Here is a 71,459-nt window from a genome sequence, read left to right on the forward strand (position 1 = left end):
TCTGCAAACAACCAGATGGAGGCAACCTCCACTAACCCAAGAATATACCCAGGTAGTCCTGCGAGATACATACATGGCAAAAGACCATCCTAGTAAAACAGAAAAGGAGGAATGGTGTTTCTGTTTCCGCCTGACAAAGCAGCAGACCTGTACTATAACTACACAAAGACAAATGCAGCAAGTGGGATGTATGAACACTTACGTTTCCAGCTCAAATACCAACAGTTTTAGGCACGCTGCCGAAGTTAGTGCACGTGTCCAACCTTTCTGGCTCAGACCACTAAATAAATTTCACCCCACTCTGCTGATACGTGTGCTGAAACACAGGAGAAAAACAAGCAGCAGAACATCTGAGGCCAAGCACGTCACAAACCTTAAGGTAATGCCCGAATGGCTGCAGGTTAGAGAGACGTTAAGAGGGAACAAAGTGTCCCTTGCGTCCATCCTACAGAAGAGCTTGGTGCAGCCTGCAAGTCTCAGGAGAAGCTGTTTCTGTCTCAGCTGTTCATCAAAGAGCTGAGTGCAGTGTTTGAAGAGCTGTTGCTCACTTCAAAGGGTAGTTTCTACATTCCAGATCGTGACGCTGATTAATAATGCAGCTCTAAACGCCCATCCATTTCAAACATTTCAGTAAGGAAAAGAGTCATTTTGTCAGGAACCTGCGGGAAAAGGCTGGATGCCATCTTGAAAGCAGACAGGGGTTTGTTTAAAATGCAGAACTGAGAGCTCTTGATCAGTTACGTCCTGGTAGCAAGGATAATTTCTGTAGATAGCACCCGGGTTTTCATAGAATCATAGAATAGTTAGGGTTGGAAAGGACCTGGAGATCATCAAGATCCACCCCTCGTTGCATGGGCAGGGCCACTAGATTATGTCACCCAAGACTCTGTCCAACCTGGCCTTGAACACTGCCAGAGATGGAGCATTCACAGCTTCCTTGGGCAACCCATTCCAGTGCCTTACCACACTCACAGTAAAGAGCTTCAGGTACTGGAAGGCTGCTACGAGGTCTCCACACAGCTTCTCCAGGCTGAACAGCCCCAGCTTTCTCAGCCTGTCTTCATCCGGAAGGTGCTCCAGTTTGGCAGCTGGTGTCCATGCTGGCAGAGGCAGATATAAATAACAGAGCTTGAAAAACAGGAGCACTTTTCATTTGTTTGGTTGCTGTTTTCTATTTATGGCTTTGAAACGTTAGAAGAATTCCTGCTCTAAAGAGTCACCCTCAGATTCCCAAGTGGCAGGCCGCCTTTGGCCAGGTCGGACTGTCCCCGATGGCAGCACAGTTGCTGTGCGTGCTGCCAGGTGAGCCATAGGCAAGGCCTGATGCTTCCTGGGTGTCGTTTGCTTCCTAGACCCCCACGAGCCGGAAGGTGGAGCCTGTAAGCGGGGCTGCTTCTGGAGGAGTTTGGGAGCTGTTTTCTTGGGAAGCAAAGAGGGCCATGAAAGGAGGATTTATAGAGATGGAGTTAGAGACGGGTAATTAAGTGGGGATATCCATGTTCCTAGCACTGTTTCAGATGGCACCTTGTGTAAAAGAAGCCCAGCTCCTGGGTTCTGTCCTAACACATGACGCTTAGGAGCTGGCTCTGGACATTTGCACTTAGGGAGCTGGTATCTTGGTCACCGGAGAGTTGTGTCCAGTGAGGCTTTAGAGAGATGGAGTTTTAGGTGTGTAAGGAGGATATCCATGTTGGAGGCACTATTCCAAGAGCAACCTGTGTAGAACATGCCCAGCTCCTGGTTTTTCTGCTAACTCATTAGGCTTAGGAGTAGGGTTTGCACATTGGCACGTAGGAAACCGGTGTCTCGGTCACTGGAGAGTGGTGTCCAGTGAGGCTATACAGGGATGGAGTTTTAGATGGGTAAATAAGTGAGGATATCCATGTTGGACGCATTTTTCTAGAAAGACCCATATGTAGCATATGCCCAGCTCCTGGTTTCTGTCCTAGCACATTAGGCTTAGGATGAAGGTCTGGATATTCGCTCTTACGGAGCTGGTATCTCAGTCACGGGATAGTGGTGTCTGGTGATGCTTTACAGAGGTGGAGTCTGAGGTGGGTAAATAAGTAAGGGTAAGTGAGGATATCCATGTTGGACGCACTGTTCCAGAGGGCTCCCTACATAGGACGTGTCCAGCTACTTTTTTCTGTCCTAACACAGTAGGCTTAGGAGCAGGGTCTGGACACTGGCACTTAGGGAGCTGATTTCTCGGTCACCCACGAGTGGTGTCTACTCAGGCTTTACGGAGATGGAGAGTGAGGTGGGTAAGTAAGTGAGGATACAGATGTTGGTACCGCTGTTCTGGAGGGATCCCTCTGTAGAACATGGCCAGCTATATCTTTCTGTTCTAACTCATTAGGCTTAGGAGTACGGTTTGCACACTGGCACGTAGGAAACTGGTGTCTTGGTCACCGGAGAGTGGTGTCCAGTGAGACTATACAGGGATGGAGATTTAGATGTGCAAGTAAGTGAGGATATCCATGTTTGGAGGTACTGTTCCAGAGGGCTATAAAGGGGACTGGTTCATTGGAGTGGTAACAATAATATTGAGGGTTTATTCCTTTGGCAAAAATCTCCCACCACTCATGGGATTCCCAAATAATTTCTTGTTTTAGACTCTAATTGTTTTAATTTCCACTCAGTGAGAGTTCTTTGGATTTTCCAACACTGTGTGCAAACTGCTATTGGAGGGCATCCACATTTACAGTGTGTCCACCATTTATCCTGACATACCTTACACCTAAAACAAGCAAATGGATAACAATTGCAATTCAAATTATTACACCTAATTCGTATATCTAGAGTACATACATTATTTACATCAGTATATCTTCTATATTCACTATTGTGTGGTTGCATAAGTTTAGCAATTTCCTTCAGCACAGTTTGTATGCTTCCATATATAATAGATGAAAAGAGAACAAAATATAGCCAATATAAACAGCAATACACACTTTATACCAAAAGGTAATGTGGCAAAATAATCAAATAAAGTTTCTATCATTACGTTATCTTTTCAAGATTATCTTGGTGTCACCTGGAGTACTGATTACTTTCCAGTGGGGTCTCGTCACTGGGCCTTTAATGCGACTGGCTCCAATATTTTTCTGGCCATTAAACAAATAATGTCCCAAATATTTCACTTTTTCCTCCACAAATTGTAACTTTTCTTGTGACACCCGTAGGCCCTTTTGTGCAAGAAAGTTTAGAAATCGAATGCTTTCTTTTCTTACATCCTCCTTATTATTCCCTGCTATGAGCAGATCATCTACATACTGTAACAGCACGTTCTCCTTTTGTACCTGGTATTCTTTTAAGAGCTCTTCCAGGTATGTTTGTAGCCCATATCCCTGGGAATACCTGATCCAGTATATTTTCAATCTGACTTCTCCCTCGACATGATTAGTGATCAAAATTAAGCTTTTAACATCTCTATATACTGTTGGTCCTTTACTTTGAAAGTGATTTCGCCTCCTTTGAAAGTAATGGTTGCTCCCAAGTGTTCTAACAAATCTCTCCCCAAAAGAGCTTTTGTGGAGTTAGGCATATACAAAAACTTATGGATGCCCCATTGTTTTCCCAATTGATATTTTAGTAGTTTACAAAAATAAGCCTTTTCACCTTGGCCAGTCGCCCCTTTTATCATCATATAATCATCCCCAAAGGTATTAAAGCTTTGTTTAAAACTGAATACATTGCACCTGTATCAACCAAAAATTCCATTATAACCAGTGGATCTGCTCGGGAAGATTCCCCTGGTCCTGTCAGCCTAGTTCCAATTCAGTCACCCGAGCCACCCCATGGCACTCCCACTAGGGTAGTCTCACTCCCAGCGTCCAAACTCCTCATAGCACTCACACCGATCCGGTTCCACAGAAGAGGAGGTTACTCCCCCACTTCTGTCCGACATTCGTCCTCCACCAGTTTTAAAGCAACCAGCGCAGCCGTGGCTGTAGCACGACCCAGCTTTTTCTTTTCTACCTATTTCCAATTCCTATACACTCTCCATGCTTCCTCCTTCACTCCCATTCACATTTATTCATCAACCGTTCAATCCCGTCTGTCAACATGTCTGTCTGCCTGCCCCAGCACCCATCTCATACTCAAACACAGGAACTGCGGGAGCTCCCCTCCTTTCCCCTTTGGTTTTCCCTTTTTTTTTTTTTTTTATTTATTATTTTTCACAGGTGCTCACCCTGCTCTGCAGGGGTTACAGATGCCCGCCTCTGCAACAGCACTTCTGGTTTAACCCTTTCTTAACCCTGAATGTGAATGTGCTGCTTGTTGCCAGTGACAGCAATTTCCTCCTCCTTATCAATACCTGATAGGACAGAGGCAGAGGGTGCTCCTCTCGGAGGTACCTGTGATATATAATTTTCTTGATGACTGTCCCAATATCACAGGCTGAACAACATCTCTCCAGCTTAGCTTTCTGTTTTTCCCTGTCCTTTTCCAAAACCAAAATTAGGGATCTGGCAGAGTTATATTAATTTCACATTCTGTCTGCCACTCCAGATGCTTTCTTAAAGTGAAACATATCTGCATACATTACTTCATTGCATTTTCTTGGCCACCTCAAAACCAACATAAATTGTAAAAAAAATGCATTAGAATTCAGAGTTCCATTTTTAGGCCATTTTTCCTGATTTTCCAAAGTTTATAAAGGCCACCATTGATTACAATATTTTACCAATGTTTTCTTGTTTACCGAGCCCCCAGAAGAACCTCCCAGTTCTTTCCAATGTGCCAAAATGTAACCCAATGGGCTTTTCTTCACAATTCCCTTGTTTTGACCGGCTCCCATTTCAAACAATCTCTTACAAATCTCTATAGCTTCTCTTTCCCAGTGCTCTGCAAATGCACTTAAAATATGAGAGCACCTACACACAAGTTTTATGATATTCTCAGGGGATTCAGTAAGATAGTATCTCTGGGTTCTGCAGATCAACTCCCCTGTCATTAGAACATAGTTTCAGTTCCAGCAAAATTTACACTGCCCTAGTATCCACAGCAGGTTCCACTGTTCAAAACTTATTATGCACTCATATGTCAGGTTACGAAGGTTTTCCTAATATCCCCCGTTGATTGTCTCAAAAAGAGAGACATTGTTGTATTCCCATTTTTGTTTTTTCCCTTTGTAACCACATCTTCTCAAATTTTCTTTGATACCTTTTATAAACCCTTTCTCAGTTTTCCATTCTAACTTCCCGGAAGTCCGCCAGGATTTTGTGGCTTTTCTCCACAAAGTAATCTTTTATTTCTGGTCACCGATTAGATAATTATAATTTTCTACCTGGCAGTGTTTTGTAAGACACCCCGAGCAGTATCTGCCCCACCGCTGTCCTGAGTGGCAATATCCACGTGAAATGCCACCCGTCACATACAGTTACACTCCTACAAGGCACATACTCTCACAGGGCATATAGGAAACTCCCTTGCCCTTGTATTTCGTAAAGCTATCCACTGCGGGAGGGGTAGCCGGACCTTCCCCCGCTTTCTAAGCTGCTTGATGGTTATACACAGACAAGACACAGGACAGAAAAACATAAACGCTTCGTCCGTCTCCGGCCGCTCCCCTCGCGGAGACACGGAACCGCGGATTAGGACTCCACACTCGCTTCGTAGCTACGCTACGTCTCAGTCACACAGAAACACATGGGATCCTACACACTCACGCTATGGTTCCGCTTACGCTTCTCCTGCTTCCTACACGGTCATTAGCAGGTCCGCCCTGGCTCCAAAACTTGGGATGCAGCGAAAACCCGGGCTCGCCCGATCCGCCTCCAGGATCGCTTGCAGCCGCGCTATCGGTCGACGAGCCCCCAGCTTGCAAGCCCTACCTGCCACGGGGAACTCCGCTGTGCGCCAGACGTCTCTGCACGCCTTACCAGCAGCCCCGGGCCACGCGTACGCCCTACAGGCCCCCCAAAGTACCTAAATTCCAAGCATACCGCCTCTCCGCAGCCGGCGCAGGTCGCTGTCTGTCCCCGCAGTGAGCGGATGAGAAGCGGAGCTCCTCCAGGCAAGCGGCCTGGGGGGGGGCTTAGGATATCCGCTCCTCACCCGATCCTGCAGCCGAACAGAGGCCTCCTGGCTGGCTCGCCAAATTGATATGCAGATTGACTCCACAACTCGTTCAAGTTGTAAAGTAGGTATGCTTTATTCAGCGCTGAGGTGCATGGGGATCATTCCTCCAAAGTATGCACACCCAGGGTTGTTTTTCCTTTACATTTATTCCCTTACGCCTATACATATTTAGTATCTGTCCCCGCTTCATATTATACCTTCTTTTTCTTTTGTTTAGTTTTTATCTCATTCAGCCGGTAAAGTCTAGCTCCCGGTCTTTTTAGCCACACTTCCGCATATTGACTCTCCTCAGGGTTAAGGGTTTTTTTTATTATTAACCCAGAGGTTTAATTGCTGTCTTACCCAATCTTCTTCTGACCCATAGACTGGCAAAAAAAAAAAAAAAAAAAAATTTTAAAAATCTTCTTCCCTCCCCATATCTTAGTACAATATTCTATCATTTTTTGCTTATCTTTCCCTAGGGTTCCAGGGAAATATCTCCAATTGTCTAAGATATATGCCAGAGGGGTATTCCTAGGTACAATGGGTACCCTTCCCATGGGAGTCGAAGGCTTGCTGCCCTTCGCCCCCATCTTCTGGAATATCTCCGAACACACACTCACTCGCTCCCCCTTGTTCCTGGCCCAGTCCCTCGCGGGAGATGGGAACCGCAGTACTTAAGGGTCCACACTCGCTTGGTTCAGTATATCGAACCTCTCATTCGTTATATTCCAGGAAACCCAATCCCGCCCGAACGGTAAACCCGCGAACAACTCTGCCGTGAACAACCTCACTCTGCAGACCTGCCGTGAACAATTTCACTCTGCAGACCTGCCGTGAACAACCTCACTCTGCAGACCTGCCGTGAACAACCTCACTCTGCAGACCTGCCGTGAACAACCTCACTCTGCAGACCTGCCGTGAACAATCTCACTCTGCAGACCTGCCGTGAACAATCTCACTCTGCAGACCTGCCGTGAACAATCTCACTCTGCAGACCTGCCGTGAACAACCTCACTCTGCAGACCTCCGCCGCGAACTATTTCGCTCTGCGGAAAATTTCGCAATATACTTACGCGTCCTGCGTCTTCGTCCGGACTCCCGTGCACAGAATTTTTATGGGATTTTACCGGTTTCTCCTTTGCTCATTATTCTAGAATTTAGGTTCGTCGGTAAGGTTGAGGTAAGCTGTTGGTCGCGGGGCCGCGAAATGTCGTGGGGCGCCTCCCCGGAGGACCAAAGCCCACCGTTCCTTATCCGAGTCACGGCACCAGAAATTGTTATAAATTGAGACCACAACGGATCATAATCCAATTAAAATTTTATTAATTATAGCAAGTAGAATATGAGCAAAGACAGCGCTGGACGACAGGGGAGTCTGCGCTCCGCCAACTGCCGTGTTAAGTATTTCAAACAGCCCCTTTTTATACATCTTTACTTCTTTGTTCATGAAATAGTGGAAGTACTCTGCGCATGCTTCAGTTGTTGTTAGGGGGTAGTTTCCTGCCTCCTGGTGATCGATGAGACCAAGGTGAGAAGTCTTCCTCCTTTGATCCTTCACCCATATGTCTTTGCAGGGAGTTGTTAGTCTTATCTCTGCCAGTTCCTGGGACATCTTGCGGCTATCTTATCTTGGCCAGCTGTGTTTTATCTCTGTCAGTTCCTTTACATTTGGCTTAACATATATCTTAATAAACAATACACTAGTCTATAGTTTCTCACATGTTCTAACTCATTAGGCTTAGGAGTAGGGTCTGCACATTGGCATTTTGGGAGCTCCTTTCTCGGTCACTGGACAGTGGTGTCCAGTGGGGCATTACGGAGATGGAGATTTAGGTGGGTAAGTGAGGATATCCACGTTGGTGGCACTGTTCCAAAGGGCTCCCTGTGAAGGACGGGTCCAGCTCCTGGTTTCTGTTCTAACACATGAGGCTCAGAAGAAGGGTTTGGACATTTGCCCTTAGGGAGCTGGTGTCTCGGTCACCAGAAACTGGCGTCCAATGAGGCTTTAGAGAGATGGAGTTTTACATTAAGTAAGTGAGAATATCCATGTTGGAGGGGCTGCTCTGGAAGGCACCATATGTTGGACATGCCCAGCTCCTAGTTTCTGTCCTAAGATATTAATGAGGCTTAGGAGCAGGGTCTGGACATAGGCACTTATGGAGTGGTGGCTCGGTCACCAGATACTGGTGACCAGCGATGCGTTACAGAGATGGAGGTTTAGGTGTGTAAGTAAGTGAGGCTATCCATGCTGTCGGCACTGTTGCTGAGGGTTCCCTGCGTAGTACGTGTCCAGCTCCTGTTTCTGTCCTAAGACATGAGGCTTAGGAGCCGGTTCTGGACATTGGCACTTAGGGAGCTGGTGTCTCGACTACTGGAGTGTGGTGTCCAGCGAGGCCTTACAGGATTTTAGGTGAGTAAGTAAGCGGGGATATCCACGTTCTTGGCACTGTTCCGCAGGACACACTGTTTATAACATGTCCAGCTGTTTGTTACTGTGCTAGCACATGGGGCTCAGGAGCAGGATCTGGATATTCACACTTGGGGAGCTGCCGTCTCCATTACTGGAGAGCGGTGTCCTGTGAGGCTTCACAGAGATGGACCTGTAGCTGTGTAAGTGAGTGGGAATATCCAAGTTGGCGGCACTGTTTTGGAGGGCGCTGTGTGCAGGACACGCCCAGCTATCTGGGTCTGAACTAACACCTTAGATGTAGGAGCAGCACCTGGACATTCACACTTGCGGAGCTTGCTCCTACGGGCCTGAGCGCGCACTCCGTACAGGCAGGACGCAGGTGCACTCGTATGTGGCTAAGCAAGGGTGCATTGCCACGTTGGTGGCTCCGCTCCGGGGGCTCCCTGTGCAGGGCATGGGCAGCTCGAGCTTCCTGTCCCGGCACATCACGGCCCGCGTCGCCCGCGCCCCTCAGGCCTCTCCGCCGCGCAGGGCCATTGGCCGCCGGTTCCCTCCGCGTCGCCGAGGGACGCCTGCCATTGGCCGCGGCGGGCCGGGGTTGCCGGGGCGACGCTGACCGGCGCCTGCGCGCGCAGCGGGGCCGCCTGAGCCGCGCCGCCGCTGGGGAGGGAGCGCGGGGGCCGTGAGGCGAGCGCGGAAAGAGCGCGGAGGAAGCGGCTCGCTGCCAGCCCGGGCGTGTGCGTGCCGGGGCCGGGAGGTGCGGGGCAGGGGCTCGGCAGCGCCTGTCCTGCCCGAGGGACGCTGCCGGGTGTGCGCGGCTGCCCGCGGTGCGGTCCCGGGACACTTCAGTTCTGTACCTGGGACAAGCGACGCTCGCTCCCGCTGCCCGTGCGAGGCTTCAGCGAGGTGCCGCAGGTGCTGCAGAGCAAGGCGCTGCCGTGTATCCCACAGGATAGCGCGGGGCTCTGGCCGGTGGAGTTCCCTGTGGTGTTGATCTCGCACACGGATCCGCCTCCCGGGCTGTGGCTGTGCAGGGACCGGACCGGGTGGGTTTTTCCCCGTGGCAGTCGCTGTCAGCAAACTGGGAGCTATTTCTGCGAGGCAGGCTCGGAATAAAGCAGCCTGTGCCTTGCTCAGTGCGGTGGGTTAGACTGGGAGAAGGTTCCGTGCTCAAAGCAGGAGCAGCTTCAGAAGAGCTGGGCCGTGCAGCTGAGGGAGCGTGCCTTTGTCCTTGGTGGGCAGCGAAGCACCACACGGCTGCTCCCTGGGTTCCCCTCGCTCCTGCTGCGATAGGGGATGGAGGAATAAAGCAAGGAAGAGCGTGTGTGTGGAGGTGCGCGTCAAGATTAAAGAGGAAAAGGGTCTGAGAAGTGCAAGAAGTTAAGAAAATGCCACAAGTGAGGCAGAGGCGGCCACTGCCACCTCCTGTGGGTAGGCTGATGCCAGTCTCTGAGCTGAAAGGAATCGAGGGCGTTTAAACGGGGTTTATCCAGTTCACAAAAATCCGTTTCACAACTCATTAGAGCAACAGCAGGGAGTGCCGGATTGGACCTCTGTCCCTCCTCCCACATCGTAGTAGCACCAGAAATGGGAATACAGGCAATACCTACTGGTATCTATGGACCCTTGCCAAAGGGAGTTTGTGGGTTAATTTTGGGCAGAAGTGGATTAACCATGAAAGGTCTGAGAATTGCACCTGGTCTAATTGATTCTGACTATTGTGGAGAAATGAAAGTTATGATGTATACTGAAACATCTATTTCAATTTTGTAGAAGGCACAAAAATAGCCCAGTTATTGCTCTTACCGTTTGTGTCATCAGTGGGTCACTCTCATGCCAGAATCAGAGGAACGTCTGGATTTGGGTCTTCTGACGCCTATTTCGTCCAGCCAATTGGCCAAGACAGGCCTGAACTCCGCCTTGTAATAGAAGGTAAGGAGTTTATAGGCCTATTAGACACAGGGGCAGATGTCACTGTAATGACCCATGATCAATGGCCTGACAATTGGCCTTTACAGCCAGCTTTAACTCAATTGAAAGGAATAGGCACTGCTGACATCCCCCTTCAAAGCACTGCTATTTTGCATTGGAAAGATTCGGAAGGGCATCAAGGAACAATTCAACCTTATGTCCTTCAGAACTTGCCTTTAAACTTATGGGGACGAGATGTACTGTCTCAGATGGGAGCTTATCTTTATAGTCCTAGCCCCCAAGTTGCCAATATTTTGAGCAGACAAGGATACTTAGGGAAGGGGCTTGGGAAACATTCCCAGGGAATGCTCGAACCCCTTTCAGCAGGCACAATTCAAAATGTATGCTGATAAAATCCTCTGGAAATCTGATGATCCTGTATGGGTCGACCAATGGCCATTAACAGAGATTAAACTTCAAGCAGCAAAGGAATTAGTCCAAGAACAGCTTTCTTTAGGACATATTGAACCCTCCACATCTCCGTGGAATTCCCCTATTTTTGTTATCAAAAAGAAATCTGGAAAATGGAGGTTGCTACAAGACCTCCGAGAAGTAAATAAAACTATGCATTCTATGGGGGCCTTACAACCTGGCCTACCAAGTCCAATGTTTATCCCTCAGCATTACGATAAGATAATTATAGATTTGAAGGATTGTTTTTATACCATTAGATTGGATCCTTCGGATAAACATCGCTTTGCCTTTAGTCTTCCATCAGTTAATTTTAATGAACCTATGGAAAGGTATCAATGGAAAGTGCTTCCTCAAGGAATGACCAATAGTCCAACTTTATGTCAAAAATTTGTCCACAATAGTATCAAAACAACTAGACAACAATTTCCTTCTCTTTTATGCATTCATTATATGGATGATATTCTATTGGCGGCAGACAATATTGAATTGTTAAATTCAGCGTATTCTCATTTAGAGACCCAATTAGTAAACAATGGATTAAAAATAGCTCAAGAAAAGGTGCAACGCACCTAGCCTTTTACCTATTTAGGATTTCAATTATATCCTAAACGTTTTATTCCTCAGAAATTAGCGCTTTCTGTATCTAATTTGCGTACTTTAAACGATTTTCAGAAGCTTTTAGGCGATATCAATTGGTTACGTCCCTTTTTGAAACTTACGACACATGACCTTAGTCCTTTGTTCAAAATCTTGGAAGGGGATCCTAATCCTACCTCAATCTTGTGGGGGAGGAAAAGTGGGGGGGGGGGGGGGAAGTGGAAGAGAGGAGAAAAAGATGGGGGGAAAAAATGGAAAAAAACACCCCACCAACTGGGCAGAGAGAAAAAAGTGGAGGCAGGGGAAAAGTGTGTGTGTGTTTGAGCTGTGGGGTTAAAAAATGTGGACCAAAAAAAATTGCGGAAAAAAAATCCAGGAAAAAAGAGGAATCAGGAAAAAAGAAAAAAATAAACCAAACCCAACCCACCAAAAACCGCACCCAAAGCCCCACACCAACCTGGGGAGAAAACTACAGACAAAAAAAAGGGGGGGGGGGAAGGGGAGGCAAATAAAAACCCACTCAAAACCATCAATTAAAACAACTTCCCCAAAAAACAAATGAAACCCCTGGCGGGTGGGGGGAGGGCAAAAAAAGGGGGTGTCAAAAAAACCCCATCCCCATGGGGAAAAACCAGCCAACCAATGGGAAAAAAAGGGTGGGGGAAAAAAGGGAGGGGGGACACACACAAGGGAGAAAAGTGGAAGGGGGGGAAGTGTGGGGAAAACCCCCACCAACCAGAAGGGAAGACATGGGTGGGGAAACAAGTGGGGAGGGAAGTGTGTGTGTGGGAAGCCGTAGGAAAAGAACCCTACCGACTTGGGGGGGAAACAGTGGGAGGGAGAAACGGGGAGGGAGGAAAATGCGGGGGGGGGGAAGGGGGGGAGCATGCCACAAAAAACACCATGGAAAAAGCTCCAGCAAAATTAAAAACCCCATCCAAATAAAAAAACAACACAACACAAACCAACAACAACTCACCCCAAAACACCAGCAAAAAAACCCCAACCCACCTCAAAAAAAAAAAAAAAAAGACAAAAAAAGAAGGGAAAAATCGCCAAACAACGCTGGAGGGAGAGGGAGAAAAAGGAGAGAATCCTGTGAGGAAAAAAGAAGTGTGTATGGGATGTGAAGATGGGAACAAAAACGAGGGGAACTGGAAGGGGAAAAACGTGGGATAAAATAACCGTGGGGTTAAAAAGAGTGGAACAAAAACACATAGGGGGAAAAAATCTAGGGAGAAAAAAAAAGGAAAAAAGAAAATAATTTGGGGGGTTGACACCCAAATGGTTTACCCTATTGGTGGCACTGTTGCACAGGACGCCATGTGTAGCTAATGCGTATCTTTCTGTCCTGGCACCATAGGCTTAGCATCAGGGTCTGAACGTTTGCACTCGGGGAGCTGGTTTGTGGGTCGGGGGTAGTGCTGTCCGGTTGGACTTTACACAAATGTAGTTTTAGGTCGGTAAGGAAGTGAGAATTTCCATATTGGCAGCACCGTTCCAGAGGGCACAATGCATAGGATATGCCTAGCTCCTCGTTTCTGCCTATGACATGAGGCTTAGGAGCAGGGTCTAGACCTCGCACATAGGGGCCTGGTTTATGGGGCGTCTGAGAGTGCTGCCCTGTGTGGTCGGACAGAGGTGTAGGTTTAGGTGGCTAAGCAAAGGTGGATTGCCATGTTGGTGTCACTGTTGCGGAAGGCGCCATGTTTACGTGATGCCCAGCACCAGCTTTCTGTTTGTTAGTATATTCTTCACATCAGGATTTGGACGTTCAAACTTTGAGAGCTGTTTTAGTGGATCAACAGAGAGTGCTGTTCAGTGAGGCTTTAGGATGGAGTTTTAGGTGTGTATGTAAGTGAGGATATCCATGCTGGGGGCACTGTTCCGGACCGTATGGAACACGTGCAGTTCTTTCTTTTCTGAAACATTAGCCTTAGGAGCAGGATCTAGACAGTCACACTTCGGAGCTTGGTTCTGTGGCACTTGAGAGAGCACTCCATGTAGGCAGTACACATGCAATCCTATGTGGTTAAGCAAGAGTGGATTCCCATGTTGGGAGCATTGTCCTGCCGGTCTCCCTGTATAGGTGCTGCTCAGCAGCTGCGTTCTGTGCTGGCGCTACGTGCTTGGGAACAGCGGCTGGATGTTCGCACTGTGGAGCCGTGCTCCAGCCCAGCAGAGTGATGCAGCAGAGGGTCAGTACGGCAGTGGTGCTTAAGGTGGCAAGGCAAGGGCGGATTACCGTGCTGGGGGCACCTTTCCGGAGGTCTCCATGTGGAGGAATTCGGTTGATTTTTCCGTAAATGCTCATAAAGCCCACTGGATTATTTGTGGTGGTCTTCAGCTGCAGAATGAGCAGTGAGAAGAGTGGGAGCAGTGCGCTCACAAGTGGGCTTTGTTCCCCTTAGCAGGCACCAGAAGGTTCTCTGAAGCGGCTGATTGCTGTGGGACAGTCGGGCTCGGAGGGGAAGGTGTGCAGGGAGCTGGGTTCACTCTGCTGTGTTTTCCGGAGAGGGAAAGCATGAGTTGAGTCTGGCTTTGCTTCGGGAAGAAAGCAGCTTTGGTTCTGTCGGAGCGCTGCGGTCTGCTGATGTCCAGCGGGCAGCGCGGGCTGAAGCCGGCCGCGGGCCGGTGTCGCTCCCCCGGCGCGGGCCGATGGGGCCGGGCGGTGCCCGGCGGCCGGTGGAGCGCGAGCGGCCGGGGCGTCCGTTGTCGGGGAGCGCCATGGAGGGCCAGCGGCTGCCCGGCGCTGTCAACCCCAGCCACTTCCCGGCCAAGCTCTGGCAGCTGGTGAACAGCCCGCGCTGCGGCTCCGTGCGCTGGGATGCCCGTGGCGAGGGGCTGCTCATCGACCGGCGGCTCTTCGAGCGGGAGCTGCTGGGCGCGGAGCCGGCCGGCGAGGGGGCGGCGCTGGGCGCCGGCCTCTTCAAAACCAGGAACTTCGCCAGCTTCATCCGGCAGCTGAACCTGTACGGGTTCCGCAAGCTGGGGCCGGGGCCCGGGCCCCTGCGGGACCCGGCGGGGGGCGACGGCGGCGGCTCCGCCGGGCCGCTGCTGCACTTCCACAGCCCCCATTTCCGCCGCGACCGCCCCGAGCTCCTCGTGCGCCTCAAGCGCCTGACGAGGGCCAACAAGGCGAAGCTGGCGGCCGGCCCGGAGCTGCCCAGCCGCCCGCCCCAGCGCTCCCAGCGCCCGCCCTCGACGCTCGGCGAGGCTGCCAGGCCCGGTGAGCTGGGGTGGCCCCGGGCTGCGGGCCGAGAAGCGCTGGGGGCTGGGGGCTTCGTAGAGCGCCACCCCCGCAGGGAGCAGGGCTGCCGGACCTTGCTGCGGGAAAGCCGCTGCTGTTGGCGCAGGGAGATGTGCTGCCAGCAGGCACGGGGAGCGGGGCTCGCGTGTGCTTCAGTCTGCCCCTCGGCTGCAAGACGGCCTCTGTCGGGGGCTGCAGTGAGAGCCCCCTCACCCCGTCTCTGTGGAGCGGGCACGGCCCTGCCAGGTGAACGTTACTGCTCCTTGAGGGGTTGCTCCAAAAGCTGTCGTTAAATCTGCGTGAAGCGATGGGTAACGCTGTGAGGGCAGGTACCGCTTCGTGAAACAGTAACTGACTGTTAAGTAACTGACTTAAAGGGAATGTCTTGGGAGTAACAAAACAGCAAAGTCTGAGCTTTTTGAGACTCAACTGCACCGGGTGAGCTACCTGAAAAAAGCTGGCTTTGGGTTTGTTTTCCTTGACAAACTGACGGACTTGTGATCAAGGGCTCTCAGAGGCACGTTTAGGATTTGGACGTTGCCCTTGCCTTGGCTGCCCGTGTGCTGTCATCACTGGAGCTTGGTAGAGCCGTGCTTCACGATTCCCCTTTTATTTCAACTCGCTGCCTGCTGTAACGCGCAGCACTTCCTAAATGACTTGTGCCCGTTTAGTCAGCTCCTGCCCGTTTTGGTTCATAATAGCACATTTCTAGGCAGCGATCCCTTGCTCCTGAGGGCTTCAGGAGACTGAATGCTCCAGAGATGTCCGTGTGTTGGCCCAGCACTGATGTTCCTGTGTGTTCAGGTGGTAGTGCTACAGCAGTTACTGTTAGAATAGAGTCTGTAGTTGGATTAAGAACATTGGAGCAAAGGTGGTCTTCCCAGGGAACGTTGTGGAGCCTTGGCTCCTCATCCTGCCTTTCAGGGCTAGTGAAAACTCCTTCCCTTAGTCCTTGTTTCCCTTTGTTTTGCAGGACTGGTGACTGCAGGACAGGCTCCTCAACCTTGCCGTCCACCCAGCTTCTTCCCCTACTCCAACAGAGCGGCCTCCTGCCTGTACCCCCCTGCTTTCCAGGCAGCGACTTCCCAGCAGCGCCCAGTCCCTTCCAGACCGTGGCAGGGTTCTGTTGGGTCGCTGCCAGGGCACGGGGCTTCCGCAGCTTTCCCAGGCCCAGGGGCTCCCTTTCCCGTCCTCCACCGCTGTTCCACCGAGGTCACGTACACGCTCCACACCGTGTGCTCGCTTCTGCCGCTTCAGCGAGGGGCTCCAGCTGCTGCTTCCCTTCCAGAACCCGGCAGCTGCGCGTCTCCAGGGCAGTGCTTGCCAGGCCCGGATCCAACACGTACGGCAAAAGTTCTCCCCTTGCTGCTCGAGAAGTTACCGCAAAGTGATGCATGAAATGTTTTTCCCCAGTGCTCTGTCACTGGGTGTGTACCTGACGTGCGTGCTTGCGCTGAGATGCGTGTTCCCTGTCCGTTACTTGCTACCAGCCGGGGACAGAATGTGCTTTAGCTGCTCCTTTCTTCTGGCTCTGATGAGATGAACTGTATCAGAGACAGAAGAGCTTAGAAATGCCTTCTCTGCAATGAGCAGGGAAGGACAACAGTGTGTGGGTGAAGCAGGTGGGTGTGGAATCTTCATTCACCTGGAAGACTTGAAGTATTACAAATGAATTGGCCCCTTTCCCTTTGCCGGCCGAGCCCATCAGTGGGGCTTCCACAGGTGCAGTGTTTCTTGCTGTTAGATCAGGCACTGCTGCAGCTGGCAAAAACCCCCAAGAAAAGGTGTTGTGAGTGCAAACCATTCTTTTTGTGCACCATTCTTCACTTCAGACCCGTTCAGAACTGGTCACCAGTCTGGGCTGCTACACAGTTATGTTTGTTCTCCTCCCCTTGATGTACAGGCATTACAGCGCGTTTGATTCACGAGTTGCTTCCGCTGTAAGCTCTACAAAGTGCAAGAGTTGTGCAATTTCTACTTTACTTGTAGCTTCTTACAGCCTGTGATCTGGACATCATGTTTTACACTTGCCTCCTGTTTCACAAGCACTTTTTCCCTTTGGGTTCTTCCTTTTCCTCTCTTAGAAACTAGGCTCTTTGTACTGCGTGCTTGTTTCCTTAGGATGACTCCAGCAGGTTACAGCCCATCTCTCCTTTGCTCTCTTGCACTGCTTTTACAGTAGCCCTTTAAGTTTCTTTGGTGGATTTCTTGGGTTTGTCCACATCCTTTGGCGTTCCCAGGGAGTGAAGCGCAGGTATCCTTAGATTTTTGGCACTGCGCGGAACTGTAATATGTTTGCAGGTCACAGACTGTTCTTCTGAAAGATGCCCAGATTTCATCCTAAGTAAGGTTGCTGAGAATGAGCTTTTGAAGTAACAGGAGTCAGACACGTGCCTCGTGCTGCTGTGGAAGGATGTCCACTAGCTCGCTCCATGTTGTTTAGCTCTTGTGTATGTTGCTCCAAACTGGACAAGAGTTCACAGATTTCGTATGACAAAGGGCACTAGGTTTAGGTACTCAAATCCATATCGGTTATCGGTGCAACTGTCTCGTGAGGAATCCCGCGGAGGTGCCAGGCATGGCAAAGAAACGGGTCTGATCACGTGGCCGTCTCAAGTCACACACAGCCATATCAAAAAGGTGGTATTTAGATAGAGAAGAGTGAATACGAAGTTTCTGTGTGTGTGTGTGTTGGTTAATTCTACAACACGTATGTTTGATCTGTGTCTCCATACTTCAGAAGAAATATGTTTTAAGGTGGAGAGCTCAGTCTCTCAGTCAGTGGGGAGGTCATAATCCCTTTCAGGGAGTTATCTTACGGAGTGGTTACTGCAGTGTTTAATGCAAGTAAGCAACAGAACCGTGCACACTGGGCACCGGTTCTGGCATCTGATCCCTGTGTTTGAATTTTGCAGGCACCCTGCAGTGTTTGCCCCCTGCCCAGGGAGGGCCTCTGACTGTCAGCGCCAGAGCTGCGGCTGCGGCGTCCACCGACTGCGGCTTTGTGCAGGTGAGTGCAGCGCACAGAGAGCAGGGGGAAGGGAGGAGACCCCGTGCATGGACCGCAGGGTTCTGGGCTTGCGGCAGGAAGGAGAGGACTTTGGGACTGGATCTGCTTTAGAAAGGGAAAGTAACGTGGTCTGCCAATGCCCATTCCAAAGCACCGCTTTGAAACATGAAAGGGGCAGTGCTGTAATGCAGGTAAGGTTTCAGGGCAGCGGCATAGTGGGTGTCCTCATCGGCGGAGGGTTTTTTCCCATAAAAGTGTTATGTTTGACTTCACCATAATTCGCTTTACTTCCTGAGTCTCCATTTGTCTTTGAAGAAAGCCCTTGCCTGCACAAAATGGGATTCTTTAATGTTATGATACTGGGAATCAGCTCCACTTCTGTGCCCCAGACAGCTTGTGGCAGTCCTGAGTTTCATTGGATGCATGAGAAGAACCAAGCTGACTTTTGGAATTGGCCCCAGCTCAGAGATACCCTATCTAGGAGAGCTCCAGTGCTTCCTGTCAAGGCTTTCTAGAATTCTGGTGGAAATTGCCCCTCATTGCGTGGCCTGGCTTATCCAGTAGCAAAAGAACCTCAGTAAAAATGCCAGGGCTTCCTTTCGCGGTCCAGCAGCATGGAGATGCTTTTTTTCCTCACAGGGGATAAGCAAAGCAAGCTCTGCTGGTGTGTGCTGAAAAAGGGTTGACCTGTGCAAGCCTGATCGTCCAGTTTCTTGTCTTGCAAATACCGACCTTTTGTCCTTTTTGTGTGTTTTTCTATTTTAATATGAGCTTACCCGAGCTGGGGAGGTTATGGCCAGGGTAACGTTGCTGTGAGGCTAGAAATAGCCAACAGCCAGTCGTGCCATCGATAGGCTGGTGTTTGTTTTCCACACGGTGCATCTTTGTCCTCTCACTTCCATTGTGAGCTGCTTTTCCCTCCAGCACATGAGGATCAGTGTGAGTGATGGGAAGTCACAGTCACGTCAGTTCCGATGTCAGAAGCCTGAGATCAGTGTCTGGGATAGCACATGGTCCCAAAGGAGTCGTCAGGGGGTGGTGGTGTGTCTAGATTGAAAGGTAATAGAAATACACGGTCAAAAGGGTCTTCCTTGGAGAAGCAAGTCCCATGGAGTCAGAAGAGATGGACTGGTTACTTAACCAGTAAGTGTCTTGGTAGCTTCCTGGTTAACCGCTTCCTGGTTAGCGGTTGCTTGGATTGTGCAGCCGCAGCCAGGGAACTGCCAGTCAAAAGGTGCTGCTGCATCTGGGCAGAGGTCCCCTGCGTGTGAGTAGCCCAAAGGCAAGCAGGGGTGTAAGCCAGTGGTGCCAGGTCAGTGCCTGGCTGCCTCTGAGCAGGACAACAGGAGCAGTGTTCAGAAGGGATCAAAGGGGCTTGAGATTTCCGAGCCTTAGTGTAGCCTCGATCACTTCTCCGGGAGCAGGGTGGCAGGGGCTGTGCAGGTGGTACAGAAGACAGTGCTTTGGCTGTGGATCTCACTGAGCTCTGGCCAAGAATCAGTTTACCTCGTGTGTGCTCTGGGGCAGACACTTCCCCGAGGTCCTGCTGAGGGATGCAGCCAGCTACAGCCTTGATCATCCTGCCCTGCTTGTGTCCTCATCATCAGTAAGCACTTGCACGGTCCTCAGCAGCAGTAAAATCCGTCAGCCCTGACTGAAAATAGTTGTGATTTTTGGATCTAGCAATTCCCTGTATTTTGTTTCTCGCAGAGTCCTGACGTGCAGCCACCTTCTGCAGCTGAATGCCCGCCCTCTGATGGGGCACATCATGCATCTGAGGGCGAGGAGAAGTTGCCGGAATTCAGCTACGAAGATGTGTTGGAGATTTTCAATGAGATGTGTGCATCACGCAGCGCTGATGTAGTGACACCGGAGCCTGCGGAAAGCTGGGATGGAGAGCTGCTTGAAAGCTACCTCAATGCGGCCATAGAAAGCGCCACTGCTGCTGAAACGGCGCAAGACTCTGTGACCACACAGGGAGCCCCTGAAGAACAGGGAGAAGGACTGGATCACACCCTAGCTCACCAGTCCGAAATGGCTATTGTGGAAGCACTGTTCAGTGCAGAGCACGTAAGGGCTAAATGGAGGTAAAACTCCGAGGGAAACTATCGCGTGATCTTTGGGTTTATTTCATTTTTGGTGTGTTTTTTCAAAGGAGAATGCGAGTGTAGAATGTGGATCTCTGGCAGAAGAGAGAGAGCTGCCATCAGGAACCGAGGCGGCGAAGAATGCTGCAGAAGAGCCAGGATCCCCTGCAAAACATCAGTGCAGGAAGAGAAGACAGAGCTCACAGCAGGGTAAGTCCCTGGTAAGAGATCCTCCGTTTGTTAGAGGTGGCCAAGACAGCTGCTCTGAAACTCTTCCAGGAAGGGGAGATCACAAGAGCTGAGTTACTGTCTGCAGTGTAAGTACCTCACTGGGCCTTCAGTTCAACCATTACACTCGTACAGGCTCTTAGCGTACTTCCCGACAGGCTTCTATAGATAAGCTGGTGCTGAGGACTCCTGGGGGGAGAAGGGAATAAATTCTATCAGTCAGGAAAAGCTGAAGCTGCGGGAGTTGGGTCAGAGCCCTGCACGGCACAGTGCACAACACTGAGATGCAGGCTGCGGGTATGCTTGCTGGAGGGTGAGAGTGCCACAAAGGGAGCACTGATCAATGAGGTGACCGTTGAAGTAAGAGGGGAAAAGCCCCGCACGCTGCCGAAGTGAGTGCACGAGTCCAGCCTTTCTGGCTCAGCTCACTAAAGACGTTTCAGAGCAGCCTGCTGGTACGTGTGCTGAAACACACGAGAAAAGCACCCTCAGATTCCCAAGTGGCAGGCCGCCTTTAGCCAGGTCGGACTGTCCCCGATGGCAGCACAGTTGCTGTGCCTGCTGCCAGGTGAGCCGTAGGCAAGGCCTGATGCTTCCTGGGTGTCGTTTGCTTCCTAGACCCCCACGAGCCGGAAGGTGGAGCCTGTAAGCGGGGCTGCTTCTGGATGAAGACACCGGAGTGAGGAGCGGTGAACACGTGGAGCAGCTGCCGGCTGGTTCCCTCCTGCGAGTGCGGCAGCAGCGCTGGGCACGGAACTGGGGCCTGGGTTCAGCGTCACGCCTCTTCTGTTTCCGGACATTGAAGTTGCTGATAGCTTTAGTCATCAATTTGTGTGTTACTGATGGCTTTAGTCATCAGCTTGTGTGTTATTGATAGCTTTATTCATCAATTTAGGTGTTATTGATAGCTTTATTCCTAAATTTGTGTGGTGTTTATAGCTTTATTCCTAAATTTGTGTGGTGTTTATAGCTTTATTCATAAATTTGTATGGTATTTATAGCTTTATTGATAAATTTATGTTTTATTTACAGCTTTCTTCATAAATTTTGTTTGTTATTGATAGCTGTATTTATAAATTTGTGTGGTATTTATAGCTTTATTATATATTTTATATTATTTATAGCTGTATTAATAAATTTATAGGTTATTTATAGCTTTACTGATAAATATATGTTATTTATAGCTTTATTAATAAATTAGTATGTTTATAGCTTAATATATTGGTGTTATTGATAGCTGTATTTATAGATTTGTGTGGTATTTATAGCTTTATCAATATATTTTATATTATTTATAGCTGTATGAATAAATTTATAGGTTATGTATAGCTTTCCTGATAAATATATGTTATTTATAGCTTTATTAATAAATTAGTATGTTTATAGCTTTATATATTGATGTTATTGATAGCTGTATTTATAATTTTTTGTGGTATTTATAGCTTTATTAATATATTTTATATTATTTATAGCTGTATTAATAAATTTATAGGTTATTTACAGCTTTACTGATAAATATATGTTATTTATAGCTTTATTAATAAATTAGTATGTTTATAGCTTTATATATTGGTGTTATTGATAGCTGTATTTATAAATTTGTGTGGTATTTATAGCTTTATTAATATATTTTATATTATTTATAGCTGTATTAATAAATTTATAGGTTATTTATAGCTTTACTGATAAATATATGTTATTTATAGCTTTATTAATAAATTAGTATGTTTATAGCTTTATATATTGATGTTATTGATAGCTGTATTTATAGATTTGTGTGGTATTTATAGCTTTATCAATATATTTTATATTATTTATAGCTGTATGAATAAATTTATAGGTTATGTATAGCTTTCCTGATAAATATATGTTATTTATAGCTTTATTAATAAATTAGTATGTTTATAGCTTTATATATTGATGTTATTGATAGCTGTATTTATAGATTTGTGTGGTATTTATAGCTTTATTAATATATTTTATATTATTTATAGCTGTATTAATAAATGTATAGGTTATTTATAGCTTTACTGATAAATATATGTCATTTTTAGCTTTATTATTAAATTAGTATGTTTATAGCTTTATATATTGATGTTATTGATAGCTGTATTTTTAAATTTGTGTGGTATTTATAGCTTTATTAATATATTTTATATTATTTATAGCTGTAGTAATAAATTTATATGTTATTTATAGCTTTACTGATAAATATATGTTATTTATAGCTTTATTAATAAATTTGTATGTTTATAGCTTTATATATTGATGTTATTGATAGCTGTATTTATAAATTTTTATGTTATAGCTTTATTAAGATATATATATTTATATATAAAATATATATAAATATGTTATAGCTTTATTAATACTTTTATATGTTATTTATAGCTTTCTTCATAAATTCGTTATTATAGCTTTATTAATAAATTTATTTGTTATAGCTTTCTTCATAAATTTGTATGTTATTTATAGCTTTATTTCTAAATTGATATGTTTCTTATAGCTTTATTAATAAATCTAAGTTATTTATAGCTGTATTAATTAATTTGTGTGTAATTTATAGGTTTAATTTAAATTTGTTATTCATAGCTTTCTTCATAAATTCGTATGTTATTTACATCTATATTAATAAATTTGTATGTTATTTATAGCTTTATTAATAAATTTCTATGGTATTTATAGCCTTATTAATAAATTTGTTATGTATAGCTTTATTATTAAATTTGTGCTATTTATAGCTTTTTAAATAAATGCATCTGTTATTTATAGCTTTCTTCATTAATTTGTGTGTAATTTATAGCTTTCTTCATTAATTTGTATGTTATTTACATCTTTATTAATAAATTTGTATGTTATTTATAGCTTTATTAATAAATTTGTGTCATTTATAGCCTTATTAATAAATTTGTTATAGCTTTTTCATAAATTCATCTGTTATTCATAGCTTTATTAATAACTTTGTATGTCATTTTTAACGTTATTAATAAATCTATGTTATTTATAGCTTTATTATTAAATTTGTGTTATTTATAGCTATTTAAATAAATGCATCTGTTATTTATAGCTTTCTTCATTAATTTGTGTGTAATTTATAGGTTTATTAATAAATTTATATGTTATGGCTTTCTTAATAAATTTGTATGTTATTTATAGCTTTCTTCATTAATTTGTAATTTGTAGGTTTATTAATAAATATATGTTATTTATAGCTTTATTAATAAATTAGTATGTTTATAGCTTTATATATTGATGTTATTGATAGCTGTATTTATAAATTTGTATGTTATAGCTTTATTAAGAAATATATATTTATATATAAAATATATATAAGTTATAGCTTTATTAATACTTTTGTATGTTATTTATAGCTTTCTTCATAAATTCGTTATTATAGCCTTATTAATAAATTTATTTATAGCTTTATTATTAAATTTGTTTTATTTATAGCTTTATTTGTAAATATATATGTTACAGCTTTATTAATAAATTTCTATGTTATTTATAGCCTTATTAATAAATTTATTTATAGCTTTATTATTTAATTTGTGTTATATATAGCTTTATTTGTAAATATATATGTTATAGCTTTATTAATAAATTTCTGTTATTTATAGCCTTATTAATATATTTGTTATTTATAGCTTTATTATTAAATTTGTGTTATTTATATCTTTTTTAATAAATGCATCTGTTATTTATAGCTTTCTTCATTAATTTGTGTGTAATTTATAGGTTTATTAATAAATTTGTATGTTATTTATAGCTTTCTTCATAAATTTATATGTTATGGCTTTCTTAAGAAATTTGTATGTTACTTATAGCTTTATTAATAAATTTCTGTTATAGCTTTTTTCGTAAATTCATCTGTTATTCATAGCTTTATTAATAACTTTGTCATTTATAGCTTTATTACTCTGTTATGTAGAGCTTTCTTCATAAATTTGTATGTTATTTATAGCTTTATTAATAAATCGATGTTATTTATAGCTTTCTTCCTAAGTTTGTGTGTTATTTAGAGCTTTATTAATAAATTTGGATGTTACTTATAGCTTTCTTAGTAAATTTGTTATTTACATCATTATTGTTATTATATTATTTATAATATGTATGTAAATTATATAAATAGATATAACACAAATTCATATGTTATTTATAGCTTTATTTGTAAATATATATGTTACAGCTTTATTAATAAATTCCTATGTTATTTATAGCCTTATTAATAAATTTATTTATAGCTTTATTATTAAATTTGTGTTATTTATAGCTTTATTTGTAAATATATATGTTATAGCTTTATTATTAAATTTGTGTTCTTTATAGCTTTATTTGTAAATATATATGTTATAGCTTTATTAATATATTTCTATGTTATTTATAGGCTTATTACTAAATTTGTTGTTTATAGCTTTATTATTAAATTTGTTATAGCTTTTTAAATAAATGCATCTGTTATTTACAGCTTTCTTCATAAATTTGTATGTTATTTATAGCTTTATTACTAAATTTGTGTCATTTATAGCCTTATTAATAAATTTGTTATAGCTTTTTCATAAATTCATCTGTTACTCATAGCTTTATTAATAACTTTGTATGCTATTTATAGCTTTATTAATAAATTTGTGTCATTTATAGCTTTCTTCATAAATTTGTGTGTTATTTAGAGCTTTCTTCAGAAATTTGTATGTTATTTATAGCTTTATTATTAAATATGTGTTATTTATAGCTTTTTAAATAAATGCATCTGTTATTTATAGCTTTCTTCATTAATTTGTGTGTAATTTATAGGTTTATTAATAAATTTGTATGTTATTTATAGCTTAGTTAATAAATTTGTGTCATAGCCTTATTAATAAATTTGTTATAGCTTTTTCATAAATTCATCTGTTATTCATAGCTTTATTAATGACTTTGTACGTTATTTATAACTTTATTAATAAATCTGTTATTTATATAGCTTTCTTCATTAATTTGTGTGTAATTTATAGCTTTCTTCATTAATTTGTGTGTAATTTATAGGTTTATTAATAAATTTATATGTTATGGCTTTCTTAAGAAATTTGTATGTTATTTATAGCTTTATTAATAAATCTGCTATTTAGAGCTTTCTTCATAAATCTGTGTGTTATTTAGAGCTTTCTTCATAAATTTGTATGTTATTTATAGCTTCATCAATTCGTATGTTATTTACATCTTTATTAATAAATTTATGTTATAGCTTTCTTCATAAATTTGTTATTATAGCTTTATTAATAAATTTGTGTTATTTATAGCCTTATTAATAAATTTGTATGTTATTTATCGCTTTCTTCATAAATTCCAATGGTTTTTACATCTCTATTAATAAATTTCTATGTTATAGCTATCTTCAGAAATTTGTATGTTATTTCTAACTTTCTTCAATTTGTTATTTACATCTTTATTAATAAATTTCTATGTTATAGCTTTTTTCAGAAATGTGTATGTTATTTATAGCTTTATTAATAAATTTGTTATTTATAGCTTTCTTCATTAATTTGTAATTTATAGGTTTATTAATAAATTTGTTATTTATAGCTTTCTTAAATTTGTATGTTATTTACATCTTTATTAATAAATTTATATGTTATGGCTTTCTTCAGAAATTTGTATGTTATTTATAGCTTTATTAATAAATCTATGTTATTTATAGCTTTCTTTATAAATTTGTGTGTTATTTATAACTTTATTAATAAATTTGTGTTATAGCTTTTTTCATATATTTGTTATTTGTAGCTTTATTCATAGATTTGTATGTTATTTTAGCTTTATTAATAAATCTATGCTATTTAGAGCTTTCTTCATGAATTTGTGTGTTATTTAGGGCTTTATTAATAAATGTTTATGTTATTCATAGCTTTCTTAGTAAATTTATTGTTATTTATAACATTCGCGATGTTTGTAGTGATAATAAATCTTATGGTTTAAAGAGCCGTGTTTGTGTCTTGTTGTTAAGAATAGTGCTGACATCTTTGTACTAGACACTGTCAGTCTGGTCTGTGCTCTCAGCATTGCCGTCCCCCCTGGACTTTGCAGTCCACGTTGTGGGAACTATTAATAACTGTACCTCCTGCTTTTTCTCCTCGGAGGACCAACCTATGGGGGAGACGTCCCCCCACACCTTCCACCTCCCCGCCAGGCTCTTTACGGTAGCATTTCAGAATTTCAGACACTTCAAATGTCCTTTGAATACCCATGAAACCAACCTGCTCCTCTGCTGGGAGCCAGCGTGTTGCTGCGTATGGTTCAGGTCTTGCTTAAGGGTGAACAAGGATGTGAGCATACCCCCAGACATCTTCCCCGAGGCTGTACAGTTACGGGAGCAGGGGGTGTGGGATGCTATGGGCAGGTACCTAGGCCAGGGGCCCCTGCAATGCTGTGGAACTTCACCCCTGAACAAGTGCAAGATCCAGGAGAACTACTCCATTGGCTGGGAAAAGCATCGTCCTGGCGGTACCAGAGAGGCCAAATCAGCACAACGTGCTGGGGCCTGCCCCATGCCCACAGAGCCCTGCTCAGCACTATCCAGCACCCTCAAGGAGAAAAGGTCCCTGGATCTCATGGCAAAGCAGCAGGCAGTGCTTCTACTCCAACCCCAGCAACCAGCACTGCGGCTGCTGCAGCCTCAGCAGCAGCACTCCAGCCATTCCAGCCGGGGTGACGGGTACTGGCACACGCAGGCACAGCCCAGAAGCCCATCAGGCATTGCGGAAGGTGGGAAGGAGCTGGTGGGCTTTGCAGAATCCTGACTGTGGCAATGTCCGCAGAAGCCCCTGTGCTCCCTCAGCAGCAGTGCCGGGACAGGAGCTGTTGCTGGGCCTCCCCTGCCCTTGGCAAGCACAGCCCCAGCCCCAGCAACACTCGGGAGCTGCGCTTCCTGAACCAAATAATGCTGCTTCCAGCTCTGTGCCCGTGTACAAAGAGCCCAGGATCGGGTCACTGCTGAAACCCAGCTGGGAACTCAGCACCAGCAGCCACTTGCTCAGCACCCGGGCGGGATGGGGAGGAGAATGGGAACAACGTAAAACCCGCAGGTGGAGATGAGAACAGGTCAGGAACCGAAATCAAGAACACTGTAATATTCGTGTTATTGCTATTCAGAGAATGGAAACAACAAGCGGAGAGATATGGAACCAGAAATCGAAAAAGACACCAGGAGCCAGCAGTGACGCCCAATACAGTTGCTCAGCACCCGCTGAGCGTCACCCAGCCCGACCCAAGCAGCAACCCATCCCTTCTGGGTGACCTGCCCTGGTTTCTATGGCCTGAGGTGTCATGGGCGCACTGGGCTGCAAAGCATTTCTACTAGCGAGTATGATGTATAAATTGGTATACATTAAAATAACATCTGTTCGACAATAATTATAATTACACGATATAGCTTATTACAAAAATAAGTGAGGGTTAGAGTTGGGGTCAGGAATAAGGGTTTTGCTCAGGGATAGGGTTTAGGGTTAGGGGTTAGGTTTTGATTTAAGCCACAGCATCACAGCAGGGAGGGGACAAGGACATGAGGAGTTTGAGGAATCCCAATCGAGTTTTGGGGGCTCTGGGCATGTTTCAGGGTGTCCATTGGAAGTTGTCTGGGTGGTTTGGATTTTTTTTGAGGTGTTTCAGGGGTGTGCCTGGGTGTTATGGGGGTGTTTCAGAGTGGTCCATTAGAGCAGGTTGCTCCAAGCCCCGTCCAACCCGGCCTTGAGCACAGCCAGGGATGGGGCAGCCACAGCTGCTCTGTGGCCCTTCATAGCCTCATCATTGCAGGATCATACGAGAACAGAGGTTGGAGGGGACCGCAGGAAATCTCAAGCCCAACCTGTCAGAAACAGGCTCAGAACAAGCGGTTCAAAGCTCGATTCAGTCCCAGTTGGAAAACCCCAAGGTCAGAGACTGCACAGCCTCTCTGGGTGACCGCATGCAGCACTTGCCTGAGCCTATGGGAACAAGGTTCCCTTATGTCCTGGCTGAACCTCTCCTCTGCCACTATCCCCCATTGCCTTTCGTCCTCCCACCAGGCACCAGAGTGAGGAGCCTGGCACATTCCATCATCTTTCCCATCCCTTTTGGTGGGCTACATCTCTGTACACAGGTATGATGTTTTTCACCTGGATTGGGGTTCATTATTCTGAGTCCTTGCTTTTGAGTGTGATTCCCAAAGAAGCTGGTATTTACCCATAGATTCCAGGATATTTTGTAGGGGATAGGTACGCCAGTTAAGGAGATCTCACATTTAGGCAGTTGAGTACAGACCCAACACTCGCTTTTGTTAAGAGCACTGGTTACATTTTGCACTAATGTCAAATACGAGTTCTGATCCCATGCCCTTATGTTCACAGTCATATAAATCCAAATCATGATTGACACAGTATCGCACGTGTAGGTCTTGAAGGCTCGTCACACCAACAGTGCTCCCTCAACGCCTTTCGCATCTGGGACACCCATTCTGCACCAGGACATCATGCTCAGCTCCACGATACCTTAAAAACTAGGGCAATGGTTAAGGCTAGGATTCAGAGAGCCACAAAGCCAACAGCTCCAGAGATACTGGGGCTGCCAAAGGCACGCCAAAGGGAGCATGGCACTGCGCCAACATTGCTCCTTCAACGCCTTTCACATCTGGGACACCCATTCTTCTGTAGGACGACAGGCTCAGCTCCAAGATGCCTTAAAAATTAAGGTAATCTTTATGGTCAGGATTCAGAGAGCTGCAACGCCTACAGGTCTAGGGGTCATCGTGCAACAAGGATAAATAAATTCTGTTTACCTCACTGCGCAGCACTGTGAGGTCCACGTAGGCTCTCAGTGGTATTAGTACTGCTGGTCTTGCTTTTGCCTTTGACCTCTTCACCTAGGGTATTCCATTTCCCTCCTTCACAGGAATCATAAATAGCCACTGTTCTGTATGCAGAAGGGCTCTTTATTTCTCTGGCACTGCAGCTTCCAAGTCTGCAAACAACCAGATGGAGGCAACCTCCACTAACCCAAGAATATACCCAGGTAGTCCTGCGAGATACATACATGGCAAAAGACCATCCTAGTAAAACAGAAAAGGAGGAATGGTGTTTCTGTTTCCGCCTGACAAAGCAGCAGACCTGTACTATAACTACACAAAGACAAATGCAGCAAGTGGGATGTATGAACACTTACGTTTCCAGCTCAAATACCAACAGTTTTAGGCACGCTGCCGAAGTTAGTGCACGTGTCCAACCTTTCTGGCTCAGACCACTAAATAAATTTCACCCCACTCTGCTGATACGTGTGCTGAAACACAGGAGAAAAACAAGCAGCAGAACATCTGAGGCCAAGCACGTCACAAACCTTAAGGTAATGCCCGAATGGCTGCAGGTTAGAGAGACGTTAAGAGGGAACAAAGTGTCCCTTGCGTCCATCCTACAGAAGAGCTTGGTGCAGCCTGCAAGTCTCAGGAGAAGCTGTTTCTGTCTCAGCTGTTCATCAAAGAGCTGAGTGCAGTGTTTGAAGAGCTGTTGCTCACTTCAAAGGGTAGTTTCTACATTCCAGATCGTGACGCTGATTAATAATGCAGCTCTAAACGCCCATCCATTTCAAACATTTCAGTAAGGAAAAGAGGCATTTTGTCAGGAAGCTGCGGGAAAAGGCCGGATGCCATCTTGAAAGAAGACAGGGTTTTGTTTAAAATGCAGAACTGAGAGCTCTTGATCAGTTACGTCCTGGTAGCAAGGATAATTTCTGTAGATAGCACCCGGGTTTTCATAGAATCATAGAATAGTTAGGGTTGGAAAGGACCTGGAGATCATCAAGATCCACCCCCCGTTGCATGGGCAGGGCCACAAGATTATGTCACCCAAGACTCTGTCCAACCTGGCCTTGAACACTGCCAGAGATGGAGCATTCACAGCTTCCTTGGGCAACCCATTCCAGTGCCTTACCACACTCACAGTAAAGAGCTTCAGGTACTGGAAGGCTGCTACGAGGTCTCCACACAGCTTCTCCAGGCTGAACAGCCCCAGCTTTCTCAGCCTGTCTTCATCCGGAAGGTGCTCCAGTTTGGCAGCTGGTGTCCATGCTGGCACAGGCAGATATAAATAACAGAGCTTGAAAAACAGGAGCACTTTTCATCTGTTTGGTTGCTGTTTTCTATTTATGGCTTTGAAACGTTAGAAGAATTCCTGCTCTAAAGAGTCACCCTCAGATTCCCAAGTGGCAGGCCGCCTTTGGCCAGGTCGGACTGTCCCCGATGGCAGCACAGTTGCTGTGCGTGCTGCCAGGTGAGCCGTAGGCAAGGCCTGATGCTTCCTGGGTGTCGTTTGCTTCCTAGACCCCCACGAGCCGGAAGGTGGAGCCTGTAAGCGGGGCTGCTTCTGGAGGAGTTTGGGAGCTGTTTTCTTGGGAAGCAAAGAGGGCCATGAAAGGAGGATTTATAGAGATGGAGTTAGAGACGGGTAATTAAGTGGGGATATCCATGTTCCTAGCACTGTTTCAGATGGCACCTTGTGTAAAAGAAGCCCAGCTCCTGGGTTCTGTCCTAACACATGACGCTTAGGAGATGGCTCTGGACATTTGCACTTAGGGAGCTGGTATCTTGGTCACCGGAGAGTTGTGTCCAGTGAGGCTTTAGAGAGATGGAGTTTTAGGTGTGTAAGTAAGGGAGGATATCCATGTTGGAGGCACTGTTCCAGAGGGCTCCCTACATAGAACGTGTCCAGCTACTAGTTTTTCTGCTAACTCATTAGGCTTAGGAGTAGGGTTTGCACATTGGCACGTAGGAAACCGGTGTCTCGGTCACTGGAGAGTGGTGTCCAGTGAGGCTATACAGGGATGGAGTTTTAGATGGGTAAATAAGTGAGGATATCCATGTTGGACGCATTTTTCTAGAAAGACCCATATGTAGCATATGCCCAGCTCCTGGTTTCTGTCCTAGCACATAAGGCTTAGGATGAAGGTCTGGATATTCGCTCTTACGGAGCTGGTATCTCAGTCACGGGATAGTGGTGTCTGGTGATGCTTTACAGGGGTGGAGTCTGAGGTGGGTAAATAAGTAAGGGTAAGTGAGGATATCCATGTTGGAGGCACTGTTCCAGAGGGCTCCCTACACAGAACGTGTCCAGCTACTTTTTTCTGTCCTAACACAGTAGGCTTAGGAGCAGGGTCTGGACACTGGCACTTAGGGAGCTGATTTCTCGGTCACCCACGAGTGGTGTCTACTCAGGCTTTACAGAGATGGAGAGTGAGGTGGGTAAGTAAGTGAGGATACAGATGTTGGTACCGCTGTTCTGGAGGGATCCCTCTGTAGAACATGCCCAGCTATAGCCTTCTGTTCTAACTCATTAGGCTTAGGAGTAGGGTCTGCACATTGGCATTTTGGGAGCTCCTTTCTCGGTCACTGGACAGTGGTGTCCAGTGAGGCATTACGGAGATGGAGATTTAGGTGGGTAAGTGAGGATATCCACGTTGGCGGCACTGTTCCAGAGGGCTCCCTGTGAAGGACGCGTCCAGCTCCTGGTTTCTGTTCTAACACATGAGGCTCAGAAGAAGGGTTTGGACATTTGCCCTTAGGGAGCTGGTGTCTCGGTCACCAGAAACTGGCGTCCAATGAGGCTTTAGAGAGATGGAGTTTTACATTAAGTAAGTGAGAATATCCATGTTGGAGGGGCTGCTCTGGAAGGCACCATATGTTGGACATGCCCAGCTCCTAGTTTCTGTCCTAAGATATTAATGAGGCTTAGGAGCAGGGTCTGGACATAGGCACTTATGGAGTGGTGGCTCGGTCACCAGATACTGGTGACCAGCGATGCGTTACAGAGATGGAGGTTTAGGTGTGTAAGTAAGTGAAGCTATCCATGCTGTCGGCACTGTTGCTGAGGGTTCCCTGCGTAGTACATGTCCAGCTCCTGTTTCTGTCCTAAGACATGAGGCTTAGGAGCCGGTTCTGGACATTGGCACTTAGGGAGCTGGTGTCTCGACTACTGGACTGTGGTGTCCAGTGAGGCCTTACAGGATTTTAGGTGCGTAAGTAAGCGGGGATATCCACGTTCTTGGCACTGTTCCGCAGGACACACTCACCCCAAAACACCAGCAAAAAAACCCCAGCCCACCTTCAAAAAAAAAAAAAAAAAAAGAAGGGAAAAATCCCCAAACAACGCTGGAGGGAGAGGGAGAAAAAGGAGAGAATCCTGTGAGGAAAAAAGAAGTGTGTATGGACTTTACACAAACGCAGTTTTAGGTCGGTAAGGAAGTGAGAATTTCCATATTGGCAGCACCGTTCCAGAGGGCACAATGCATAGGATATGCCTAGCTCCTCGTTTCTGCCCTAAGACATGAGGCTTAGGAGCAGGGTCTAGACCTCGCACATAGGGGCCTGGTTTATGGGGCGTCTGAGAGTGCTGCCCTGTGTGGTCGGACAGAGGTGTAGGTTTAGGTGGCTAAGCAAAGGTGGATTGCCATGTTGGTGTCACTGTTGCGGAAGGCACCACGTTTACATGATGCCCAGCACCAGCTTTCTGTTTGTTAGTATATTCTTCACATCAGGATTTGGACGTTCAAACTTTGAGAGCTGTTTTAGTGGGTCAACAGAGAGTGCTGTTCAGTGAGGCTTTAGGATGGAGTTTTAGGTGTGTATGTAAGTGAGGATATCCATGCTGGGGGCACTGTTCCGGACCGTATGGAGCACGTGCAGTTCTTTCTTTTCTGAAACATTAGCCTTAGGAACAGGATCTAGACAGTCACACTTCGGAGCTTGGTTCTGTGGCACTTGAGAGAGCACTCCATGTAGGCAGTACACATGCAATCCTATGTGGTTAAGCAAGAGTGGATTCCCATGTTGGGAGCATTGTCCTGCCGGTCTCCCTGTGTAGGTGCTGCTCAGCAGCTGCGTTCTGTGCTGGCGCTACGTGCTTGGGAACAGCGGCTGGATGTTCGCACTGTGGAGCCGAGCTCCAGCCCAGCAGAGTGATGCAGCAGAGGGTCAGTACGGCAGTGGTGCTTAAGGTGGCAAGGCAAGGGCGGATTACCGTGCTGGGGGCACCTTTCCGGAGGTCTCCATGTGGAGGAATTCGGTTGATTTTTCCGTAAATGCTCATAAAGCCCACTGGATTATTTGTGGTGGTCTTCAGCTGCAGAATGAGCAGTGAGAAGAGTGGGAGCAGTGCGCTCACAAGTGGGCTTTGTTCCCCTTAGCAGGCACCAGAAGGTTCTCTGAAGCGGCTGATTGCTGTGGGACAGTCGGGCTCGGAGGGGAAGGTGTGCAGGGAGCTGGGTTCACTCTGCTGTGTTTTCCGGAGAGGGAAAGCATGAGTTGAGTCTGGCTTTGCTTCGGGAAGAAAGCAGCTTTGGTTCTGTCGGAGCGCTGCGGTCTGCTGATGTCCAGCGGGCAGCGCGGGCTGAAGCCGGCCGCGGGCCGGTGTCGCTCCCCCGGCGCGGGCCGATGGGGCCGGGCGGTGCCCGGCGGCCGGTGGAGCGCGAGCGGCCGGGGCGTCCGTTGTCGGGGAGCGCCATGGAGGGCCAGCGGCTGCCCGGCGCTGTCAACCCCAGCCACTTCCCGGCCAAGCTCTGGCAGCTGGTGAACAGCCCGCGCTGCGGCTCCGTGCGCTGGGATGCCCGTGGCGAGGGGCTGCTCATCGACCGGCGGCTCTTCGAGCGGGAGCTGCTGGGCGCGGAGCCGGCCGGCGAGGGGGCGGCGCTGGGCGCCGGCCTCTTCAAAACCAGGAACTTCGCCAGCTTCATCCGGCAGCTGAACCTGTACGGGTTCCGCAAGCTGGGGCCGGGGCCCGGGCCCCTGCGGGACCCGGCGGGGGGCGACGGCGGCGGCTCCGCCGGGCCGCTGCTGCACTTCCACAGCCCCCATTTCCGCCGCGACCGCCCCGAGCTCCTCGTGCGCCTCAAGCGCCTGACGAGGGCCAACAAGGCGAAGCTGGCGGCCGGCCCGGAGCTGCCCAGCCGCCCGCCCCAGCGCTCCCAGCGCCCGCCCTCGACGCTCGGCGAGGCTGCCAGGCCCGGTGAGCTGGGGTGGCCCCGGGCTGCGGGCCGAGAAGCGCTGGGGGCTGGGGGCTTCGTAGAGCGCCACCCCCGCAGGGAGCAGGGCTGCCGGACCTTGCTGCGGGAAAGCCGCTGCTGTTGGCGCAGGGAGATGTGCTGCCAGCAGGCACGGGGAGCGGGGCTCGCGTGTGCTTCAGTCTGCCCCTCGGCTGCAAGACGGCCTCTGTCGGGGGCTGCAGTGAGAGCCCCCTCACCCCGTCTCTGTGGAGCGGGCACGGCCCTGCCAGGTGAACGTTACTGCTCCTTGAGGGGCTGCTCCAAGAGCTGTCATTAAATCTGCGTGAAGCGATGGGTAACGCTGTGAGGGCAGGTAACGCTTCGTGAAACAGTAACTGACTGAGAGAGGAAACCGGGGAAGATTAAAGGGAATGTCTTGGGAGTAACAAAACAGCAAAGTCTGAGCTTTTTGAGACTCAACTGCACCGGGTGAGCTACCTGAAAAAAGCTGGCTTTGGGTTTGTTTTCCTTGACAAACTGACGGACTTGTGATCAAGGGCTCTCAGAGGCACGTTTAGGATTTGGACGTTGCCCTTGCCTTGGCTGCCCGTGTGCTGTCATCACTGGAGCTTGGTAGAGCCGTGCTTCACGATTCCCCTTTTATTTCAACTCGCTGCCTGCTGTAACGCGCAGCACTTCCTAAATGACTTGTGCCCGTTTAGTCAGCTCCTGCCCGTTTTGGTTCATAATAGCACATTTCTAGGCAGCGATCCCTTGCTCCTGAGGGCTTCAGGAGACTGAATGCTCCAGAGATGTCCGTGTGTTGGCCCAGCACTGATGTTCCTGTGTGTTCAGGTGGTAGTGCTACAGCAGTTACTGTTAGAATAGAGTCTGTAGTTGGATTAAGAACATTGGAGCAAAGGTGGTCTTCCCAGGGAACATTGTGGAGCCTTGGCTCCTCATCCTGCCTTTCAGGGCTAGTGAAAACTCCTTCCCTTAGTCCTTGTTTACCTTTGTTTTGCAGGACTGGTGACTGCAGGACAGGCTCCTCAACCTTGCCGTCCACCCAGCTTCTTCCCCTACTCCAACAGAGCGGCCTCCTGCCTGTACCCCCCTGCTTTCCAGGCAGCGACTTCCCAGCAGCGCCCAGTCCCTTCCAGACCGTGGCAGGGTTCTGTTGGGTCGCTGCCAGGGCACGGGGCTTCCGCAGCTTTCCCAGGCCCAGGGGCTCCCTTTCCCGTCCTCCACCGCTGTTCCACCGAGGTCACGTACACGCTCCACACCGTGTGCTCGCTTCTGCCGCTTCAGCGAGGGGCTCCAGCTGCTGCTTCCCTTCCAGAACCCGGCAGCTGCGCGTCTCCAGGGCAGTGCTTGCCAGGCCCGGATCCAACACGTACGGCAAAAGTTCTCCCCTTGCTGCTCGAGAAGTTACCGCAAAGTGATGCATGAAATGTTTTTCCCCAGTGCTCTGTCACTGGGTGTGTACCTGACGTGCGTGCTTGCGCTGAGATGTGTGTTCCCTGTCCGTTACTTGCTACCAGCCGGGGACAGAATGTGCTTTAGCTGCTCCTTTCTTCTGGCTCTGATGAGATGAACTGTATCAGAGACAGAAGAGCTTAGAAATGCCTTCTCTGCAATGAGCAGGGAAGGACAACAGTGTGTGGGTGAAGCAGGTGGGTGTGGAATCTTCATTCACCTGGAAGACTTGAAGTACTACAAATGAATTGGCCCCTTTCCCTTTGCCGGCCGAGCCCATCAGTGGGGCTTCCACAGGTGCAGTTTTTCTTGCTGTTAGATCAGGCACTGCTGCAGCTGGCAAAAACCCCCAAGAAAAGGTGTTGTGAGTGCAAACCCTTCTTTTTGTGCACCATTCTTCACTTCAGACCCGTTCAGAACTGGTCACCAGTCTGGGCTGCTACACAGTTATGTTTGTTCTCCTCCCCTTGATGTACAGGCATTACAGCGCGTTTGATTCACGAGTTGCTTCCGCTGTAAGCTCTACAAAGTGCAAGAGTTGTGCAATTTCTACTTTACTTGTAGCTTCTTACAGCCTGTGATCTGGACATCATGTTTTACACTTGCCTCCTGTTTCACAAGCACTTTTCCCCTTTGGGTTTTTCCTTTTCCTCTCTTAGAAACTAGGCTCTTTGTACTGCGTGCTTGTTTCCTTAGGATGACTCCAGCAGGTTACAGCCCATCTCTCCTTTGCTCTCTTGCACTGCTTTTACCGTAGCCCTTTAAGTTTCTTTGGTGGATTTCTTGGGTTTGTCCACATCCTTTGGCGTTCCCAGGGAGTGAAGCGCAGGTATCCTTAGATTTTTGGCACTGCGCGGAACTGTAATATGTTTGCAGGTCACAGACTGTTCTTCTGAAAGATGCCCAGATTTCATCCTAAGTAAGGTTGCTGAGAATGAGCTTTTGAAGTAACAGGAGTCAGACACGTGCCTCGTGCTGCTGTGGAAGGATGTCCACTAGCTCGCTCCATGTTGTTTAGCTCTTGTGTATGTTGCTCCAAACTGGACAAGAGTTCACAGATTTCGTATGACAAAGGGCACTAGGTTTAGGTACTCAAATCCATATCGGTTATCGTAGCAACTGTCTCGTGAGGAATCCCGCGGAGGTGCCAGGCATGGCAAAGAAACGGGTCTGATCACGTGGCCGTCTCAAGTCACACACAGCCATATCAAAAAGGTGGTATTTAGATAGAGAAGAGTGAATACGAAGTTTCTGTGTGTGTGTGTGTTGGTTAATTCTACAACACGTATGTTTGATTTGTGTCTCCATACTTCAGAAGAAATATGTTTTAAGGTGGAGAGCTCAGTCTCTCAGTCAGTGGGGAGGTCATAATCCCTTTCAGGGAGTTATCTTACGGAGTGGTTACTGCAGTGTTTAATACAAGTAGGCAACAGAACCGTGCACACTGGGCACCGGTTCTGGCATCTGATCCCTGTGTTTGAATTTTGCAGGCACCCTGCAGTGTTTGCCCCCTGCCCAGGGAGGGCCTCTGACTGTCAGCGCCAGAGCTGCAGCTGCGGCGTCCACCGACTGCGGCTTTGTGCAGGTGAGTGCAGCGCACAGAGAGCAGGGGGAAGGGAGGAGACCCCGTGCATGGACCGCAGGGTTCTGGGCTTGCGGCAGGAAGGAGAGGACTTTGGGACTGGATCTGCTTTAGAAAGGGAAAGTAACGTGGTCTGCCAATGCCCATTCCAAAGCACCGCTTTGAAACATGAAAGGGGCAGTGCTGTAATGCAGGTAAGGTTTCAGGGCAGCGGCATAGTGGGTGTCCTCATCGGCGGAGGGTTTTTTCCCATAAAAGTGTTATGTTTGACTTCACCATAATTCGCTTTACTTCCTGAGTCTCCATTTGTCTTTGAAGAAAGCCCTTGCCTGCACAAAATGGGATTCTTTAATGTTATGATACTGGGAATCAGCTCCACTTCTGTGCCCCAGACAGCTTGTGGCAGTCCTGAGTTTCATTGGATGCATGAGAAGAACCAAGCTGACTTTTGGAATTGGCCCCAGCTCAGAGATACCCTATCTAGGAGAGCTCCAGTGCTTCCTGTCAAGGCTTTCTAGAATTCTGGTGGAAATTGCCCCTCATTGCGTGGCCTGGCTTATCCAGTAGCAAAAGAACCTCAGTAAAAATGCCAGGGCTTCCTTTCGCGGTCCAGCAGCATGGAGATGCTTTTTTTCCTCACAGGGGATAAGCAAAGCAAGCTCTGCTGGTGTGTGCTGAAAAAGGGTTGACCTGTGCAAGCCTGATCGTCCAGTTTCTTGTCTTGCAAATACCGACCTTTTGTCCTTTTTGTGTGTTTTTCTATTTTAATATGAGCTTACCCGAGCTGGGGAGGTTATGGCCAGGGTAACGTTGCTGTGAGGCTAGAAATAGCCAACAGCCAGTCGTGCCATCGATAGGCTGGTGTTTGTTTTCCACACGGTGCATCTTTGTCCTCTCACTTCCATTGTGAGCTGCTTTTCCCTCCAGCACATGAGGATCAGTGTGAGTGATGGGAAGTCACAGTCACGTCAGTTCCGATGTCAGAAGCCTGAGATCAGTGTCTGGGATAGCACATGGTCCCAAAGGAGTCGTCAGGGGGTGGTGGTGTGTCTAGATTGAAAGGTAATAGAAATACACGGTCAAAAGGGTCTTCCTTGGAGAAGCAAGTCCCATGGAGTCAGAAGAGATGGACTGGTTACTTAACCAGTAAGTGTCTTGGTAGCTTCCTGGTTAACCGCTTCCTGGTTAGCGGTTGCTTGGATTGTGCAGCCGCAGCCAGGGAACTGCCAGTCAAAAGGTGCTGCTGCATCTGGGCAGAGGTCCCCTGCGTGTGAGTAGCCCAAAGGCAAGCAGGGGTGTAAGCCAGTGGTGCCAGGTCAGTGCCTGGCTGCCTCTGAGCAGGACAACAGGAGCAGTGTGCAGAAGGGATCAAAGGGGCTTGAGATTTCCGAGCCTTAGTGTAGCCTCGATCACTTCTCCGGGAGCAGGGTGGCAGGGGCTGTGCAGGTGGTACAGAAGACAGTGCTTTGGCTGTGGATCTCACTGAGCTCTGGCCAAGAATCAGTTTACCTCGTGTGTGCTCTGGGGCAGACACTTCCCCGAGGTCCTGCTGAGGGATGCAGCCAGCTACAGCCTTGATCATCCTGCCCTGCTTGTGTCCTCATCATCAGTAAGCACTTGCACGGTCCTCAGCAGCAGTAAAATCCGTCAGCCCTGACTGAAAATAGTTGTGATTTTTGGATCTAGCAATTCCCTGTATTTTGTTTCTCGCAGAGTCCTGACGTGCAGCCACCTTCTGCAGCTGAATGCCCGCCCTCTGATGGGGCACATCATGCATCTGAGGGCGAGGAGAAGTTGCCGGAATTCAGCTACGAAGATGTGTTGGAGATTTTCAATGAGATGTGTGCATCACGCAGCGCTGATGTAGTGACACCGGAGCCTGCGGAAAGCTGGGATGGAGAGCTGCTTGAAAGCTACCTCAATGCGGCCATAGAAAGCGCCACTGCTGCTGAAACGGCGCAAGACTCTGTGACCACACAGGGAGCCCCTGAAGAACAGGGAGAAGGACTGGATCACACCCTAGCTCACCAGTCCGAAATGGCTATTGTGGAAGCACTGTTCAGTGCAGAGCACGTAAGGGCTAAATGGAGGTAAAACTCCGAGGGAAACTATCGCGTGATCTTTGGGTTTATTTCATTTTTGGTGTGTTTTTTCAAAGGAGAATGCGAGTGTAGAATGTGGATCTCTGGCAGAAGAGAGAGAGCTGCCATCAGGAACCGAGGCGGCGAAGAATGCTGCAGAAGAGCCAGGATCCCCTGCAAAACATCAGTGCAGGAAGAGAAGACAGAGCTCACAGCAGGGTAAGTCCCTGGTAAGAGATCCTCCGTTTGTTAGAGGTGGCCAAGACAGCTGCTCTGAAACTCTTCCAGGAAGGGGAGATCACAAGAGCTGAGTTACTGTCTGCAGTGTAAGTACCTCACTGGGCCTTCAGTTCAACCATTACACTCGTACAGGCTCTTAGCGTACTTCCCGACAGGCTTCTATAGATAAGCTGGTGCTGAGGACTCCTGGGGGGAGAAGGGAATAAATTCTATCAGTCAGGAAAAGCTGAAGCTGCGGGAGTTGGGTCAGAGCCCTGCACGGCACAGTGCACAACACTGAGATGCAGGCTGCGGGTATGCTTGCTGGAGGGTGAGAGTGCCACAAAGGGAGCACTGATCAATGAGGTGACCGTTGAAGTAAGAGGGGAAAAGCCCCGCACGCTGCCGAAGTGAGTGCACGAGTCCAGCCTTTCTGGCTCAGCTCACTAAAGACGTTTCAGAGCAGCCTGCTGGTACGTGTGCTGAAACACAGGAGAAAAGCACCCTCAGATTCCCAAGTGGCAGGCCGCCTTTGGCCAGGTCGGACTGTCCCCGATGGCAGCACAGTTGCTGTGCCTGCTGCCAGGTGAGCCGTAGGCAAGGCCTGATGCTTCCTGGGTGTCGTTTGCTTCCTAGACCCCCACGAGCCGGAAGGTGGAGCCTGTAAGCGGGGCTGCTTCTGGATGAAGACACCGGAGTGAGGAGCGGTGAACACGTGGAGCAGCTGCCGGCTGGTTCCCTCCTGCGAGTGCGGCAGCAGCGCTGGGCACGGAACTGGGGCCTGGGTTCAGCGTCACGCCTCTTCTGTTTCCGGACATTGAAGTTGCTGATAGCTTTAGTCATCAATTTGTGTGTTACTGATGGCTTTAGTCATCAGCTTGTGTGTTATTGATAGCTTTATTCATCAATTTAGGTGTTATTGATAGCTTTATTCCTAAATTTGTGTGGTGTTTATAGCTTTATTCCTAAATTTGTGTGGTGTTTATAGCTTTATTCATAAATTTGTATGGTATTTATAGCTTTATTGATAAATTTATGTTTTATTTACAGCTTTCTTCATAAATTTTGTTTGTTATTGATAGCTGTATTTATAAATTTGTGTGGTATTTATAGCTTTATTATATATTTTATATTATTTATAGCTGTATTAATAAATTTATAGGTTATTTATAGCTTTACTGATAAATATATGTTATTTATAGCTTTATTAATAAATTAGTATGTTTATAGCTTTATATATTGGTGTTATTGATAGCTGTATTTATAGATTTGTGTGGTATTTATAGCTTTATCAATATATTTTATATTATTTATAGCTGTATGAATAAATTTATAGGTTATGTATAGCTTTCCTGATAAATATATGTTATTTATAGCTTTATTAATAAATTAGTATGTTTATAGCTTTATATATTGATGTTATTGATAGCTGTATTTATAATTTTTTGTGGTATTTATAGCTTTATTAATATATTTTATATTATTTATAGCTGTATTAATAAATTTATAGGTTATTTACAGCTTTACTGATAAATATATGTTATTTATAGCTTTATTAATAAATTAGTATGTTTATAGCTTTATATATTGGTGTTATTGATAGCTGTATTTATAAATTTGTGTGGTATTTATAGCTTTATTAATATATTTTATATTATTTATAGCTGTATTAATAAATTTATAGGTTATTTATAGCTTTACTGATAAATATATGTTATTTATAGCTTTATTAATAAATTAGTATGTTTATAGCTTTATATATTGATGTTATTGATAGCTGTATTTATAGATTTGTGTGGTATTTATAGCTTTATCAATATATTTTATATTATTTATAGCTGTATGAATAAATTTATAGGTTATGTATAGCTTTCCTGATAAATATATGTTATTTATAGCTTTATTAATAAATTAGTATGTTTATAGCTTTATATATTGATGTTATTGATAGCTGTATTTATAGATTTGTGTGGTATTTATAGCTTTATCAATATATTTTATATTATTTATAGCTGTATGAATAAATTTATATGTTATTTATAGCTTTTCTGATAAATATATGTTATTTATAGCTTTATTAATAAATTAGTATGTTTATAGCTTTATATATTGATGTTATTGATAGCTGTATTTATAGATTTGTGTGGTATTTATAGCTTTATTAATATATTTTATATTATTTATAGCTGTATTAATAAATGTATAGGTTATTTATAGCTTTACTGATAAATATATGTCATTTTTAGCTTTATTATTAAATTAGTATGTTTATAGCTTTATATATTGATGTTATTGATAGCTGTATTTTTAAATTTGTGTGGTATTTATAGCTTTATTAATATATTTTATATTATTTATAGCTGTAGTAATAAATTTATATGTTATTTATAGCTTTACTGATAAATATATGTTATTTATAGCTTTATTAATAAATTTGTATGTTTATAGCTTTATATATTGATGTTATTGATAGCTGTATTTATAAATTTTTATGTTATAGCTTTATTAAGATATATATATTTATATATAAAATATATATAAATATGTTATAGCTTTATTAATACTTTTATATGTTATTTATAGCTTTCTTCATAAATTCGTTATTATAGCTTTATTAATAAATTTATTTGTTATAGCTTTCTTCATAAATTTGTATGTTATTTATAGCTTTATTTCTAAATTGATATGTTTCTTATAGCTTTATTAATAAATCTAAGTTATTTATAGCTGTATTAATTAATTTGTGTGTAATTTATAGGTTTAATTTAAATTTGTTATTCATAGCTTTCTTCATAAATTCGTATGTTATTTACATCTATATTAATAAATTTGTATGTTATTTATAGCTTTATTAATAAATTTCTATGGTATTTATAGCCTTATTAATAAATTTGTTATGTATAGCTTTATTATTAAATTTGTGCTATTTATAGCTTTTTAAATAAATGCATCTGTTATTTATAGCTTTCTTCATTAATTTGTGTGTAATTTATAGCTTTCTTCATTAATTTGTATGTTATTTACATCTTTATTAATAAATTTGTATGTTATTTATAGCTTTATTAATAAATTTGTGTCATTTATAGCCTTATTAATAAATTTGTTATAGCTTTTTCATAAATTCATCTGTTATTCATAGCTTTATTAATAACTTTGTATGTCATTTTTAACGTTATTAATAAATCTATGTTATTTATAGCTTTATTATTAAATTTGTGTTATTTATAGCTATTTAAATAAATGCATCTGTTATTTATAGCTTTCTTCATTAATTTGTGTGTAATTTATAGGTTTATTAATAAATTTATATGTTATGGCTTTCTTAATAAATTTGTATGTTATTTATAGCTTTCTTCATTAATTTGTAATTTGTAGGTTTATTAATAAATATATGTTATTTATAGCTTTATTAATAAATTAGTATGTTTATAGCTTTATATATTGATGTTATTGATAGCTGTATTTATAAATTTGTATGTTATAGCTTTATTAAGAAATATATATTTATATATAAAATATATATAAGTTATAGCTTTATTAATACTTTTGTATGTTATTTATAGCTTTCTTCATAAATTCGTTATTATAGCCTTATTAATAAATTTATTTATAGCTTTATTATTAAATTTGTTTTATTTATAGCTTTATTTGTAAATATATATGTTACAGCTTTATTAATAAATTTCTATGTTATTTATAGCCTTATTAATAAATTTATTTATAGCTTTATTATTTAATTTGTGTTATATATAGCTTTATTTGTAAATATATATGTTATAGCTTTATTAATAAATTTCTGTTATTTATAGCCTTATTAATATATTTGTTATTTATAGCTTTATTATTAAATTTGTGTTATTTATATCTTTTTTAATAAATGCATCTGTTATTTATAGCTTTCTTCATTAATTTGTGTGTAATTTATAGGTTTATTAATAAATTTGTATGTTATTTATAGCTTTCTTCATAAATTTATATGTTATGGCTTTCTTAAGAAATTTGTATGTTACTTATAGCTTTATTAATAAATTTCTGTTATAGCTTTTTTCGTAAATTCATCTGTTATTCATAGCTTTATTAATAACTTTGTCATTTATAGCTTTATTACTCTGTTATGTAGAGCTTTCTTCATAAATTTGTATGTTATTTATAGCTTTATTAATAAATCGATGTTATTTATAGCTTTCTTCCTAAGTTTGTGTGTTATTTAGAGCTTTATTAATAAATTTGGATGTTACTTATAGCTTTCTTAGTAAATTTGTTATTTACATCATTATTGTTATTATATTATTTATAATATGTATGTAAATTATATAAATAGATATAACACAAATTCATATGTTATTTATAGCTTTATTTGTAAATATATATGTTACAGCTTTAGTAATAAATTCCTATGTTATTTATAGCCTTATTAATAAATTTATTTATAGCTTTATTATTAAATTTGTGTTATTTATAGCTTTATTTGTAAATATATATGTTATAGCTTTATTATTAAATTTGTGTTCTTTATAGCTTTATTTGTAAATATATATGTTATAGCTTTATTAATATATTTCTATGTTATTTATAGGCTTATTACTAAATTTGTTGTTTATAGCTTTATTATTAAATTTGTTATAGCTTTTTAAATAAATGCATCTGTTATTTACAGCTTTCTTCATAAATTTGTATGTTATTTATAGCTTTATTACTAAATTTGTGTCATTTATAGCCTTATTAATAAATTTGTTATAGCTTTTTCATAAATTCATCTGTTACTCATAGCTTTATTAATAACTTTGTATGCTATTTATAGCTTTATTAATAAATTTGTGTCATTTATAGCTTTCTTCATAAATTTGTGTGTTATTTAGAGCTTTCTTCAGAAATTTGTATGTTATTTATAGCTTTATTATTAAATATGTGTTATTTATAGCTTTTTAAATAAATGCATCTGTTATTTATAGCTTTCTTCATTAATTTGTGTGTAATTTATAGGTTTATTAATAAATTTGTATGTTATTTATAGCTTAGTTAATAAATTTGTGTCATAGCCTTATTAATAAATTTGTTATAGCTTTTTCATAAATTCATCTGTTATTCATAGCTTTATTAATAACTTTGTACGTTATTTATAACTTTATTAATAAATCTGTTATTTATATAGCTTTCTTCATTAATTTGTGTGTAATTTATAGCTTTCTTCATTAATTTGTGTGTAATTTATAGGTTTATTAATAAATTTATATGTTATGGCTTTCTTAAGAAATTTGTATGTTATTTATAGCTTTATTAATAAATCTGCTATTTAGAGCTTTCTTCATAAATCTGTGTGTTATTTAGAGCTTTCTTCATAAATTTGTATGTTATTTATAGCTTCATCAATTCGTATGTTATTTACATCTTTATTAATAAATTTATGTTATAGCTTTCTTCATAAATTTGTTATTATAGCTTTATTAATAAATTTGTGTTATTTATAGCCTTATTAATAAATTTGTATGTTATTTATCGCTTTCTTCATAAATTCCAATGGTTTTTACATCTCTATTAATAAATTTCTATGTTATAGCTATCTTCAGAAATTTGTATGTTATTTCTAACTTTCTTCAATTTGTTATTTACATCTTTATTAATAAATTTCTATGTTATAGCTTTTTTCAGAAATGTGTATGTTATTTATAGCTTTATTAATAAATTTGTTATTTATAGCTTTCTTCATTAATTTGTAATTTATAGGTTTATTAATAAATTTGTTATTTATAGCTTTCTTAAATTTGTATGTTATTTACATCTTTATTAATAAATTTATATGTTATGGCTTTCTTCAGAAATTTGTATGTTATTTATAGCTTTATTAATAAATCTATGTTATTTATAGCTTTCTTTATAAATTTGTGTGTTATTTATAACTTTATTAATAAATTTGTGTTATAGCTTTTTTCATATATTTGTTATTTGTAGCTTTATTCATAGATTTGTATGTTATTTTAGCTTTATTAATAAATCTATGCTATTTAGAGCTTTCTTCATGAATTTGTGTGTTATTTAGGGCTTTATTAATAAATGTTTATGTTATTCATAGCTTTCTTAGTAAATTTATTGTTATTTATAACATTCGCGATGTTTGTAGTGATAATAAATCTTATGGTTTAAAGAGCCGTGTTTGTGTCTTGTTGTTAAGAATAGTGCTGACATCTTTGTACTAGACACTGTCAGTCTGGTCTGTGCTCTCAGCATTGCCGTCCCCCCTGGACTTTGCAGTCCACGTTGTGGGAACTATTAATAACTGTACCTCCTGCTTTTTCTCCTCGGAGGACCAACCTATGGGGGAGACGTCCCCCCACACCTTCCACCTCCCCGCCAGGCTCTTTACGGTAGCATTTCAGAATTTCAGACACTTCAAATGTCCTTTGAATACCCATGAAACCAACCTGCTCCTCTGCTGGGAGCCAGCGTGTTGCTGCGTATGGTTCAGGTCTTGCTTAAGGGTGAACAAGGATGTGAGCATACCCCCAGACATCTTCCCCGAGGCTGTACAGTTACGGGAGCAGGGGGTGTGGGATGCTATGGGCAGGTACCTAGGCCAGGGGCCCCTGCAATGCTGTGGAACTTCACCCCTGAACAAGTGCAAGATCCAGGAGAACTACTCCATTGGCTGGGAAAAGCATCGTCCTGGCGGTACCAGAGAGGCCAAATCAGCACAACGTGCTGGGGCCTGCCCCATGCCCACAGAGCCCTGCTCAGCACTATCCAGCACCCTCAAGGAGAAAAGGTCCCTGGATCTCATGGCAAAGCAGCAGGCAGTGCTTCTACTCCAACCCCAGCAACCAGCACTGCGGCTGCTGCAGCCTCAGCAGCAGCACTCCAGCCATTCCAGCCGGGGTGACGGGTACTGGCACACGCAGGCACAGCCCAGAAGCCCATCAGGCATTGCGGAAGGTGGGAAGGAGCTGGTGGGCTTTGCAGAATCCTGACTGTGGCAATGTCCGCAGAAGCCCCTGTGCTCCCTCAGCAGCAGTGCCGGGACAGGAGCTGTTGCTGGGCCTCCCCTGCCCTTGGCAAGCACAGCCCCAGCCCCAGCAACACTCGGGAGCTGCGCTTCCTGAACCAAATAATGCTGCTTCCAGCTCTGTGCCCGTGTACAAAGAGCCCAGGATCGGGTCACTGCTGAAACCCAGCTGGGAACTCAGCACCAGCAGCCACTTGCTCAGCACCCGGGCGGGATGGGGAGGAGAATGGGAACAACGTAAAACCCGCAGGTGGAGATGAGAACAGGTCAGGAACCGAAATCAAGAACACTGTAATATTCGTGTTATTGCTATTCAGAGAATGGAAACAACAAGCGGAGAGATATGGAACCAGAAATCGAAAAAGACACCAGGAGCCAGCAGTGACGCCCAATACAGTTGCTCAGCACCCGCTGAGCGTCACCCAGCCCGACCCAAGCAGCAACCCATCCCTTCTGGGTGACCTGCCCTGGTTTCTATGGCCTGAGGTGTCATGGGCGCACTGGGCTGCAAAGCATTTCTACTAGCGAGTATGATGTATAAATTGGTATACATTAAAATAACATCTGTTCGACAATAATTATAATTACACGATATAGCTTATTACAAAAATAAGTGAGGCTTAGAGTTGGGGTCAGGAATAAGGGTTTTGCTCAGGGATAGGGTTTAGGGTTAGGGGTTAGGTTTTGATTTAAGCCACAGCATCACAGCAGGGAGGGGACAAGGACATGAGGAGTTTGAGGAATCCCAATAGAGTTTTGGGGGCTCTGGGCATGTTTCAGGGTGTCCATTGGAAGTTGTCTGGGTGGTTTGGATTTTTTTTGAGGTGTTTCAGGGGTGTGCCTGGGTGTTATGGGGGTGTTTCAGAGTGGTCCATTAGAGCAGGTTGCTCCAAGCCCCGTCCAACCCGGCCTTGAGCACAGCCAGGGATGGGGCAGCCACAGCTGCTCTGTGGCCCTTCATAGCCTCATCATTGCAGGATCATACGAGAACAGAGGTTGGAGGGGACCGCAGGAAATCTCAAGCCCAACCTGTCAGAAACAGGCTCAGAACAAGCGGTTCAAAGCTCGATTCAGTCCCAGTTGGAAAACCCCAAGGTCAGAGACTGCACAGCCTCTCTGGGTGACCGCATGCAGCACTTGCCTGAGCCTATGGGAACAAGGTTCCCTTATGTCCTGGCTGAACCTCTCCTCTGCCACTATCCCCCATTGCCTTTCGTCCTCCCACCAGGCACCAGAGTGAGGAGCCTGGCACATTCCATCATCTTTCCCATCCCTTTTGGTGGGCTACATCTCTGTACACAGGTATGATGTTTTTCACCTGGATTGGGGTTCATTATTCTGAGTCCTTGCTTTTGAGTGTGATTCCCAAAGAAGCTGGTATTTACCCATAGATTCCAGGATATTTTGTAGGGGATAGGTACGCCAGTTAAGGAGATCTCACATTTAGGCAGTTGAGTACAGACCCAACACTCGCTTTTGTTAAGAGCACTGGTTACATTTTGCACTAATGTCAAATACGAGTTCTGATCCCATGCCCTTATGTTCACAGTCATATAAATCCAAATCATGATTGACACAGTATCGCACGTGTAGGTCTTGAAGGCTCGTCACACCAACAGTGCTCCCTCAACGCCTTTCGCATCTGGGACACCCATTCTGCACCAGGACATCATGCTCAGCTCCACGATACCTTAAAAACTAGGGCAATGGTTAAGGCTAGGATTCAGAGAGCCACAAAGCCAACAGCTCCAGAGATACTGGGGCTGCCAAAGGCACGCCAAAGGGAGCATGGCACTGCGCCAACATTGCTCCTTCAACGCCTTTCACATCTGGGACACCCATTCTTCTGTAGGACGACAGGCTCAGCTCCAAGATGCCTTAAAAATTAAGGTAATCTTTATGGTCAGGATTCAGAGAGCTGCAATGCCTACAGGTCTAGGGGTCATCGTGCAACAAGGATAAATAAATTCTGTTTACCTCACTGCGCAGCACTGTGAGGTCCACGTAGGCTCTCAGTGGTATTAGTACTGCTGGTCTTGCTTTTGCCTTTGACCTCTTCACCTAGGGTATTCCATTTCCCTCCTTCACAGGAATCATAAATAGCCACTGTTCTGTATGCAGAAGGGCTCTTTATTTCTCTGGCACTGCAGCTTCCAAGTCTGCAAACAACCAGATGGAGGCAACCTCCACTAACCCAAGAATATACCCAGGTAGTCCTGCGAGATACATACATGGCAAAAGACCATCCTAGTAAAACAGAAAAGGAGGAATGGTGTTTCTGTTTCCGCCTGACAAAGCAGCAGACCTGTACTATAACTACACAAAGACAAATGCAGCAAGTGGGATGTATGAACACTTACGTTTCCAGCTCAAATACCAACAGTTTTAGGCACGCTGCCGAAGTTAGTGCACGTGTCCAACCTTTCTGGCTCAGACCACTAAATAAATTTCACCCCACTCTGCTGATACGTGTGCTGAAACACAGGAGAAAAACAAGCAGCAGAACATCTGAGGCCAAGCACGTCACAAACCTTAAGGTAATGCCCGAATGGCTGCAGGTTAGAGAGACGTTAAGAGGGAACAAAGTGTCCCTTGCGTCCATCCTACAGAAGAGCTTGGTGCAGCCTGCAAGTCTCAGGAGAAGCTGTTTCTGTCTCAGCTGTTCATCAAAGAGCTGAGTGCAGTGTTTGAAGAGCTGTTGCTCACTTCAAAGGGTAGTTTCTACATTCCAGATCGTGACGCTGATTAATAATGCAGCTCTAAACGCCCATCCATTTCAAACATTTCAGTAAGGAAAAGAGGCATTTTGTCAGGAAGCTGCGGGAAAAGGCTGGATGCCATCTTGAAAGAAGACAGGGTTTTGTTTAAAATGCAGAACTGAGAGCTCTTGATCAGTTACTTCCTGGTAGCAAGGATAATTTCTGTAGATAGCACCCGGGTTTTCATAGAATCATAGAATAGTTAGGGTTGGAAAGGACCTGGAGATCATCAAGATCCACCCCCCGTTGCATGGGCAGGGCCACTAGATTATGTCACCCAAGACTCTGTCCAACCTGGCCTTGAACACTGCCAGAGATGGAGCATTCACAGCTTCCTTGGGCAACCCATTCCAGTGCCTTACCACACTCACAGTAAAGAGCTTCAGGTACTGGAAGGCTGCTACGAGGTCTCCACACAGCTTCTCCAGGCTGAACAGCCCCAGCTTTCTCAGCCTGTCTTCATCCGGAAGGTGCTCCAGTTTGGCAGCTGGTGTCCATGCTGGCAGAGGCAGATATAAATAACAGAGCTTGAAAAACAGGAGCACTTTTCATCTGTTTGGTTGCTGTTTTCTATTTATGGCTTTGAAACGTTAGAAGAATTCCTGCTCTAAAGAGTCACCCTCAGATTCCCAAGTGGCAGGCCGCCTTTGGCCAGGTCGGACTGTCCCCGATGGCAGCACAGTTGCTGTGCGTGCTGCCAGGTGAGCCATAGGCAAGGCCTGATGCTTCCTGGGTGTCGTTTGCTTCCTAGACCCCCACGAGCCGGAAGGTGGAGCCTGTAAGCGGGGCTGCTCCTGGAGGAGTTTGGGAGCTGTTTTCTTGGGAAGCAAAGAGGGCCATGAAAGGAGGATTTATAGAGATGGAGTTAGAGACGGGTAATTAAGTGGGGATATCCATGTTCCTAGCACTGTTTCAGATGGCACCTTGTGTAAAAGAAGCCCAGCTCCTGGGTTCTGTCCTAACACATGACGCTTAGGAGCTGGCTCTGGACATTTGCACTTAGGGAGCTGGTATCTTGGTCACCGGAGAGTTGTGTCCAGTGAGGCTTTAGAGAGATGGAGTTTTAGGTGTGTAAGTAAGGGAGGATATCCATGTTGGAGGCACTATTCCAAGAGCAACCTGTGTAGAACATGCCCAGCTCCTGGTTTTTTCTGCTAACTCATTAGGCTTAGGAGTAGGGTTTGCACATTGGCACGTAGGAAACCGGTGTCTCGGTCACTGGAGAGTGGTGTCCAGTGAGGCTATACAGGGATGGAGTTTTAGATGGGTAAATAAGTGAGGATATCCATGTTGGATGCATTTTTCTAGAAAGACCCATATGTAGCATATGCCCAGCTCCTGGTTTCTGTCCTAGCACATTAGGCTTAGGATGAAGGTCTGGATATTCGCTCTTACGGAGCTGGTATCTCAGTCCTGGGATAGTGGTGTCTGGTGATGCTTTACAGGGGTGGAGTCTGAGGTGGGTAAATAAGTAAGGGTAAGTGAGGATATCCATGTTGGAGGCACTGTTCCAGAGGGCTCCCTACATAGGACGTGTCCAGCTACTTTTTTCTGTCCTAACACAGTAGGCTTAGGAGCAGGGTCTGGACACTGGCACTTAGGGAGCTGATTTCTCGGTCACCCACGAGTGGTGTCTACTCAGGCTTTACAGAGATGGAGAGTGAGGTGGGTAAGTAAGTGAGGATACAGATGTTGGTACCGCTGTTCTGGAGGGATCCCTCTGTAGAACATGGCCAGCTATATCTTTCTGTTCTAACTCATTAGGCTTAGGAGTACGGTTTGCACACTGGCACGTAGGAAACTGGTGTCTTGGTCACCGGAGAGTGGTGTCCAGTGAGACTATACAGGGATGGAGATTTAGATGTGCAAGTAAGTGAGGATATCCATGTTTGGAGGTACTGTTCCAGAGGGCTATAAAGGGGACTGGTTCATTGGAGTGGTAACAATAATATTGAGGGTTTATTCCTTTGGCAAAAATCTCCCACCACTCATGGGATTCCCAAATAATTTCTTGTTTTAGACTCTAATTGTTTTAATTTCCACTCAGTGAGAGTTCTTTGGATTTTCCAACACTGTGTGCAAACTGCTATTGGAGGGCATCCACATTTACAGTGTGTCCACCATTTATCCTGACATACCTTACACCTAAAACAAGCAAATGGATAACAATTGCAATTCAAATTATTACACCTAATTCGTATATCTAGAGTACATACATTATTTACATCAGTATATCTTCTATATTTACTATTGTGTGGTTGCATAAGTTTAGCAATTTCCTTCAGCACAGTTTGTATGCTTCCATATATAATAGATGAAAAGAGAACAAAATACAGCCAATATAAACAGCAATACACACTTTATACCAAAAGGTAATGTGGCAAAATAATCAAATAAAGTTTCTATCATTACGTTATCTTTTCAAGATTATCTTGGTGTCACCTGGAGTACTGATTACTTTCCAGTGGGGTCTCGTCACTGGGCCTTTAATGCGACTGGCTCCAATATTTTTCTGGCCATTAAACAAATAATGTCCCAAATATTTCACTTTTTCCTCCACAAATTGTAACTTTTCTTGTGATACCCGTAGGCCCTTTTGTGCAAGAAAGTTTAGAAATCGAATGCTTTCTTTTCTTACATCCTCCTTATTATTCCCTGCTATGAGCAGATCATCTACATACTGTAACAGCACGTTCTCCTTTTGTACCTGGTATTCTTTTAAGAGCTCTTCCAGGTATGTTTGTAGCCCATATCCCTGGGAATACCTGATCCAGTATATTTTCAATCTGACTTCTCCCTCGACATGATTAGTGATCAAAATTAAGCTTTTAACATCTCTATATACTGTTGGTCCTTTACTTTCAAAGTGATTTCGCCTCCTTTGAAAGTAATGGTTGCTCCCAAGTGTTCTAACAAATCTCTCCCCAAAAGAGCTTTTGTGGAGTTAGGCATATACAAAAACTTATGGATGCCCCATTGTTTTCCCAATTGATATTTTAGTAGTTTACAAAAATAAGCCTTTTCACCTTGGCCAGTCGCCCCTTTTATCATCATATAATCATCCCCAAAGGTATTAAAGCTTTGTTTAAAACTGAATACATTGCACCTGTATCAACCAAAAATTCCATTATAACCAGTGGATCTGCTAGGGAAGATTCCCCTGGTCCCGTCAGCCTAGTTCCAATTCAGTCACCCGAGCCACCCCATGGCACTCCCACTAGGGTAGTCTCACTCCCAGCGTCCAAACTCCTCATAGCACTCACACCGATCCGGTTCCACAGAAGAGGAGGTCACTCCCCCACTTCTGTCCGACATTCGTCCTCCACCAGTTTTAAAGCAACCAGCGCAGCCGTGGCTGTAGCACGACCCAGCTTTTTCTTTTCTACCTATTTCCAATTCCTATACACTCTCCATGCTTCCTCCTTCACTCCCATTCACATTTATTCATCAACCGTTCAATCCCGTCTGTCAACATGTCTGTCTGCCTGCCCCAGCACCCATCTCATACTCAAACACAGGAACTGCGGGAGCTCCCCTCCTTTCCCCTTTGGTTTTCCCTTTTTTTTTTTTTTTATTTATTATTTTTCACAGGTGCTCACCCTGCTCTGCAGGGGTTACAGATGCCCGCCTCTGCAACAGCACTTCTGGTTTAACCCTTTCTTAACCCTGAATGTGAATGTGCTGCTTGTTGCCAGTGACAGCAATTTCCTCCTCCTTATCAATACCTGATAGGACAGAGGCAGAGGGTGCTCCTCTCGGAGGTACCTGTGATATATAATTTTCTTGATGACTGTCCCAATATCACAGGCTGAACAACATCTCTCCAGCTTAGCTTTCTGTTTTTCCCTGTCCTTTTCCAAAACCAAAATTAGGGATCTGGCAGAGTTATATTAATTTCACATTCTGTCTGCCACTCCAGATGCTTTCTTAAAGTGAAACATATCTGCATACATTACTTCATTGCATTTTCTTGGCCACCTCAAAACCAACATAAATTGTTAAAAAAATGCATTAGAACTCATTAGGCTTAGGAGTAGGGTTTGCACATTGGCACGTAGGAAACCGGTGTCTCGGTCACTGGAGAGTGGTGTCCAGTGAGGCTATACAGGGATGGAGTTTTAGATGGGTAAATAACTGTGGATGCATTTTTCTAGAAATACCCATATGTAGCATATGCCCAGCTCCTGGTTTCTGTCCTAGCACATTAGGCTTAGGATGAAGGTCTGGATATTCGCTCTTACCGAGCTGGTATCTCAGTCACGGGATAGTGGTGTCTGGTGATGCTTTACAGGGGTGGAGTTTGAGGTGGGTAAATAAGTAAGGGTAAGTGAGGATATCCATGTTGGAGGCACTGTTCCAGAGGGCTCCCTACACAGAACGTGTCCAGCTACTTTTTTCTGTCCTAACACAGTAGGCTTAGGAGCAGGGTCTAGACACTGGCACTTAGGGAGCTGATTTCTCAGTCACCCACGAGTGGTGTCTACTCAGGCTTTACAGAGATGGCGAGTGAGGTGGGTAAGTAAGTGAGGATACAGATGTTGGTACTGCTGTACTGGAGGGATCCCTCTGTAGAACATGCCCAGCTATAGCCTTCTGTTCTAACTCATTAGGCTTAGGAGTAGGGTCTGCACATTGGCATTTTGGGAGCTCCTTTCTCGGTCACTGGACAGTGGTGTCCAGTGGGGCATTACGGAGATGGAGATTTAGGTGGGTAAGTGAGGATATCCACGTTGGCGGCACTGTTCCAGAGGGCTCCCTGTGAAGGACGGGTCCAGCTCCTGGTTTCTGTTCTAACACATGAGGCTCAGAAGAAGGGTTTGGACATTTGCCCTTAGGGAGCTGGTGTCTCGGTCACCAGAAACTGGCGTCCAATGAGGCTTTAGAGAGATGGAGTTTTACATTAAGTAAGTGAGAATATCCATGTTGGAGGGGCTGCTCTGGAAGGCACCATATGTTGGACATGCCCAGCTCCTAGTTTCTGTCCTAAGATATTAATGAGGCTTAGGAGCAGGGTCTGGACATAGGCACTTATGGAGTGGTGGCTCGGTCACCAGATACTGGTGACCAGCGATGCGTTACAGAGATGGAGGTTTAGGTGTGTAAGTAAGTGAGGCTATCCATGCTGTCGGCACTGTTGCTGAGGGTTCCCTGCGTAGTACATGTCCAGCTCCTGTTTCTGTCCTAAGACATGAGGCTTAGGAGCCGGTTCTGGACATTGGCACTTAGGGAGCTGGTGACTCGACTACTGGAGTGTGGTGTCCAGCGAGGCCTTACAGGATTTTAGGTGCGTAAGTAAGCGGGGATATCCACGTTCTTGGCACTGTTCCGCAGGACACACTGTTTATAACATGTCCAGCTGTTTGTTACTGTGCTAGCACATGGGGCTCAGGAGCAGGATCTGGATATTCACACTTGGGGAGCTGCCGTCTCCATTACTGGAGAGCGGTGTCCTGTGAGGCTTCACAGAGATGGACCTGTAGCTGTGTAAGTGAGTGGGAATATCCAAGTTGGCGGCACTGTTTTGGAGGGCGCTGTGTGCAGGACACGCCCAGCTATCTGGGTCTGAACTAACACCTTAGATGTAGGAGCAGCACCTGGACATTCACACTTGCGGAGCTTGCTCCTACGGGCCTGAGCGCGCACTCCGTACAGGCAGGACGCAGGTGCACTCGTATGTGGCTAAGCAAGGGTGCATTGCCACGTTGGTGGCTCCGCTCCGGGGGCTCCCTGTGCAGGGCATGGGCAGCTCGAGCTTCCTGTCCCGGCACATCACGGCCCGCGTCGCCCGCGCCCCGCAGGCCTCTCCGCCGCGCACGGCCATTGGCCGCCGGTTCCCTCCGCGTCGCCGAGGGACGCCTGCCATTGGCCGCGGCGGGCCGGGGTTGCCGGGGCGACGCTGGCCGGCGCCTGCGCGCGCAGCGGGGCCGCCTGAGCCGCGCCGCCGCTGGGGAGGGAGCGCGGGGGCCGTGAGGCGAGCGCGGAAAGAGCGCGGAGGAAGCGGCTCGCTGCCAGCCCGGGCGTGTGCGTGCCGGGGCCGGGAGGTGCGGGGCAGGGGCTCGGCAGCGCCTGTCCTGCCCGAGGGACGCTGCCGGGTGTGCGCGGCTGCCCGCGGTGCGGTCCCGGGACACTTCAGTTCTGTACCTGGGACAAGCGACGCTCGCTCCCGCTGCCCGTGCGAGGCTTCAGCGAGGTGCCGCAGGTGCTGCAGAGCAAGGCGCTGCCGTGTATCCCACAGGATAGCGCGGGGCTCTGGCCGGTGGAGTGCCCTGTGGTGTTGATCTCGCACACGGATCCGCCTCCCGGGCTGTGGCTGTGCAGGGACCGGACCGGGTGGGTTTTTCCCCGTGGCAGTCGCTGTCAGCAAACTGGGAGCTATTTCTGCGAGGCAGGCTCGGAATAAAGCAGCCTGTGCCTTGCTCAGTGCGGTGGGTTAGACTGGGAGAAGGTTCCGTGCTCAAAGCAGGAGCAGCTTCAGAAGAGCTGGGCCGTGCAGCTGAGGGAGCGTGCCTTTGTCCTTGGTGGGCAGCGAAGCACCACACGGCTGCTCCCTGGGTTCCCCTCGCTCCTGCTGCGATAGGGGATGGAGGAATAAAGCAAGGAAGAGTGTGTGTGTGGAGGTGCGCGTCAAGATTAAAGAGGAAAAGGGTCTGAGAAGTGCAAGAAGTGAAGAAAATGCCACAAGTGAGGCAGAGGCGGCCGCTGCCACCTCCTGTGGGTAGGCTGATGCCAGTCTCAGAGCTGAAAGGAATCGAGGGGGTTTAAACAGGGGGTTTAAACAAAAACAGGGGGTTTATCCAGTTCACAAAAATCCGTTTCACAACTCATTAGAGCAACAGCAGGGAGTGCCGGATTGGACCTCTGTCCCTCCTCCCACATCGTAGTAGCACCAGAAATGGGAATACAGGCAATACCTACTGGTATCTATGGACCCTTGCCAAAGGGAGTTTGTGGGTTAATTTTGGGCAGAAGTGGATTAACCATGAAAGGTCTGAGAATTGCACCTGGTCTAATTGATTCTGACTATTGTGGAGAAATGAAAGTTATGATGTATACTGAAACATCTATTTTCAATTTTGTAGAAGGCACAAAAATAGCCCAGTTATTGCTCTTACCGTTTGTGTCATCAGTGGGTCACTCTCATGCCAGAATCAGAGGAACGTCTGGATTTGGGTCTTCTGACGCCTATTTCGTCCAGCCAATTGGCCAAGACAGGCCTGAACTCCGCCTTGTAATAGAAGGTAAGGAGTTTATAGGCCTATTAGACACAGGGGCAGATGTCACTGTAATGACCCATGATCAATGGCCTGACAATTGGCCTTTACAGCCAGCTTCAACTCAATTGAAAGGAATAGGCACTGCTGACATCCCCCTTCAAAGCACTGCTATTTTGCATTGGAAAGATTCCGAAGGGCATCAAGGAACAATTCAACCTTATGTCCTTCAGAACTTGCCTTTAAACTTATGGGGACGAGATGTACTGTCTCAGATGGGAGCTTATCTTTATAGTCCTAGCCCCCAAGTTGCCAATATTTTGAGCAGACAAGGATACTTAGGGAAGGGGCTTGGGAAACATTCCCAGGGAATGCTCGAACCCCTTTCAGCAGGCACAATTCAAAATGTATGCTGATAAAATCCTCTGGAAATCTGATGATCCTGTATGGGTCGACCAATGGCCATTAACAGAGATTAAACTTCAAGCAGCAAAGGAATTAGTCCAAGAACAGCTTTCTTTAGGACATATTGAACCCTCCACATCTCCGTGGAATTCCCCTATTTTTGTTATCAAAAAGAAATCTGGAAAATGGAGGTTGCTACAAGACCTCCGAGAAGTAAATAAAACTATGCATTCTATGGGGGCCTTACAACCTGGCCTACCAAGTCCAATGTTTATCCCTCAGCATTACGATAAGATAATTATAGATTTGAAGGATTGTTTTTATACCATTAGATTGGATCCTTCGGATAAACATCGCTTTGCCTTTAGTCTTCCATCAGTTAATTTTAATGAACCTATGGAAAGGTATCAATGGAAAGTGCTTCCTCAAGGAATGGCCAATAGTCCAACTTTATGTCAAAAATTTGTCCACAATAGTATCAAAACAACTAGACAACAATTTCCTTCTCTTTTATGCATTCATTATATGGATGATATTCTATTGGCGGCAGACAATATTGAATTGTTAAATTCAGCGTATTCTCATTTAGAGACCCAATTAGTAAACAATGGATTAAAAACAGCTCAAGAAAAGGTGCAACGCACCTAGCCTTTTACCTATTTAGGATTTCAATTATATCCTAAACGTTTTATTCCTCAGAAATTAGCGCTTTCTGTATCTAATTTGCGTACTTTAAACGATTTTCAGAAGCTTTTAGGCGATATCAATTGGTTACGTCCCTTTTTGAAATTTACGACACATGACCTTAGTCCTTTGTTCAAAATCTCAGAAGGGGATCCTAATCCTACCTCAATCTTGTGGGGGAGGAAAAGTGTGGGGGGACGGGGAAAGTGGAAGAGAGGAGAAAAAGATGGGGGGAAAAAATGGAAAGAAACACCCCACCAACTGGGCAGAGAGAAAAAAGTGGAGGCAGGGGAAAAGTGTGTGTGTGTTTGAGCTGTGGGGTTAAAAAATGTGGACCAAAAAAAATTGCGGAAAAAAAATCCAGGAAAAAAGAGGAATCAGGAAAAAAGAAAAAAATAAACCAAACCCAACCCACCAAAAACCGCACCCAAAGCCCCACACCAACCTGGGGAGAAAACTACAGACAAAAAAAAGGGGGGGGGGGGGGGAAGGGGAGGCAAATAAAAACCCACTCAAAACCATCAATTAAAACAACTTCCCCAAAAAACAAATGAAACCCCTGGCGGGTGGGGGGAGGGCAAAAAAAGGGGGTGTCAAAAAAACCCCATCCCCATGGGGAAAAACCAGCCAACCAATGGGAAAAAAAGGGTGGGGGAAAAAAGGGAGGGGGGACACACACAAGGGAGAAAAGTGGAAGGGGGGGAAGTGTGGGGAAAACCCCCACCAACCAGAAGGGAAGACATGGGTGGGGAAACAAGTGGGGAGGGAAGTGTGTGTGTGGGAAGCCGTAGGAAAAGAACCCTACCGACTTGGGGGGGAAACAGTGGGAGGGAGAAACGGGGAGGGAGGAAAATGCGGGGGGGGGGAAGGGGGGGAGCATGCCACAAAAAACACCATGGAAAAAGCTCCAGCAAAATTAAAAACCCCATCCAAATAAAAAAACAACACAACACAAACCAACAACTCACCCCAAAACACCAGCAAAAAAACCCCAACCCACCTCCAAAAAAAAAAAAAAAAAGACAAAAAAATAAGGGAAAAATCCCCAAACAACGCTGGAGGGAGAGGGAGAAAAAGGAGAGAATCCTGTGAGGAAAAAAGAAGTGTGTATGGGATGTGAAGATGGGAACAAAAAGGAGGGGAACTGGAAGGGGAAAAACGTGGGATAAAATAACCGTGGGGTTAAAAAGAGTGGAACAAAAACACATAGGGGGAAAAAATCTAGGGAGAAAAAAAAAGGAAAAAAGAAAATAATTTGGGGGGTTGACACCCAAATGGTTTGCCCTATAGGTGGCACTGTTGCACAGGACGCCATGTGTAGCTAATGCGTGTCTTTCTGTCCTGGCACCATAGGCTTAGCATCAGGGTCTGAACGTTTGCACTCGGGGAGCTGGTTTGTGGGTCAGGGGGTAGTGCTGTCCGGTTGGACTTTACACAAACGCAGTTTTAGGTCGGTAAGGAAGTGAGAATTTCCATATTGGCAGCACCGTTCCAGAGGGCACAATGCATAGGATATGCCTAGCTCCTCGTTTCTGCCCTAAGACATGAGGCTTAGGAGCAGGGTCTAGACCTCGCACATAGGGGCCTGGTTTATGGGGCGTCTGAGAGTGCTGCCCTGTGTGGTCGGACAGAGGTGTAGGTTTAGGTGGCTAAGCAAAGGTGGATTGCCATGTTGGTGTCACTGTTGCGGAAGGCACCATGTTTACGTGATGCCCAGCACCAGCTTTCTGTTTGTTAGTATATTCTTCACATCAGGATTTGGACGTTCAAACTTTGAGAGCTGTTTTAGTGGATCAACAGAGAGTGCTGTTCAGTGAGGCTTTAGGATGGAGTTTTAGGTGTGTATGTAAGTGAGGATATCCATGCTGGGGGCACTGTTCCGGACCGTATGGAACACGTGCAGTTCTTTCTTTTCTGAAACATTAGCCTTAGGAGCAGGATCTAGACAGTCACACTTCGGAGCTTGGTTCTGTGGCACTTGAGAGAGCACTCCATGTAGGCAGTACACATGCAATCCTATGTGGTTAAGCAAGAGTGGATTACCATGTTGGGAGCATTGTCCTGCCGGTCTCCCTGTGTAGGTGCTGCTCAGCAGCTGCGTTCTGTGCTGGCGCTACGTGCTTGGGAACAGCGGCTGGATGTTCGCACTGTGGAGCCGAGCTCCAGCCCAGCAGAGTGATGCAGCAGAGGGTCAGTACGGCAGTGGTGCTTAAGGTGGCAAGGCAAGGGCGGATTACCGTGCTGGGGGCACCTTTCCGGAGGTCTCCATGTGGAGGAATTCGGTTGATTTTTCCGTAAATGCTCATAAAGCCCACTGGATTATTTGTGGTGGTCTTCAGCTGCAGAATGAGCAGTGAGAAGAGTGGGAGCAGTGCGCTCACAAGTGGGCTTTGTTCCCCTTAGCAGGCACCAGAAGGTTCTCTGAAGCGGCTGATTGCTGTGGGACAGTCGGGCTCGGAGGGGAAGGTGTGCAGGGAGCTGGGTTCACTCTGCTGTGTTTTCCGGAGAGGGAAAGCATGAGTTGAGTCTGGCTTTGCTTCGGGAAGAAAGCAGCTTTGGTTCTGTCGGAGCGCTGCGGTCTGCTGATGTCCAGCGGGCAGCGCGGGCTGAAGCCGGCCGCGGGCCGGTGTCGCTCCCCCGGCGCGGGCCGATGGGGCCGGGCGGTGCCCGGCGGCCGGTGGAGCGCGAGCGGCCGGGGCGTCCGTTGTCGGGGAGCGCCATGGAGGGCCAGCGGCTGCCCGGCGCTGTCAACCCCAGCCACTTCCCGGCCAAGCTCTGGCAGCTGGTGAACAGCCCGCGCTGCGGCTCCGTGCGCTGGGATGCCCGTGGCGAGGGGCTGCTCATCGACCGGCGGCTCTTCGAGCGGGAGCTGCTGGGCGCGGAGCCGGCCGGCGAGGGGGCGGCGCTGGGCGCCGGCCTCTTCAAAACCAGGAACTTCGCCAGCTTCATCCGGCAGCTGAACCTGTACGGGTTCCGCAAGCTGGGGCCGGGGCCCGGGCCCCTGCGGGACCCGGCGGGGGGCGACGGCGGCGGCTCCGCCGGGCCGCTGCTGCACTTCCACAGCCCCCATTTCCGCCGCGACCGCCCCGAGCTCCTCGTGCGCCTCAAGCGCCTGACGAGGGCCAACAAGGCGAAGCTGGCGGCCGGCCCGGAGCTGCCCAGCCGCCCGCCCCAGCGCTCCCAGCGCCCGCCCTCGACGCTCGGCGAGGCTGCCAGGCCCGGTGAGCTGGGGTGGCCCCGGGCTGCGGGCCGAGAAGCGCTGGGGGCTGGGGGCTTCGTAGAGCGCCACCCCCGCAGGGAGCAGGGCTGCCGGACCTTGCTGCGGGAAAGCCGCTGCTGTTGGCGCAGGGAGATGTGCTGCCAGCAGGCACGGGGAGCGGGGCTCGCGTGTGCTTCAGTCTGCCCCTCGGCTGCAAGACGGCCTCTGTCGGGGGCTGCAGTGAGAGCCCCCTCACCCCGTCTCTGTGGAGCGGGCACGGCCCTGCCAGGTGAACGTTACTGCTCCTTGAGGGGCTGCTCCAAAAGCTGTCGTTAAATCTGCGTGAAGCGATGGGTAACGCTGTGAGGGCAGGTAACGCTTCGTGAAACAGTAACTGACTGAGAGAGGAAACCGGGGAAGATTAAAGGGAATGTCTTGGGAGTAACAAAACAGCAAAGTCTGAGCTTTTTGAGACTCAACTGCACCGGGTGAGCTACCTGAAAAAAGCTGGCTTTGGGTTTGTTTTCCTTGACAAACTGACGGACTTGTGATCAAGGGCTCTCAGAGGCACGTTTAGGATTTGGACGTTGCCCTTGCCTTGGCTGCCCGTGTGCTGTCATCACTGGAGCTTGGTAGAGCCGTGCTTCACGATTCCCCTTTTATTTCAACTCGCTGCCTGCTGTAACGCGCAGCACTTCCTAAATGACTTGTGCCCGTTTAGTCAGCTCCTGCCCGTTTTGGTTCATAATAGCACACTTCTAGGCAGCGATCCCTTGCTCCTGAGGGCTTCAGGAGACTGAATGCTCCAGAGATGTCCGTGTGTTGGCCCAGCACTGATGTTCCTGTGTGTTCAGGTGGTAGTGCTACAGCAGTTACTGTTAGAATAGAGTCTGTAGTTGGATTAAGAACATTGGAGCAAAGGTGGTCTTCCCAGGGAACGTTGTGGAGCCTTGGCTCCTCATCCTGCCTTTCAGGGCTAGTGAAAACTCCTTCCCTTAGTCCTTGTTTCCCTTTGTTTTGCAGGACTGGTGACTGCAGGACAGGCTCCTCAACCTTGCCGTCCACCCAGCTTCTTCCCCTACTCCAACAGAGCGGCCTCCTGCCTGTACCCCCCTGCTTTCCAGGCAGCGACTTCCCAGCAGCGCCCAGTCCCTTCCAGACCGTGGCAGGGTTCTGTTGGGTCGCTGCCAGGGCACGGGGCTTCCGCAGCTTTCCCAGGCCCAGGGGCTCCCTTTCCCGTCCTCCACCGCTGTTCCACCGAGGTCACGTACACGCTCCACACCGTGTGCTCGCTTCTGCCGCTTCAGCGAGGGGCTCCAGCTGCTGCTTCCCTTCCAGAACCCGGCAGCTGCGCGTCTCCAGGGCAGTGCTTGCCAGGCCCGGATCCAACACGTACGGCAAAAGTTCTCCCCTTGCTGCTCGAGAAGTTACCGCAAAGTGATGCATGAAATGTTTTTCCCCAGTGCTCTGTCACTGTGTGTGTACCTGACGTGCGTGCTTACGCTGAGATGTGTGTTCCCTGTCCGTTACTTGCTACCAGCCGGGGACAGAATGTGCTTTAGCTGCTCCTTTCTTCTGGCTCTGATGAGATGAACTGTATCAGAGACAGAAGAGCTTAGAAATGCCTTCTCTGCAATGAGCAGGGAAGGACAACAGTGTGTGGGTGAAGCAGGTGGGTGTGGAATCTTCATTCACCTGGAAGACTTGAAGTATTACAAATGAATTGGCCCCTTTCCCTTTGCCGGCCGAGCCCATCAGTGGGGCTTCCACAGGTGCAGTTTTTCTTGCTGTTAGATCAGGCACTGCTGCAGCTGGCAAAAACCCCCAAGAAAAGGTGTTGTGAGTGCAAACCATTCTTTTTGTGCACCATTCTGCACTTCAGACCCGTTCAGAACTGGTCACCAGTCTGGGCTGCTACACAGTTATGTTTGTTCTCCTCCCCTTGATGTACAGGCATTACAGCGCGTTTGATTCACGAGTTGCTTCCGCTGTAAGCTCTACAAAGTGCAAGAGTTGTGCAATTTCTACTTTACTTGTAGCTTCTTACAGCCTGTGGTCTGGACATCATGTTTTACACTTGCCTCCTGTTTCACAAGCACTTTTTCCCTTTGGGTTCTTCCTTTTCCTCTCTTAGAAACTAGGCTCTTTGTACTGCGTGCTTGTTTCCTTAGGATGACTCCAGCAGGTTACAGCCCATCTCTCCTTTGCTCTCTTGCACTGCTTTTACCGTAGCCCTTTAAGTTTCTTTGGTGGATTTCTTGGGTTTGTCCACATCCTTTGGCGTTCCCAGGGAGTGAAGCGCAGGTATCCTTAGATTTTTGGCACTGCGCGGAACTGTAATATGTTTGCAGGTCACAGACTGTTCTTCTGAAAGATGCCCAGATTTCATCCTAAGTAAGGTTGCTGAGAATGAGCTTTTGAAGTAACAGGAGTCAGACACGTGCCTCGTGCTGCTGTGGAAGGATGTCCACTAGCTCGCTCCATGTTGTTTAGCTCTTGTGTATGTTGCTCCAAACTGGACAAGAGTTCACAGATTTCGTATGACAAAGGGCACTAGGTTTAGGTACTCAAATCCATATCGGTTATCGTAGCAACTGTCTCGTGAGGAATCCCGCGGAGGTGCCAGGCATGGCAAAGAAACGGGTCTGATCACGTGGCCGTCTCAAGTCACACACAGCCATATCAAAAAGGTGGTATTTAGATAGAGAAGAGTGAATACGAAGTTTCTGTGTGTGTGTGTGTTGGTTAATTCTACAACACGTATGTTTGATTTGTGTCTCCATACTTCAGAAGAAATATGTTTTAAGGTGGAGAGCTCAGTCTCTCAGTCAGTGGGGATTTATAGATTTGTGTGGCATTTATAGCTTTATTAATATATTTTATATTATTTATAGCTGTATGAATAAATTTATATGTTATTTATAGCTTTACTGATAAATATATGTTATTTATAGCTTTATTAATAAATTAGTATGTTTATAGCTTTATATATTGATGTTATTGATAGCTGTATTTATAAATTTGTGTGGTATTTATAGCTTTATTAATATATTTTATATTATTTATAGCTGTAGTAATAAATGTATAGGTTATGTATAGCTTTCCTGATAAATATATGTTATTTATAGCTTTATTAATAAATTAGTATGTTTATAGCTTTATATATTGATGTTATTGATAGCTGTATTTATAAATTTTTGTGGTATTTATAGCTTTATTAATATATTTTATATTATTTATAGCTGTATTAATAAATTTATAGGTTATTTATAGCTTTCCTGATAAATATATGTTATTTATAGCTTTATAAATAAATTAGTATGTTTATAGCTTTATATATTGATGTTATTGATAGCTGTATTTATAATTTTTTGTGGTATTTATAGCTTTATTAATATATTTTATATTATTTATAGCTGTATGAATAAATTTATATGTTATTTATAGCTTTTCTGATAAATATATGTTATTTATAGCTTTATTAATAAATTAGTATGTTTATAGCTTTATATATTGATGTTATTGATAGCTGTATTTATAGATTTGTGTGGTATTTATAGCTTTATTAATATATTTTATATTATTTATAGCTGTATTAATAAATGTATAGGTTATTTATAGCTTTACTGATAAATATATGTCATTTATAGCTTTATTATTAAATTAGTATGTTTATAGCTTTATATATTGATGTTATTGATAGCTGTATTTATAAATTTGTGTGGTATTTATAGCTTTATTAATATATTTTATATTATTTATAGCTGTAGTAATAAATTTATATGTTATTTATAGCTTTACTGATAAATATATGTTATTTATAGCTTTATTAATAAATTTGTATGTTTATAGCTTTATATATTGATGTTATTGATAGCTGTATATATAAATTTTTATGTTATTGCTTTATTAAGAAATATATATTTATATATAAAATATATATAAATATGTTATAGCTTTATTAATACTTTTGTATGTTATTTATAGCTTTCTTCATAAATTCGTTATTATAGCTTTATTAATAAATTTATTTGTTATAGCTTTCTTCATAAATTTGTATGTTATTTATAGCTTTATTTCTAAAGTGATATGTTTCTTATAGCTTTATTAATAAATCTATGTTATTTATAGCTGTATTAATTAATTTGTGTGTAATTTATAGGTTTAATTTAAATTTGTTATTCATAGCTTTCTTCATAAATTCGTATGTTATTTACATCTATATTAATAAATTTGTATGTTATTTATAGCTTTATTAATAAATTTCTATGGTATTTATAGCCTTATTAATAAATTTGTTATGTATAGCTTTATTATTAAATTTGTGCTATTTATAGCTTTTTAAATAAATGCATCTGTTATTTATAGCTTTCTTCATTAATTTGTGTGTAATTTATAGCTTTCTTCATTAATTTGTATGTTATTTACATCTTTATTAATAAATTTGTATGTTATTTATAGCTTTATTAATAAATTTGTGTCATTTATAGCCTTATTAATAAATTTGTTATAGCTTTTTCATAAATTCATCTGTTATTCATAGCTTTATTAATAACTTTGTATGTTATTTTTAACGTTATTAATAAATCTATGTTATTTATAGCTTTATTATTAAATTTGTGTTATTTATAGCTTTTTAAATAAATGCATCTGTTATTTATAGCTTTCTTCATTAATTTGTGTGTAATTTATAGGTTTATTAATAAATTTATATGTTATGGCTTTCTTAATAAATTTGTATGTTCTTTATAGCTTTCTTCATTAATTTGTAATTTGTAGGTTTATTAATAAATATATGTTATTTATAGCTTTATTAATAAATTAGTATGTTTATAGCTTTATATATTGATGTTATTGATAGCTGTATTTATAAATTTGTATGTTATAGCTTTATTAAGAAATATATATTTATATATAAAATATATATAAGTTATAGCTTTATTAATACTTTTGTATGTTATTTATAGCTTTCTTCATAAATTCGTTAGTATAGCCTTATTAATAAATTTATTTATAGCTTTATTATTAAATTTGTTTTATTTATAGCTTTATTTGTAAATATATATGTTACAGCTTTATTAATAAATTCCTATGTTATTTATAGCCTTATTAATAAATTTATTTATAGCTTTATTATTAAATTTGTGTTATATATAGCTTTATTTGTAAATATATATGTTATAGCTTTATTAATAAATTTCTGTTATTTATAGCCTTATTAATATATTTGTTATTTATAGCTTTATTATTAAATTTGTGTTATTTATATCTTTTTTAATAAATGCATCTGTTATTTATAGCTTTCTTCATTAATTTGTGTGTAATTTATAGGTTTATTAATAAATTTGTATGTTATTTATAGCTTTCTTCATAAATTTATATGTTATGGCTTTCTTAAGAAATTTGTATGTTACTTATAGCTTTATTAATAAATTTCTGTTATAGCTTTTTTCGTAAATTCATCTGTTATTCATAGCTTTATTAATAACTTTGTCATTTATAGCTTTATTACTCTGTTATGTAGAGCTTTCTTCATAAATTTGTATGTTATTTATAGCTTTATTAATAAATCGATGTTATTTATAGCTTTCTTCCTAAGTTTGTGTGTTATTTAGAGCTTTATTAATAAATTTGGATGTTACTTATAGCTTTCTTAGTAAATTTGTTATTTACATCATTATTGTTATTATATTATTTATAATATGTATGTAAATTATATAAATAGATATAACACAAATTCATATGTTATTTATAGCTTTATTTGTAAATATATATGTTACAGCTTTAGTAATAAATTCCTATGTTATTTATAGCCTTATTAATAAATTTATTTATAGCTTTATTATTAAATTTGTGTTATTTATAGCTTTATTTGTAAATATATATGTTATAGCTTTATTATTAAATTTGTGTTCTTTATAGCTTTATTTGTAAATATATATGTTATAGCTTTATTAATAAATTTCTATGTTATTTATAGGCTTATTACTAAATTTGTTGTTTATAGCTTTATTATTAAATTTGTTATAGCTTTTTAAATAAATGCATCTGTTATTTACAGCTTTCTTCATAAATTTGTATGTTATTTATAGCTTTATTACTAAATTTGTGTCATTTATAGCCTTATTAATAAATTTGTTATAGCTTTTTCATAAATTCATCTGTTACTCATAGCTTTATTAATAACTTTGTATGCTATTTATAGCTTTATTAATAAATTTGTGTCATTTATAGCTTTCTTCATAAATTTGTGTGTTATTTAGAGCTTTCTTCAGAAATTTGTATGTTATTTATAGCTTTATTATTAAATTTGTGTTATTTATAGCTTTTTAAATAAATGCATCTGTTATTTATAGCTTTCTTCATTAATTTGTGTGTAATTTATAGGTTTATTAATAAATTTGTTTGTTATTTATAGCTTAGTTACTAAATTTGTGCCATAGCCTTATTAATAAATTTGTTATAGCTTTTTCATAAATTCATCTGTTATTCATAGCTTTATTAATAACTTTGTATGTTATTTATAACTTTATTAATAAATCTATGTTATTTATATAGCTTTCTTCATTAATTTGTGTGTAATTTATAGCTTTCTTCATTAATTTGTGTGTAATTTATAGGTTTATTAATAAATTTATATGTTATGGCTTTCTTAAGAAATTTGTATGTTATTTATAGCTTTATTAATAAATCTGCTATTTAGAGCTTTCTTCATAAATTTGTGTGTTATTTAGAGCTTTCTTCATAAATTTGTATGTTATTTATAGCTTCATCAATTCGTATGTTATTTACATCTTTATTAATAAATTTATGTTATAGCTTTCTTCATAAATTTGTTATTATAGCTTTATTAATAAATTTGTGTTATTTATAGCCTTATTAATAAATTTGTATGTTATTTATCGCTTTCTTCATAAATTCCTATGTTGTTTACATCTCTATTAATAAATTTCTATGTTATAGCTATCTTCAGAAATTTGTATGTTATTTGTAACTTTCTTCAATTTGTATGTTATTTACATCTTTATTAATAAATTTCTATGTTATAGCTTTTTTCAGAAATGTGTATGTTATTTATAGCTTTATTAATAAATTTGTTATTTATAGCTTTCTTCATTAATTTGTAATTTATAGGTTTATTAATAAATTTGTTATTTATAGCTTTCTTAAATTTGTATGTTATTTACATCTTTATTAATAAATTTATATGTTATGGCTTTCTTCAGAAATTTGTATGTTATTTATAGCTTTATTAATAAATCTATGTTATTTATAGCTTTCTTTATAAATTTGTGTGTTATTTATAACTTTATTAATAAATTTGTGTTATAGCTTTTTTCATATATTTGTTATTTGTAGCTTTATTCATAGATTTGTATGTTATTTTAGCTTTATTAATAAATCTATGCTATTTAGAGCTTTCTTCATGAATTTGTGTGTTATTTAGGGCTTTATTAATAAATGTTTATGTTATTCATAGCTTTCTTAGTAAATTTATTGTTATTTATAACATTCGCGATGTTTCTAGTGATAATAAATCTTATGGTTTAAAGAGCTGTGTTTGTGTCTTGTTGTTAAGAATAGTGCCGACATCTTTGTACTAGACACTGTCAGTCTGGTCTGTGCTCTCAGCAGTGCCATCCCCCCTGGACTTTGCAGTCCACGTTGTGGGAACTATTAATAACTGTACCTCCTGCTTTTTCTCCTCGGAGGACCAACCTATGGGGGAGACGTCCCCCCACACCTTCCACCTCCCCGCCAGGCTCTTTACGGTAGCATTTCAGAATTTCAGACACTTCAAATGTCCTTTGAATACCCATGAAACCAACCTGCTCCTCTGCTGGGAGCCAGCGTGTTGCTGCGTATGGTTCAGGTCTTGCTTAAGGGTGAACAAGGATGTGAGCATACCCCCAGACATCTTCCCCGAGGCTGTACAGTTACGGGAGCAGGGGGTGTGGGATGCTATGGGCAGGTACCTAGGCCAGGGGCCCCTGCAATGCTGTGGAACTTCACCCCTGAACAAGTGCAAGATCCAGGAGAACTACTCCATTGGCTGGGAAAAGCATCGTCCTGGCGGTACCAGAGAGGCCAAATCAGCACAACGTGCTGGGGCCTGCCCCATGCCCACCGAGCCCTGCTCAGCACTATCCAGCACCCTCAAGGAGAAAAGGTCCCTGGATCTCATGGCAAAGCAGCAGGCAGTGCTTCTACTCCAACCCCAGCAACCAGCGCTGCGGCTGCTGCAGCCTCAGCAGCAGCACTCCAGCCATTCCAGCCGGGGTGACGGGTACTGGCACACGCAGGCACAGCCCAGAAGCCCATCGGGCATTGCGGAAGGTGGGAAGGAGCTGGTGGGCTTTGCAGAATCCTGACTGTGGCAATGTCCGCAGAAGCCCCTGTGCTCCCTCAGCAGCAGTGCCGGGACAGGAGCTGTTGCTGGGCCTCCCCTGCCCTTGGCAAGCACAGCCCCAGCCCCAGCAACACTCGGGAGCTGCGCTTCCTGAACCAAATAATGCTGCTTCCAGCTCTGTGCCCGTGTACAAAGAGCCCAGGATCGGGTCACTGCTGAAACCCAGCTGGGAACTCAGCACCAGCAGCCACTTGCTCAGCACCCGGGCGGGATGGGGAGGAGAATGGGAACAACGTAAAACCCGCGGGTGGAGATGAGAACAGGTCAGGAACCGAAATCAAGAACACTGTAATATTCGTGTTATTGCTATTCAGAGAATGGAAACAACAAGCGGAGAGATATGGAACCAGAAAGGGAAAAAGACACCAGGAGCCAGCAGTGACGCCCAATACAGTTGCTCAGCACCCGCTGAGCGTCACCCAGCCCGACCCAAGCAGCAACCCATCCCTTCTGGGTGACCTGCCCTGGTTTCTATGGCCTGAGGTGTCATGGGCGCACTGGGCTGCAAAGCATTTCTACTAGCGAGTATGATGTATAAATTGGTATACATTAAAATAACATCTGTTCGACAATAATTATAATTACACGATATAGCTTATTACAAAAATAAGTGAGGGTTAGAGTTGGGGTCAGGAATAAGGGTTTTGCTCAGGGATAGGGTTTAGGGTTAGGGGTTAGGTTTTGATTTAAGCCACAGCATCACAGCAGGGAGGGGACAAGGACATGAGGAGTTTGAGGAATCCCAATAGAGTTTTGGGGGCTCTGGGCATGTTTCAGGGTGTCCATTGGAAGTTGTCTGGGTGGTTTGGATTTTTTTTGAGGTGTTTCAGGGGTGTGCCTGGGTGTTATGGGGGTGTTTCAGAGTGGTCCATTAGAGCAGGTTGCTCCAAGCCCCGTCCAACCCGGCCTTGAGCACAGCCAGGGATGGGGCAGCCACAGCTGCTCTGTGGCCCTTCATAGCCTCATCATTGCAGGATCATACGAGAACAGAGGTTGGAGGGGACCGCAGGAAATCTCAAGCCCAACCTGTCAGAAACAGGCTCAGAACAAGCGGTTCAAAGCTCGATTCAGTCCCAGTTGGAAAACCCCAAGGTCAGAGACTGCACAGCCTCTCTGGGTGACCGCATGCAGCACTTGCCTGAGCCTATGGGAACAAGGTTCCCTTATGTCCTGGCTGAACCTCTCCTCTGCCACTATCCCCCATTGCCTTTCGTCCTCCCACCAGGCACCAGAGTGAGGAGCCTGGCACATTCCATCATCTTTCCCATCCCTTTTGGTGGGCCACATCTCTGTACACAGGTATGATGTTTTTCACCTGGATTGGGGTTCATTATTCTGAGTCCTTGCTTTTGAGTGTGATTCCCAAAGAAGCTGGTATTTACCCATAGATTCCAGGATATTTTGTAGGGAATAGGTACGCCAATTAAGGAGATCTCACATTTAGGCAGTTGAGTACAGACCCAACACTCGCTTTTGTTAAGAGCACTGGTTACATTTTGCACTAATGTCAAATACGAGTTCTGATCCCATGCCCTTATGTTCACAGTCATATAAATCCAAATCATGATTGACACAGTATCGCACGTGTAGGTCTTGAAGGCTCGACACACCAACAGTGCTCCCTCAACGCCTTTCACATCTGGGACACCCATTCTGCACCAGGACATCATGCTCAGCTCCACGATACCTTAAAAACTAGGGCAATGGTTAAGGCTAGGATTCAGAGAGCCACAAAGCCAACAGCTCCAGAGATACTGGGGCTGCCAAAGGCACGCCAAAGGGAGCATGGCACTGCGCCAACATTGCTCCTTCAACGCCTTTCACATCTGGGACACCCATTCTTCTGTAGGACGACAGGCTCAGCTCCAAGATGCCTTAAAAATTAAGGTAATCTTTATGGTCAGGATTCAGAGAGCTGCAACGCCTACAGGTCTAGGGGTCATCGTGCAACAAGGATAAATAAATTCTGTTTACCTCATTGCGCAGCACTGTGAGGTCCACGTAGGCTCTCAGTGGTATTAGTACTGCTGGTCTTGCTTTTGCCTTTGACCTCTTCACCTAGGGTATTCCATTTCCCTCCTTCACAGGAATCATAAATAGCCACTGTTCTGTATGCAGAAGGGCTCTTTATTTCTCTGGCACTGCAGCTTCCAAGTCTGCAAACAACCAGATGGAGGCAACCTCCACTAACCCAAGAATATACCCAGGTAGTCCTGCGAGATACATACATGGCAAAAGACCATCCTAGTAAAACAGAAAAGGAGGAATGGTGTTTCTGTTTCCGCCTGACAAAGCAGCAGACCTGTACTATAACTACACAAAGACAAATGCAGCAAGTGGGATGTATGAACACTTACGTTACCAGCTCAAATACCAACAGTTTTAGGCACGCTGCCGAAGTTAGTGCACGTGTCCAACCTTTCTGGCTCAGA

At 44.2% G+C, this 71,459-nt stretch overlaps 2 protein-coding genes across 2 annotated transcripts; both read left to right on the forward strand.

The window, feature by feature from the left end:
- The first annotated feature begins 14,188 nt into the window (after positions 1-14,188).
- LOC136013366 (heat shock factor protein 5-like) lies at positions 14,189-20,110 on the forward strand. The gene is made up of 5 exons (XM_065677125.1): positions 14,189-14,957; positions 15,685-16,053; positions 17,627-17,721; positions 19,432-19,791; positions 19,877-20,110. The coding sequence occupies exons 1-5, from the start codon at positions 14,189-14,191 to the stop codon at positions 20,108-20,110; spliced, it is 1,827 nt and encodes a 608-aa protein (XP_065533197.1).
- Positions 20,111-33,625: 13,515 nt separating this feature from the next.
- LOC136013368 (heat shock factor protein 5-like) lies at positions 33,626-46,744 on the forward strand. The gene is made up of 7 exons (XM_065677126.1): positions 33,626-33,631; positions 33,763-34,294; positions 35,029-35,397; positions 36,971-37,065; positions 38,776-39,135; positions 39,221-39,362; positions 46,677-46,744. Exons 1-7 carry the CDS (start codon positions 33,626-33,628, stop codon positions 46,742-46,744), a joined length of 1,572 nt encoding a protein of 523 aa, XP_065533198.1.
- Positions 46,745-71,459: the final 24,715 nt, after the last annotated feature.

Source organism: Lathamus discolor, chromosome 4, assembly GCF_037157495.1.
Source record: "Lathamus discolor isolate bLatDis1 chromosome 4, bLatDis1.hap1, whole genome shotgun sequence".
NCBI lineage: Eukaryota > Metazoa > Chordata > Aves > Psittaciformes > Psittacidae > Lathamus > Lathamus discolor.

Excerpts from the sequence above, each read along its gene's own strand:
- LOC136013366 (XM_065677125.1), top strand. The coding sequence starts at position 14,189 with ATGGAGGGCCAGCGGCTGCCCGGCGCTGTCAACCCCAGCCACTTCCCG. Across the intron at positions 17,722-19,431 it reads CCGACTGCGGCTTTGTGCAG|AGTCCTGACGTGCAGCCACC; the intron begins GTGAGTGCAGCG and ends TGTTTCTCGCAG. Across the intron at positions 19,792-19,876 it reads CACTGTTCAGTGCAGAGCAC|GAGAATGCGAGTGTAGAATG; the intron begins GTAAGGGCTAAA and ends GTTTTTTCAAAG.
- LOC136013368 (XM_065677126.1), top strand. Across the intron at positions 35,398-36,970 it reads GCCAGGCCCGGATCCAACAC|GCACCCTGCAGTGTTTGCCC; the intron begins GTACGGCAAAAG and ends TGAATTTTGCAG. Across the intron at positions 39,136-39,220 it reads CACTGTTCAGTGCAGAGCAC|GAGAATGCGAGTGTAGAATG; the intron begins GTAAGGGCTAAA and ends GTTTTTTCAAAG.